The 72089-nt window shown below is 40.9% G+C and overlaps 2 protein-coding genes across 2 annotated transcripts in view; both read right to left on the reverse strand.

The window, feature by feature from the left end:
* Positions 1-1446: 1446 nt before the first annotated feature.
* On the reverse strand, positions 1447-44313 carry CDC5L (cell division cycle 5 like). Its single transcript, XM_036413657.2, has 17 exons — positions 44300-44313; positions 43449-43567; positions 40771-40874; positions 39342-39503; positions 38167-38294; positions 36639-36738; positions 31962-32180; positions 30112-30256; positions 29232-29420; positions 26730-26878; positions 24325-24487; positions 22045-22209; positions 20280-20360; positions 19741-19983; positions 14893-15090; positions 4754-4966; positions 1447-4047 (listed from the first exon to the last, which is right to left on the reverse strand). Exons 2-17 carry the CDS (start codon positions 43491-43493, stop codon positions 3943-3945), a joined length of 2409 nt encoding a protein of 802 aa, XP_036269550.1. The 5' UTR covers positions 43494-43567; positions 44300-44313; the 3' UTR covers positions 1447-3942.
* Positions 44314-65526: 21213 nt separating this feature from the next.
* The window catches only part of SPATS1 (spermatogenesis associated serine rich 1), a 19691-nt gene continuing 13128 nt past the window's right edge, over positions 65527-72089 (reverse strand). The window contains exons 4-6 of the mRNA XM_036415059.1: positions 69565-69685; positions 68913-68975; positions 65527-65892 (exon numbers count right to left, since the gene is read on the reverse strand). Of these exons, the coding sequence (XP_036270952.1) occupies positions 65745-65892; positions 68913-68975; positions 69565-69685 (332 nt within the window). The 3' untranslated portion in view covers positions 65527-65744. The remainder of the gene's footprint in view (positions 65893-68912; positions 68976-69564; positions 69686-72089) is intronic.

Below are 72089 nucleotides of genomic sequence, written 5' to 3' on the forward strand. Positions count from 1 at the left end.
AGTTTCTTTAGGATCTTGATCACATTTCATTTCTGTCCCAAAGTTAGAGACTTGAACATCCTTTTCAATACCAGTTTTAACACTACCACCTCATGAATGCCTGTAAGAGAATAGAGAACTATGACTCTCGCTCCAAGGGTGCTGGTAAGGAACCCGAGCTTCACAGGATATTAACCAAGTGTGATGGCATGTTTGTTTACCAGCCAAAGCTGTATTGCTATGTGGCAAAAGCATGAACACTTTACAAATGTACTGAGATGCCAGTTTTGAAATTATGCAATGCAATTCTTGGTCACTTTTTAAGCCATAAGTAGTAAAACCTCAATAAAGCAGGTTAATTTGGGCAAAGGGGTGTAACTGTTAAAGCCAAAAGTCCATTATATAGTAAAGTAGTTTTTCCAAATGGGTGTTAAAAAATAGACAAATTAGTTTCCCTGTATTTTGTGTGTGGTTTTTTGTTAATCCTCACCCGAGGACATTTTTTCCATTGATTGTTTTTTTTCATGTTTTTGTTTTGTTTTGGTTTTTTTTTAGAGAGTGGAAGGGAGAGAAGAGGGGGGAGAGAGAGAAAGAGAAAAAGTGAGAGAGACACATCTATTGGCTGCCTCCAAGCATACGCCCTGATCAGGCCTGGGGATCGAACCTGCAGCCTAAGTATGTGCTATTGACCAGGAATTGAACCTACGATCCTTTGGTGTGTGGACCATGCTCCAAGCACTTAGCACCACCGGTCAGGGCTGGTCTACCTGTTTTACTTCTGAAGATACATTTTGTGATTAAAATTATGTGTGAAAAGTTTAATTTCACAGAAAGGCTTTCTGTATGTACTGCTGTAATTTTACATTTTTTCTGCATTCACCAGTCACCACAAGTAAAGAAATGCACATGGCTGGGGCATGGCTTAGCACCCAGAACATCTGCCCCCATAAGAAAATTCCTGCAGAATGTCACACCACGTGACAACAGATCCAATTTCCTGCTTGATCACATGCCAATCATTTGCTAAACATTGTTTACGAGCACTGATTCTTGGATTTAAATATGTAGATTACAGTTTTACCTACGTGATATTTACTTTCGTAATATTTATTTATGTAGGTGAAATTACTACAGTATTTTTCCAACATATAGCCTATCTGCTAAAAATTGTTAATATCAGTGAATTAATAACAACAAAATAACCTGTTAATTTAATTATAAGCAAATCTTGGTTAAAAGCATTTTAGAATTAACAGGGTGTTAATCTTCACATATAATATATGAACTGAAATTTTGTCTTTTAAATTCGAAGTCCATTAAATCAAGGGTTTACTGTATATATATTACTTCAAATTTTGAAATCAAATTGAGTCCTGACTACTATTATTAGATCAACGATTTTAAATCGGTATAATTCAAGTCTACGTAAGATGCAATGCAGGTAAACTGTAAACCTTTTTTTTTTTAAATTATTCTACCTGATCCCAGTTCAAAGCTGGTTAAACGTTGTTAAATCTGTTAGTATGTCCTCAACAACGCTCTTCCTCTGGGAGCACCCCACACCTTTCTTCCCTCAACGTCCGGCATCTCCTAAACGCAAAGGGTCCCCGGACACTTGCAACCGGGGGAGAGAAGGGCAGGGCTCACCCCTGTCTCCCGGGCCGCCCTTTATGGGACTTTTCAGCGCGCTAAAGCAGCCCAGGCTTGGCTCATTTCTTTCCTGGAACATCTCTGGGGAGTGACAGCAGCCCGCCTAGGCTCTCTCCTCCTGCTTCTTCTGTTTTAAGCCCTTCCTTCTATCACTATCCCCAGCTTTAACAAATGTATTCTCATTTTCAAAAATGTCATCAACACAATCAAATGAAAATAATTATATAATTATGTTAATACCCAAAAATCACATTTGACTAAATTCCTGAGCCATACCTAATTTAAATTCTTTAAAAACTAAAACTAGAGGGAAGTTTCCTTTCTAGATGAAGAATATCTAGATGACTAAAAACAGCAAACCTAAAGGTAAAACACTGCTAGGGATGTTCCCATCAGAAAACAAGAATATCTACCATTACAGTCGTTATTTTATGTTGTTCTAAACATTTCAACCAACAAAACATGCACACAAATTAAATAAGACTATTAGGAAAACATCATTAGTCATAGCTATGAAAGCAATTCTTAGAAAACCCAGGCAAAATTACCAGGGAAAGGACTAGAATTAAGTAGATCCCAAGAAAATATAAATTTGTGACTTGGCCAGAATTATTGCTGTTCAGATCTTTCCATGCCTCCCTCAGGACTGCTTCCTAGTCTGAGTCGCTCCTGTGTGCCTAGACCACTGCACTGGACTCGTGAACTAACTGGATTCCTTATTTTCAACCTGGGGAGAGATCACACAGTAGGGCCCAGGATGTTCCAATAACAAATCTGACTATGTCATTCCTTTGCTTAGAAGGAAAGTTTCCCATCATAGTTAGAATAAGATCCAAATTCCTTATAAATATGGCCCTGTACAACCAGGCCTTATACAAATGCCATCTGGACATTGGCCATTCTGACTTTCTGTTCCTCAAATACACCTTTGTGCTAGTTTTTCACTTTGTTGGCCTTGGGCTCTCTTTGAATCTCACAGGATGGCTCCTTCTAAGATGTAGTCACATCCTACCTTAAATGTTCTTCCCTAGAGATCTCTTGGATCCCCCCACCTAGAGCATCCACCAGTTGCTATTTCTCATCGCTCTATGTTAATTCCCTCCACTGAATCTAAAGTTCATGATCTGATACTTTTCCCTGCATATTGATTATTTCCCCCACAATGCCGCCTCAGTGACAGCAAGAACTGTGTCTTAATAACCATTCAATGTTTTAAAGTTCCTACCATGTAAGAGTCGCTCAGTAAACACTTGAATTTTAGTTGCCTGTCGTTGTCAAATAAGCTTAAGTGCCACAAAACAGGAAGTATGCCTATTTTATTAACTGTTCTATCCCCAGGACTCTGACAATAAATATCTCATGAATGAATGTATTCCTCCCTCCCTTTTAAGACCCTAATATTCTAAAAGTAGGCCATTTTTTTTTGGTGAATTCAACATATTTTTACCCTTTTTTGACACTGATAGCCAGCGACTGTCCTAAATGATTTCCTATGCATTATTATAAAGTTAAATCTTCTCATTTCTACCCATGCATTACCCAAATTCTACATTTGTGTGACTGACTTGTTAAGATAAACACAGAGCTTTAATAATTAAAAGTTTACTAGCCTTGTTGAAATTAATCTTTAAAATGCCTTTGTTGAAAAATATTTACAAGAAAATAACAGGTCAAGAAATGTTTTGAGCCCTAATCCATAAACTATACATGTAAGTAGCTGGGCAGAGAAGACATCATCCCTAAAATTATATTGAGGGGGGAAAAAGGTATTAAAAAGTTAATCTATCTTGTCAGTGTATAGACAAATGATCATTGTATGCTAAAAAAGTAAAAACTAACAAAGCCACAAAAGGATTGCCTTTTTAGAATTTAAGTTAAGATGCTAGATCACCATTTGATTATCCCAGAGTTACTCATTAAATATGATACAGAGTACATATTCGCTGGTTTGTGGGCACTTTTAAGTATCCAATTACTTCAAACAAAAGGCTACATTCTCAATTTTTTAGGTTTTTATTCAAGAGTATACTCACAAGCGGCACTTAAAAATCAGGCTTTTAAAATAAAGGCCGAAACTGAAAAAAAAAATTTTTGCAAAGGTGACACTGATAAAAGGATGATTGTCATAATTTAAACCCTAAAATGTCCTGTGGAGTCAAAGGATTTATACACAGAATGTGTTAGATCGATACCGTTTAAAATAAACAATCTGAAGACCACAGATAGGGGCAAATTTGTCAATGAAGATAAACATCAGTTTCAGCCTTCCAGGGTACGAAAACCAGCAATTAGTGATAGAGTACACACTGTGCTTCACATTTTGGACGTTAAAGATTCTTTCTCCAGCAACAAATCAGCGTATCTTTGCTGAAGCTCCTTTTCTCTTTCCTGTTGCCGCTGTACGTCTTCTTTAAGACACTTGAAGAGACAAAGATATGAAATAATTATTTCATATGTAAGTAATGAAAATTAAAAAGATCTTATGGCACTTTATCATCCTACAAACAGCTGAGTTCAGTCCTGACCCTTAAGAGGCAAGTATTGCCCAAAGAGAAACAAAAACAGGGGCTATTTTAGCTAGAACACAAATAATGCTAAGGCCATTCTTTGATTAGTTATATTAACTACCATCATTTTGTAAAATCTCTGCTTCTATCGCAAATAAACAAGCCATTATTATCCTATTGATACCCACGAATGCACTTTATCATGTGCACTGAGGAAATAAAGTTAAATGTGACCAAAGCAACTTGATGCTTTGGAATGAGCACCTATATTCCCAGCACCCTATTACCAATCAAAAAGACATCAGTTTAATGTACCTTGGAGAGCTATATGAATGGAATACAGTTTAGTTTCGGGGGGAAATAAAATCTCAAGGGTTACTTATTCCATTCCATAATGTATCTTTATACAAAACAGAATATTAGTGAAGGAAAAGCCTGGTCTATCCATCCAACCCCTGGCAATTCTAGGTCAGAAAAGTTTAGCTCTGATTGAAAAAAAGCGAGACAACATCAACTACCAAATATCTTTCCTGCACAGGAAAGAAATAAAAATAGGAGAGCCCTGGATAGTTCTATGTGGCTCTCTTTCAAGCAAAGCTGCAAGGCAATCATGGTACCTCTAGCCTCCGGGGAATCGCAGAATCTTCGTGTTTCTTGAGTTCTTCAAAAGTGCGTAACTCTAAGTAAGCCTGCTCAATTTGGTCCCATAAGTCATTCAATTGTTTCATGAGCCCCATAGCACGAGACTGGTAACCCCCAAGCAAAATTTTCATCTTCTTTTCCATCTTTGCAGCTCTCTTGGCTTCTGTCGTCATGTGACCCCTGTTTATCTGGGGGAGATCACATCAGCACACATGAGAAAAGCAGGTTAAGTAACAGGACTACAGAGACAGCACTACTTCAGAGCAGCAGCACACTGCAGTTCCTTATTCTTCAGCTATCATACACAAAATCAGGCTTAAGAAGGATCTGTGTTGCACCTGAAGGATTTTATAACATTTATAATAATTTCACCCATGATTCAATCGCAAAGGCAGGCTTGAACTTCATAGTATGGAAAAACTAATCTCTACTTCTGAAAATAACTTCAGCTATCATTAATCTGCATTGATTTTAGAACTGGTAGTAACTCATTTTCACCACCTACAGCTCAAAAATGTACTTCTACATTATACATATACATTTTTAACAGCTGTGATCAAAACCTAAGTCTTCAAACTATAAAATCACTAGGTTATTTTTATAATGTCAAAACCCTAAATTTGGCATATAACCCATTAAGGAAAAAGAGTATCACATATGTCAACACAATTTTTTAATTTTTGAGAAGTGAAAGAACACGATAAAATTAAGGAAAAAAAAGTGATAGTTTTCTATTAAATATGCATATTGAGCACAGGTGGGATGCCTCCTCAAACCATTCTAAAATTAAAAGAATTAAAAATATATAAACTGACAAAAGAACAGGAGAAGGACAATTAACAGAAGAAAGATTTGAACAAAATTCTAAAGCCGCTGCAGGCAACAAGGAGCAAAGGGTCCCAGGACTTCGAGAGGGTGCAGGAAGGGCTGAGGGACACTTTCTCCTTCCCCTCCCCACCCCCCAACCCCCAGTGCACAAAATTATGTGCACCGGGCATCTAGACTGGTATAACAGCATAATACTTATGCTCAGAAAGTGTTTATCTAGTCATGAAGGTGCACTGAGTATAATCGGTACCTTGTATCTGGGAATTACCACCTCACACACAGTTGAGTCATTTATTATTCCCAAACTACCAAAGATTTTAAAACTACAAAGTTGCTAGCTTCCATTTAATATCAACAATTACATTTAATTTAGTCCAAGCTTTATGAAACTCTTTTGGCTCAAATGTGCTAAAGCCCTAGCTGGTTTGGCTCAGTGGGATAGAGCACTGGGCTATGGACTGAAGGGTCCCAGGTCCGACCCCAGTCAAGGGCACATGATGGGTTGCTAGCTCCATCCCCAGTGTAGGGCATACAGGAGGCAGATGATAAATGATTCTCTCTCATCATTGAGGCTTCGATCTATCTCTCCCTCTTCCCTTCCTCTCTGAAATCAATAAAAATCTATAATAATAGAAAGTATAATATGCTAATTAGACCAGATGATCTTCCAGAAGCTGGTGCTGGGAGGGAAGTCTGGGTCCTGGGTACCAGAGGGAAGTGTCGACAGCCAGGGGAAGGAAAGCCTACTCTTGCACAAATTTCGTGCATCAGGCCTCTAGTATGCATATAAAAAAAGAAAACTCTCCGCTATTAACATATCAAATATCTCTTCTCTTTAAATTCTCTTTAAAAAAATATTGTGTTAAAGATTCCAAACAAATATGGAAATAAATTATATTAAAAATATATAAGTATGGGAAAAAATTAATTTAATTTAGGCAACTATATCAAGTTAGTAACTAAAAACATTTAAAAAATGGAATTCCCGTAATAAAATGGATTTTCAAATTCAATTTCTACTCTAAAGGTCAATTATTTTAAGACCATACACCAAAAACCACAAAACATTAATACAATGAAGTATAATATAGACATTAAATGCACAAGTATGTCAACTGTTTCAACACACCAAAACATATATGTGATATGTTAAATTAAAATTCCCAATTATGTAAAATCTATGTATACTAACCAAAATCAGACTGTCTTAATTTCTCTCCTAAAATCAACTATATCTCAAATTTCTGACATTCATCAAAATGTATGGAATAAAAACTCAACCCCCTGCTGTTTTGATTCTATGCTGTTCAAGGTGAAGTTCCTTTTTGTTACCTTAAATGTATAAAACCAGGTTTACCCCTTTTAGGTAAGGATGAACTAACCTGAAAGACATGGGAGAAAATTCCCATTTGCTATTTGCTAAGCACATTATCTCAAACTCTCACTTCCATGACATTAAAACTATTACAGATAAAGAAATTTGAGATCCAGAGAGGTTAAGTAACTTGCCTTAGCCCACACAGCCACTAAGTGATGAAGCTATGCAGTTATGTCCTACTTTAAAAACCCAACATATTAGGCCACACCACAGCTAATAAAATGGAAGTCCCCCCTGCCTCAGTCCCCAAACTGCAAAAATGCCTAAAGAAATTCAAGTTGTGGAACTATGGCTTACTGCACCAGACAGTTTCCTGAAAAATTATTCCAGACACATGTAAACAAAATCATAATTAATGGATCTGCTTATCACTCTTCCCCTGATTTAGACAATGACCTGTACCTACCCACTTATAAGAATTTGACACTTCAGAAAAGTTTTTACTTTCCCCAGCTTATGTTTTTAAATTCATAATTCTTTAATTCTTAACAAACTATGAAACTATAGGAAAACAAACATCTCTCAGAAAAATTTTGCAGAGGAAAAAAGTTACTAACAACTTTTTAAGAAGTTGGGCAGAATATAACTTGTGTAATTATTTGGAGATTTCGCCAAAGCTAATCCTTGCCACTAACTTTAAATGAGGGCGAGTTATCAGGTTTCTTTTTATTTTTTAATGATATTTATAATATTACTAGAGACCCAGTGTATGAAATTCATGCACAGCTAGAGTCCCTAGGCCTGGCCAGCAATCAGGGCCAAATGGGGCCTACCAGCTGTCGGTTGGGGCCTTCCTTTGTTCCTGGCCACACCCTGGTGGTCAGCACATGTCATAGCAAGCAATCAAACTGCCAGTCTTCTGGTCGATCTCCCAAGGAGACAATTTGCATAGTTGCCTTTAATATATATCGATAAATACTATTCAGTGAACAAAGCAGTATATGATGATCCCAATTTAAACACCTTCCTCCTTTCATCCACAGATATTATGTATAGTAACTTTTTTTTCCTATCATATGTAATCTTATAAATATGTACTCACACATCTATGAAAATACACACACCCAAGATGTCATTTTGTGATTGTCTAGATGGTAGGCTCTTTTCTTCGATTTTAAAATTTCTTTTTAAATTTCTCTTTAAAGTACAGGTATTATTTTTAAAAAAGCACCCCAAATGTTATTTTTAAATGCATAGAAAAGAAACTGTCTAAAAAAGACTGGCCAGAGACCAATGGAAAACTGATGGTCCCCAGGAGATGAATCAGTGGAACCATAAGTGTTTCCTTGGGTCATTATAAAAGGAGGCTGTATGGGACTTATAAAAGTGTAATTGTTACTTTCAAACTCACTAAGTTTGTTAAGGTTACTAAGCTTAAGTAATTCCAAAATAAACACATTATCCTTGGGTCTCCAATACCGTCTTCAGTTAAAGTCTGTAACAGTGAGGTTCGGAAAAATTAAGAGCATCCCTCACTGAAACTCTTGCTTTGGGGCCCATAACATAACTTTATACCACTGGAAAAGCAGGTTTAAGGATACCCAAAATAAATACAGAGTTAATGGCAACTCCACTCCCAGTCCATCATTCAGCAATATGATCCTACACTAGTAAAGATGTGGTTCAACCATCGAAATGTTTGCAAACAAGAGTCCGTGAGTGGCTCTTTTATCTCTATATAGCTTATTTAGCAGTAAGTTTTATCAACAAACCTTCTTTATATTGATGAGATGCAGGTCCAATAAGTGATTATTGTCACATCTATCAGAGTTAGCAACTGTCTAACTGTTAGATTGTAACCCTGCAAAGCAAGCTAAGCACTAAGGCAAAGCCTTACTAAACACCTTTGCAGGGCAGGAATGTACCAACAAAGCAATCAAGTGGCCTAGCACTTTACATCTGCACAAGTTAGGAAATGGAACACCAATCCTGAGGCATAACAGAAGCAAAATGGTTGTGCCAAGGGGATCTCTGGTATAGCTAGGAACAACCAAGACATCTGCCAGTGCCTTTAGGGTTCACGGTAGACCAGAACTTCAGAAACAGAGCATTCCAAAGTTCTGGGAACTCTTCTCCTGAAGCCCTTGCCTCCAAACACACACATCACACACCTACACACACACACACACACACACACACATGCACACACACACAGCAATATAAGCATAAGTCTGAGATACAACATATAGTCCTCCACCCAGAATTGTCCACGAACTTAATCCTTACCCTAAGTTTTCACTATTTAAAGTATTAAAGGAATATTTTTCCTGTACTACAACATCTGACTTTATAATGGAAGTCACTGAGAAAATGGAATCCATTATGCAGCCAATTTTGTTGAAACATAACCATTCAGTTAAGGCAGGGGTCCTCAAAGAGTTCTACAAATACACTGAGAATAATTTTAAATGTGTTATCTGTGTTCTTTAAGTTACTTTATTTCCAAAAAGTCAATGTTACATAATACTTCTTGACTAAGCTGACTGTGCCAGTAAAGTACAGGGAGAAGTATTACTTCTGGACCTAGTTTCCACCTCTAAGGAAAGTCTTTCCATTTTTATAGCGAACATGACAAAATCTACTTTTCAGCCAAACTTCCTAAACACAGCAGTTTAGATATCATTTCAAATACTATTAAATTTAACAGCAGGCCTAAATTCAGACTTCTCATTTCACTTTTGCACCTACTGGAAATTATTTCACTCAAAATAATTATGTCTTCAGATGATTTCCTATTTCCACTTAAAGTGGAAACAAATTAGAACACTTCAAATTCTATTTGCACTTCCCAAATACAGTAATGACTCATTTATCTGGCATCGTCAGAAAGGGAGGTTCCCCACATGAAGGTTTCCCAGATAGCTGAAGTCCGCAGGAGCAGAGCGTTCATCTGCCTTGTTTCCTGCTGTACCTCCGGGCCTGGCACATGGGCTGGCACATAGCATATGCCCAGTAACATTCACCAAACATGTGATTAAATAAAGTACTAAAGCTCTTTTATTTTTAACCATCTGGTGAAAACTTTTCTAGGTATAGCCATCCCTCTTAAAAAAATAAATTAATTAAAAAAATAAAATAAAATGACACTGAACAGAAATTAAGCTTTTCTTATTTATTTGGGGTTTCTCCATAAACAGCAATCACTCTACCATCCTACCATACACCTATAATGCTCTCACAGAAGCTATTAAAGCTATTAAAATTCATAGGACTTTTGCTACCATATTTAAATGGCATTGACATGCCATGCTTTCTAACTTTTCTTTTTCTGATATTAGCTGTCATTTCTATTTGCTGTTGCTGCCTTATTTTACACACAAATGTCTGGCAAGGTTCTAAAATGGATTCTGCCTCCAAAGCAGAATAAAATGCATGGACCTGGTTATAATTCAGAAGTCTTTCCCACTTACTTCTGACTTGTGTCTACATTCTGGTTCTATTAACAGACTCTTACACCACCCACCACATTCTTCATAAAATCTGAGGTGGTTCTATTAGTTTTAAATGAGTATCATATATTAATCATGAGTAATGAGTCAAAGACTAGCTCCAATATAAACCTCTGGGTACTTTTTTTTAATCCATTTAGGAGACACCAACATCGACAAAGCTGGATTTCATCTTGCTTGATATACTGTGATAGAGCCATAATTTAAATTCACTGTTCCAAAGTTCATGGCATCAAAAATCAAACAACTGACTGCTATGGTACACTGTGCTTACACAGAAAGGCATATCTCCCTGAACCTAAGAGTGGAAAGGATAATTTAAGTATAGCATTTAGTTTGTATAATACAACTGGAGTTCGTTCCCCACAACAAACTTTGAATAATGTTTATAATTTAGCAATCAACTGAAATGATGAAAGAATTACCACAATTGAAATAAAATATTTATGTATTTCAAACCAGTAGAATTGTATCTTCAAAAACTAAAATAAGCTAAGACAAACCTAGTTCTGAATTAGGGATGGATACCAGTAAAATGGGGGATTGTTTATTTGGGTTTTTTAGTCTCTTTTCTTCTTTTTAAAGATTTAATGAACTTTCATTTGAAATAAGCACAGCTTACTAAATTAAAGGATTTGATTACATATCCTTTAAAAGTAACTAGTTGGGTAAACAATATCCAGGAGTCAAGAAAAGAAAAATTACTTCAAACTGTTTTATGAATATTCTTCCAAAATCACCAATACTTCAACAAAAATAGTTCAACGGAAGATTTCAGTTCCTGGTACTGAAATGAACAAAGAGAACCACATGTTTTTAATGGTGGCTTATAAATGACCCAAATAAATCTCCAAAAGAACAGCAGTGGTTCTTTCTGTACTTTTCCCTTCAAAACTCACAAGACCAATTCAACATAGACATAAAAATTACTGTACTTTATGGCACCACTCACTTTGTGACACATTTATTTGCTGTCATGAAAGTTAGTGCCTCAACAAAGTAAATGAGATTTAGGAAAAACTTTTTTTTACAGTTTAAACAGCACAAAATGTCCTTACCATTTGAGGCAGAAAAGAGTTTACCCACCTCAAATGAGATGATTTTCTAACTAAGTGAGAGACCTAAGTATTTATATATAAATGTTACAAGAAGCTTTCCAAATAGCTTTCCAATCAACTATGATGCTGACCTTAGATCAGAATTACACTAACTACCATTTATAAGAAATGGAGCCTACACAACAGAAAACATAAAATTTAACCACTGATGTTCTACTTTCCCTGACTCTGTGAATTAAAACAGAACAACAGCACACCCTGCTGGAAATTAGTAATACAACCAGAATAACCAGCAACACTGGATTGCTAGGATTCCATTCAAGATGAGAATTACATCAAAAACAAATTCTAATTTCCCACTAAATGATAAAAGAAGTTCACAAACATTAGCCATTGCATACCTATATATGTGATCTTAAAAATAAAGACTTAGAATAACTTCAAATAAAAAGATAACACTTTTTCTCCTTGGATGTGTTTCTTTGGGCGGGCAAGGGCAACAAAATAAAAAATAAGCAAATGGGATTCATTAAACAAAAAAGCTTTTGAAGAGTGAAGAAAACAAAACAAAAAGACAACCTATTAAATGGGAAAAGATACTTACAAATGATATATCTGGTAAGTGCTTGATATCCAAAATTAATATAAAGAATTTATAAAATTCAGCATTAAAAGTAATACAATTAAAAATGGGCAGAAGACCTAAATAGACATTTCTCCAAAGATATACAGATGGCAAACAGACATATGAAAAGAGGCTCAACCTCACTAATTATCAGGGAAATGCATATAAAACCACAATGAGATATCATCTCACCTGCCAGAATGGCTGTCATCAAAAAGACAAGTAACAATGGTTAAGATGTGGAAAAAGGAAACTTATGTGAACTGTTGGTGAAACTGTAAATTGGCACAGACACTATGGAAAATAGTATGGAGGTTCCACAAAAAAACTAAAAATAGAGCTGCCATACAGTTCAGCAATTTCAACTGCCCTCCCCTGCAAACCCAATCACCTCCAACTGCCCTCGTCTGCCAGCCTGATAGCCCCAATTGTCTTCCCCTGCCCACTTAATGGCCCCCAACTGCCCTTCCCTGATCTTGTGATGACATGGCCATTTTGTGACGACATGGGGGTGGCCATCTCTGTGGCGCCATCTTGTGATGAAACGAGGGTGAAACGGCATCTAGGCTTTTGTTAGTATAAATGTGTGAGTGTGTGTGCGTGTGTGTAATGTAATATTACTTAGCCACAGGGGGGAAAAAACATGGAATTTTGCCATTTGTGACAACATGTATGGACCTAGAGGGTATATGCTGGGAGAAATAAATCAGAGAATGACAAACAATTCACTTATAAGCGGATTCTAAAAAAATAAGCAAAGGAACAAACAGACTCATATGAAGTAAAACTGATTGGTGCCAGAGAGTTGAGTGATGGGAGAATGGGCAAAAACATGAAGGAGATTGAGAGGTACAAACATAATTCAAACCTGTAAATCACAGGAATATAACAGAGTTAGGGAATACAATCTATATCATCACAGTAACTTTGTACTGTGACAGACTATCAGGAGACTGCTCGTGGTGACCACTTTGTAAGGTACAAAAGTATCAAATCACAATGTTGTACAACTGAAACTAATATTATATTGTATGTCAACTATACTTTAATTAAAAAGGTCTTTATACCCTGGCCAGGTTCATCGTCCTATACATCAAAAGGTTGAGGGTTCAAATCCTAGTCGAGGTGTATATGGGAGGCAACCTATCATGTTTCTGTTTCTCTCTCTTTCTCTCCCTCCCTCCCTTTTTCCTCGATGGGGGGGGGGGAAGACCTTACATTCCAGAATTTTAAAAATGTATTGCTTTTTTCCTTTTTCCTGCTCCTTTCCCTAGCCCTACATAGCCCTGACCATACCAGTAATTTTATCATTTTTTTATTTTAACCTTAAATAAAAATATTTTCAAATATGCTTGCTGTAAAGAGAAACTGGCAATCACATTAGAGAAAATTGCATAATGTGATTGCATGAAGCACCCTTTCTCCTTGCCATTACAACTTGGCCTCAGAAACATCCCTGAAGACCACCATTAAGAATCCACAAGGCAGCCTAGTGGTCCATGAACCACAATTTGCATGCCACTGGCAAAATGCCTATACGGATTCTGCACTTCAAAAAATGCAGACAATATTAAGAAACCACATGTCATGAAACTCCCATCTGGTACATTTCAACATTTTCACAAACATGAAAAATCATGGAGGCCACTGTCTGGATAATCCAACTCAGCACTCTCTTTGTAACAAACTCACAGGAATCAGAGGATGAACAAAAGGTAAAGTTTTGTAAATGTGCTTTTTTCAAAATATATTTTTATTGATTTCAGAGAGAAGGGGAGAGGGAAAGAAGCACCACTGATGGACTGCCACCTGCACAACCCCTACTTGGAATTGAGCCAGCAACCGAGGCACGTGGCCTTGACCAGAATCAAACTGAAGACTCTTCAGTCCAGAGGCCAACACTCTGTCTACTCTGTCCACTGAGCCAAACCAGCTAGGGCTAAATGTGCTCTTTTGGTTTTAGAAAAAGGCTCTTTGGAACCACTGAGTTTCCTTCTTAGAGAAAACAAACTATTCTAGCACTGATCTACATTGTTCTGAGTGACTAGTGTTAACTTTATTGTTGTTGTTAATCCTTACCTGAGGGTATTTTTCAATTCATTTTTAGAAAGAATGGAAGAGAGAGTGACAGAGAAACATCAAGGTGAGAGACACATGGATTAGTTGCATCCCACATGCACCCCAACCTGGGGCCAGGGATTGAGCCTGCAACCGAGGTACCTACCCTTGAATGGAATCTAACCTAGGACCCTTCAGTCCGCAAACCCATGCTCTATCCCACATGTGTCAAACACAAGGCCCGCGGGCCAAATCCGTCCCGCCAGGCCTTGCAATGTGGCCCGCACCGCGCTGTCATCACTGCACTCCGCTGCGTTTCCATCACAATGACAGTTTATGACTGTTCAGTAAACCATTCGGCCCGCGATTTAGGCTGGATTTTAGATTTTGGCCCCTTCTCTGATTGAGTTCGACACCCCTACTCTATCCACTGAGCTAAACTGGCTAGGGCTAGTGTTAATGTCTTGGCTCCTTGTTCCCATATCTTAAAGGTTCTGATTGACTTGTGGCCAACTTGGAGGCTACTCTTCATCATGAAGGCAAGAACTCATGAAAATCCAATGAAAAAAGAAAGCCAAAGAAGACCAAACACTTCAGTGTAGTTTTTCCTCAAGATTCGCAAAGGCAAATTATCTCAAGTCTATTTTTCTGAAATTGTTTTCAGAAGTATTACTTGGTTCATTATTTCCATCAAAGTACATTTAAAGTAGATACCAACCTCAAGCCTCTTTTCAAGTGACTCAATTCTGTCCTTTTTGCTTGCTAGGTTGGCTCGTGTGTAGCGGCTCTGCCCAGGGAGATACAAAACTTGACTGTAGCATTCTTCCCACACCTGGTTATAAGCTTCACTTGAGAGTTCGCCATGGCTCATACCTTGTTTTACCACTTCCATCTCCTGAACCAGGACATCTTGGGCCTGTTTAAGATAATAATTTCAATAAGTTTGAGTATTAGAAAGACTTGCCATCAACTAGGAACTTTAAAGACTATTTTTCCTCCTCTTTGGACAAAAGCAAGGAGTTCTAGTTGACTGGTTGTTTCTTGGAAGGGGAAAAATGTCTAAGCAAAATGAGTAATGAAGCCTTATGTCAATGCAGACTGACCTGAAAAGCCAAGCATTCATGTAGCTCCAATAATATAAACAATCCTTGCCCTCACTCATTATAACAGCAGCTACCATTTCTCAGGTGTCTACTATGTGCCAGGAACTGAATTTAATAGTTTTGCCTATATTATCTCCAAACACCACAACCACCTTAGAAAGTAGCCAATATTAACCTCATTTTAATGTTGATGACACTAAGGTTCAAAGAGGTGAAATACTTTCTCCAAAAACATATAATTAGTTAGCAGACAAAGCAGGATCGTGTTCAAGCCAAACATCATCAAGGCTTCCACTCTACTATCCCTATCTACACGAAGGACTTCACATGATCATGGAAGGGAATCAGGCATTTTTTGACACATGCCTTTGTTCTCATCTGAAAAAATGTCCCTGACATTGCTAGAGAATGAGATTGGGGGCACAAGTCAAATACTGATGGGTCAAAGGCCAGTTTTTGCTCACTGCTAAAGAAACAGTTCAAAATAACAGAATGAGGAGGTGGGAGGGGAGTTGTACAGGCCTGGCTTCAAACCACAGCTTTACCATTTTAAGTAACTGTTTGAACTTGCTTATCATCTCCCATTTCTCATCTCTAAAATGGGGATAATACACTTAGAGTGCCTAGCTCCGTGGTCAGCAAACTGCAGCTCATGAGCCACATGCGGCTCTTTGGCCCCTTGAGTGTGGCTCTTCCACAAAATACCATGGCCTGGGCGAGTCCATTTTGAAAAAGTGGCATTAGAAGAAGCTTAAGTTTAAAAAATTTGGCTCAAAAGAAATTTCAATCATTGTACTGTTGATATTTGGCTCTTGACTAATGAGTTTGCCAACCACTGGCGTAGCTCAACACCAGACACCCAGATTCTGTGGGCATACCACATGAACTTCTTCCAGCCTTCTGCTTCATGGCTCATGAAAAACTGACAATCACTTTTTGGGCTTTATAGAAAGCATTCAATCATTCTATAGATTGTACCAATCAATATCAGAAAATAAACAGATCAAAATATGTAAAATTAAGAGAAATGATCAGCATACCAAAAAATTTAAACAAAAAATATAAAAACCACGTCTATCCTAATATATAAAAACCCAGGGTCCATAACGTCCATAACGTCCAAAACAACCGAAGGCTCCGACTGGAAATCAGTCCTGCAGTTAGTGCTGGGTTGTGGTAACCCAGCACTGACTGCCACGGGGACTGCGGATCAGGCCCAGAGTGAAGCCCAAAGAGAGGCAGGGTCTGATCCACAGCCCCCATGGCAGCTGTTGATCAGCCGTCGCCTCTCTCTTTCTCTCCAGGCTTCACAAGCAGCTGCACCTCTGTTTCTCTCCAGGAACTGCAGATCAGCCCCGCTTCTATGATCAGGCCCAGAGACAGGCCTGGAGACGCTGACTGGCATAGAAACCAACCAATCAGAACCAAATTGACCAGCAGAGGAGGGCAATTGGGGAGGAGATCAGGCCTGAAGTGAGGGGTTAGGGAGGCAGTTAGGGGTGATCAGGCAGACAGAGGCAGTTAGGGGCAATCAGGCCAGCAGGGGAGAGCAGATGGGAGCAAGATCAGGCCAGCAGGGGAGAGCAGTTGGGGGCAAGATCAGGCCAGCAGGGGAGGGCAATTGGGGGAAAGATCAGGCCAGCAGGGGAGGGCAGTTGGGGGAAAGATCAGGCCAGCAGGGGAGGGCAGTTGGGGGAAAGATCAGGCCAGCAGGGGAGGGCAGTTGGGGGCAACCAGGAAGGCAGGCAGAGGCAGTTAGGGGCAAGCAGGCAGGCAGGCAGCTCAGTGGTTAGGTGCCAGTAAGTCCTAGATTGTGAGAGGGTGCAGGCTGGGCTGAGGGAACACCCCCGCTCCTGTGCGTGATTTTCATGCACCGGGTCACTAGTATAAGATAAATAATTGATATTTTTAAACAATACCTCTTAGGGGAAATAAAGGAAACAAACCAATTTTAACACACTTAATGAAAAGTTGACACTTTATGGTAAGAGAAATGGTATCCCACTTGGAAACTGTACATAATAAAAGTTTATAAATTTAGCTCTTATCATTATTAAAAGAGAATAAAGCTAAGTAATCTTTAAACTGTCCATAAAGAAATTGCTAAATAGAGGGGTGAGAGTAGCTGGGAAGAGGTCAATGGGGGAAAAAGGAGACATATGTTACACTTTCAACGATAAAGAACTTAAATTAAAATAAAATAATAATCTGGTAGATAAACAGCTGCTTCAAATTCTTTTTGGAAAAAAATGGAACTATAAATAAATAAATATGAAAAAATATTTAAACTAATTTGTAATGGTTTTTTTAATAATTCTAAAGCACTATTTATAATTACTACTTTCAAAATTTTATTAAGCCCTAGTCAGTGTGGCTCAGTGGCTAAAGCATCAGCCCCAGCAGGGAAGGGTCCTGGGTTTGGGTTCCATTCCCAGTCAAGTGCCTGGGTTGCAGGTTCAATCCTCCGCTGGCCTGGATGGGGCAGTTACAGGAGGCAACTAATTGATGTTGCTCTCTCACATCTCTCTCTCTCTCCCTCCCCCTACCCTCTCCCTTCCACTCTCTCTTAAAAAAAAGAAAATGGAAAAATATCAGGTAAGGGTTAACACTTTTTTTTTTAATTAAAAATGTATTATAATCTATCCCCTACAGAATCTCTATTAGCAATGATGTGATCCTTTATTTTTCTTTTTTAATCCTCAATCAAGGACATGAATTGATTTTAAAGAGAAAGAGGAAGGGAGAGAAGGAGGAAGGGAGAGGGGGAGGGGAAGGTTACGAGAGAAAGAGAAGAAACTCTGATGTCAGGGAGAATATCAATCAGTTGCCTGCCCTATGTTCTCCCATCTGGGGATCAAACCTGCAACCTAGGTATGTGCCCTGACTGAGAATTGAACCCAAAATTTATTGGTGTATGGGAATGATGCTCCAAGCAACTGAGCCACACCTGAAATAAGGGCAGATGTGCTCCTTATTTCAGGTGTCCATACATACAATAATTTTACAAAAGCTTAGTTCTTTTTTTTTCTTTTTCTTTTTTAATATTTTATTGATTTTTTACAGAGAGGAAGAGAGAGGGATAGAGAGTCAGAAACATCGATGAGAGAGAATCACTGATCAGCTGCCTCTTTGCACACCCCCTACTGGGGATGTGCCCGCAACCAAGGTACATGCCCTTGACCGGAATCGAACCCGGGACCTTTCAGTCCACAGGCTAATGCTCTATCCACTGAGCCAAACCGGTTTTGGCTTGTTTCTTTCTTTTTTTATTTATTTATTCTTATTGATTTCAGACAGGAAGGGAGATGGAGAGATAGAAACATCAATGATGAGAGAGAATCATTGATCAATTGACTTCTGCATGCCCCCATCTGGGGATTGAGACCACAACCTGGGCATGTGCCCTTGACTGGAATCAAACCCAGGATCCTTCATTCCACGGGCCAATGCTCTATCCACTGAGAAAACCATCTAAGGTATAGAAAAGCCTATTTCTTTAATACCACCTTCCCTCATGTTTCCAGTCTAAAAAGAGAAAAAACTCTAGAAATACCAAGTTCACAGTCTAATTCTCAGCTCCAGTTCAATAATTAAATGTGATTACTGCAGCATAGTCACTCAGCAGATGTCAAGTTCCAACTTCACGCATTTAAAAATAAATAAAGGATATTCAGAAATCAGGGGCAAATTTTGAAATAATCTAAAGCCTCCTCCCTTTCTCTATTTTCTAAAAATCCTCTAATAAACATGTATCACTTATGCTATAAGAAAAATACAAAGTAAGACAAAGAAAGAGAGAGGAAAAGTGCAGGAGAAAAGACAGAAAAAAAGAATCTTGTTTTCTCCCAATTGTACATTTAGGCCATTCTAATCATTGCCTCTCAGAGATAAAGACTTTTAAGCTAATGACCACTCTGCTTCCATGAAGCCAACTGTATTTTCTTACACCATTGTACAGATTTTTATTCACAATCACAGCCATTTGCTCTGTCAGAGCAGAAAGAATAATATGGAAGAAGAGGCAGGAAAGACTTCCTACTAGAAAATATTTTTTTTTCCTTATATCCAAAAGGACAGAGAAATCATGTAAAGGAAATAAATTCAGTAAAATATATTTCCTTTATTTGAATAAATAAAAGCTTAATCTCTAAATATTTTTAATATATCCTTCTATTTTATATTAGTCTAAATAAATGAGGTTCAAGTATTAAAGGCATTCAATTCTATTCAGAGACATAGCAGAGCTGTAGCAACTGTCAATCAGGTACACACCATGAAACAAAAATATCATTACCAGAGCCAGTGTTGATATAATAAAGACTTATTGCTGAACATTGGGGGGTAGGGTTGATGGAGGAGAATATCCATGAATATCAGTATGGGGAAAAAAGTTAATATTTGCCCATGATACATGGCATCAAACTATTTAAATCTCAAGACAGAAATATTCCACTCAATCATACCTTTTTCAGCTCTTCTTTAGCGAACTTTTCATAAGGGTTATGTTCCAGATAGGCAACATGCTCTGAATTATTGGTAGCAAATCCTACAGGTTTTCCTTTTTTATTTCCAGATGGTTCATAAGGGTGATGTAGAAGGTCATAATGAAGCATTGTGATCATTTCTTTTTTGATTAGTTCTTCACTTTTCTGTAAATCTGTTAATGGTGGTTCTACATTTAAGGGCCTTAGAATAGTTTCATTTACCTAAAATTGTAAAACAAGTAAAATTACCAACAGATTCACTGCAATATACTAACATTATTACTTGTTCTAGCATAAATTAAACAGCAGTTATACATTTTTCAAAAGAAATCCTTTTTTCCTTCCTTTTAAATACTCATTTGTTCAGGGCCTAGTTCTGAGAAATTGTGTACCAAATTCTAGGCAGTAGATAAAATTTTGTTTTGTAAAACTTTATGAATTATAAAAAGAAATCAATCACATGGAAAAAAAAAACAAAAAAACTTAAAACTTCCCCAACCAAAAATTCTAACACTTACTTCTGAAGGTCTTGGAAGATCTTTCTGGACAGCTTTATGCATTCGCTTCATTTCCTTTACACGTTCTGCATCTCGTATGGCCTAAAAAGTTATTTTATATCCATTATTGGCATTACAAAGTATTTAACAAATTTTAATACAGTTGAAAACACTTCAGTCTATAAGAACATGTATGTCCAAGAGCTGGAACTCTAGACATCTGTAAGTTTGCAGGAAGGCCATATAAGGCAATAGAAATTAATCTCATCTGTTCTCTCAGTAAAACAGCAATTAAGAACTTCCAACATCTACCAGAGTATGCTCCAAATTTAGATGCTATATCCATCAGATAATTATCCTTTTCTTCTGTAAATCAGAATCTGAAATTTTAGTTGACTATTCCTCCTGCAACACAACCCTTTTCATGCACCCAAAACTACCTTTGTTTAATTTAAAAATCCAGCAAAAGAATTTCTTGTTTCCTGATTCTCAAATTATGAAGAATGTGGAGATAGCACATTAGAATTTCTCACTATTTCTGGCTAAATGTATCTCCAAGTCACTATAAGAACTAAACACAAAAAGTATTACCCTATATTCCCACCAAAAAGCGTATTTATGTGGTTTCCTCTAAAATACAATTTCCAATGATGCCATTTTCACTCTAATCCCATGAAATTATTCAACTTCAAAACCATCCTGAACTAGGCTGTAAGAATTTCTTAAAGGGTCACTCAATCTCAGTTTTAGTTCAAGAGTCACCAGCCATGAGACTTGCTAAGATTAACTTAATTCACCTGCGCCTGTTTGCTCACTTCTAAAATGAAGCTAATATAGATACCTATTTTATTTAAATCACCAAGTTATTATGTGTGAATGAGAAAGTAACTGTAAGATATGTTAATACAAAGCGTTGCTATTATTATTCTGGCACACTCTCTAAATTTCCAAATCCACGTTTTTTATTAGTTTACACTGATCTAAAACCATTTACTCAACCAATCCAAAATGTACTTGTTTTTAAGACTGATCAGTAACTCTTGGCTAGAGTAAAAAGCAATGTCTAAAAGACTACTTATGTGTATTTTAAGAAAGCATAATGAATTTGACAAAGGATACTTAAATTGATTTTATTCACACACACACACACACACACACACACACACACACACACTTTAAGAATGCCTTTCAAGATAGAATATTCTGAGTATATTATTAATTACTAGAAGCCTGGTGCACAAAATTCGTGCACTCAGGTGTGTGTGTGGGGGGGGGGGGGGGACCCTCAGCCTGGACTGTGCCCTCTTGCAGTCCAGGAAACCTCAGGAGATGTCCGCCTGACTCTTATGCCTGCTCGCGGTGGGGAAGGGCCGAAGCCAGCAGTCATACATCTTAGCGCTTCCACAGGGGCAGGAGAGGCTCCCACAACCGCTGTTGTGCTTCACCAGCCGTGAGCCAGGCTTTTGGCTGAGCGGCATTTCCCCTGTGAGAGTGCACTGACCACCAAGGGGCAGCTCCTGCATTGAGCGTCTGCCGCCTGGTGGTCGGTATGCATCACAACAACGGGTCATTTCACCATCTGTTTGATTTGCACATTAGCCTTTTATTATACAGGATGTGAGTATATATTATTTCTGATCTAAGTAGTTTACGTTAGGGTTTTTTAAATATTGAAAAAATTCATAGGTAGAGATCTTGAGATATTTAATGGCCATTCTTCATTCTTTCAGCCCACTGACACATTCAGCAAACTCACGCTTTCTTCCTTTCCAGCACAGTTACCCACCTGCTTTCGTGCATCCACGTCAGCAGCATCTTCAATGTATGTATCATCTATTTCACGGTCTTCCAGCTCCTTCTCAGCATTTTCTGGTAGAACAATTTCAAAGTCATTCTTAGGTGCAGGAAGACCCATCAACCCTAAACGGAGGTGTTCACGAGACTCTCTTTCCTGTAGAAAAAAGTCAATCTTTCTCAATTCATATACATTAACCAACCAATATATTATGAATTCCTAAAATATAAGTAGCTTAATTTTAATTCTAAATAATGATTCTAACTTCAGATTTGAGACAAGTTTTTAAATTTCTATCTCCGTTTCTTCCGTACATTAAGACAAATCAATTTGGAATCAGTGGGAGTTACTCTGGCATATTCTAATAGAAGGTTTGGGAAGTACCTCTGCAGGGGCAAAAAGAAAAAAAAAAAAAAAAAAAAAAAAAAGTCCTTCAGGGTTTCCAGTTAAGGAAAACATTGCTGACACAAATTTAGTAACAATCAAAAGAACAAGTTCAAAAGTCAATTTATCCTCAGACTAGTAAAAATCTAATCTGAAAAGATGCCTGATTTGTGTGTGCATATATTTTTAATAGAAAGACTAGATCATATGCAAGCCAAAAAACAGCCCAATGGGCCCAAAGTTTTCCCCAGTATATCCTCAGTTCACTTTCCAATCTCACTCCCCACTGCTCCATTACACGTTTGCTATGTGTAAACACCAGATGAGTTGCTAAAAACACTCTCCACACTTACTCACGTTGTGGCCTCCATCTGGAACAGCCACCACCTTCCTTCTGAGCACATCTTGTCAATGAAGGCTTTACTAGTTCTCACCCAACAACTATTAATCCTTTCCATGGCCACCCTAAGCAGGTCGGTTTTACTCAAAGAGCTTACTTTGTTCTTATATTACAATTATTTTTTAACTTGCTTTAGTACTGCCAATCTCTCCAGAGTATAAACTTCTTTAAGACAAAGGACATCTTTACTCAACTTTAGATCCCCAGATCTGTGCTTTGCACACATTACCTATATTCTTCATTTAATTCTTACGTCGCCAATCAGAGTTGGCATTAGTTGATATCAATTTTCACCACTTAAAAAAACTCTAACCAAATCTATATATGAAGTTAGAATTTGTAAAATGAAAACAGGCCAACATCATTATAACTTATTATAAAAATAAATATCTCACAATGATTTTCTATGGCATCATAATAAAGCCTAACAGTGATGTAATAAAAGCATTATCATGGCTGAGCAAAACTGCAACCTTTATTATTTATTTATTTATTTGTTTATTTATTTTTTTAATCCTCACCCAAAGATATTTTCCCATTGATTTTTAGGGAGAGTAGAAAAGAGAGAGAAAGAGAGAAACATCGATATGAGGGAAACACACCAATTGGTTGCCTCCTATATATGCCCTGACAAGGGCCCAGGTCTGGGAGGAGCCTGCAACAAAGGTACATGACCTTGACCAGAATCGAACCCAGGACTCTTTGGTCCACAGGCTAACACTCGATCCACTAAGCCATGCCAGCTAGGGTCAACCTTCATTTTTATCATTACCTTTCTACATCACTAAGCAAAACATATGAAAGAAACCTTTACTAAGATCAGCAATAAACATCAAATTTTGAGATCTAGATTTGTCCTTGAAGTAGAGAGCTAACAGGAATCAAGGGTCAAAATGTGATTCGAAGTGTTCAAAACTAACAATTTATTTAACAGAAATAAAAATTTTAAAAAATACATAAATGTATCGCCCAGCTGGCGTGGCTCAGTTGTTGAGCATTGAACTATGAACCAGGAGGTCACAGTTTGATTCCTGTTCAGGGCATATGCCTAGGTTGTGGGCATGATCCCCAGTATGGGGCATGCAGGAGGCAGCTGATCAATGATTCTCTCTCATCATTGATGTTTCTATCTCTCTCTCCCTCTCCTTTCCTCTCTAAAATCAATTTTAAAATATTTTTTAATAATAAAAAAATATATAAAAATAAATGTACCATTCAAGTATTCAAGTAAATGATAAAAATTAAAATCATAAAAGATACAAGTATTATTACAGACATAATCAAAACTCACAAACATGTTAAGAGTAAGAAAAAACAGACATGAGATTAAGTACTGCAAATCATTTTCCTCTGCTGACATCCATAGGTGTGTAGATTCTTACGATATGAGTAATATGCACTGACTGGGGAGGGAGGGAATTTTAATTTGGCAGCCATAGATACCAAAAAAAAATTTTTTAAGGCTATTAAACAGAAATGACATGTACCATCTGCTTCACATAAGAGGGATCATTGTAGTCTGCCATTCCGTCCTCAGGATTGATGTTTAACTTGTCTCGAAGAGGAGTTCTGCCGGGGGTGGAGTTAACAACTGGCTTGGGAGTTGTCCCACTCCGGGGGGTCAGCCCTTCTGACCCATGAGAGGGAGTCCTAGAAAGACAAAAATTCTAATTAATAAAAGTACCACTTTGATTTGTCCTGTGTTTTCAAATGCTTTTCACAAGTTACTTTACAAGGAAAACAATAAAGATTCCAAAAATCCTGTCACTCTATCTGGTTTTAGGTTAGATCTTTAGATTAAAATAAAGGATTGGCTCAACTAGCTTATTATTATTTACCCACAGTATTATTTTAATGACTTGAAATAAAGTCATTATATTTGACATTACTTGCCTTCCTAAGATAGGTCCTCCAAATATTATCTCAACTTTTTCTTGATATGGTACAGTAGCTAAGAACATACAGGGGACAGAGAAGAGTCACCACAGTCAAAGACCCCAGACTCTGTTTTAATTCAAGGCCTTTGTATCATTCCTATGCCTGTGTCTATTAGCCACCTCATCATCATCAGTGTGCATACTGTAAGTAGTTCCTCTCTTTACATTTCTTTTTCTTTTGAAATCATATATAAATCCGAGTGAGAGCTAAGAGAATCTCTTAGGAATAAAATCCTAATAGACTTTGCAACTTAAATTTTAATTGTCCAAGCTTTTTTGTTTTGTTTGCTTACTTCCTGGATCTTGGGTGTGTTCCAGACAAGTGAATGCTGCCAGAGAGCTGCTCCCAGAGGTGAGGTGAGGTGAGGTGAGGTGAGGTGAGGTGAGGTGAGGTGAGGTGCTATCATATCAGACATGGTCCCTACCCACAAGGAGCTTACAAAGTGTTTGAGAGACAAGACACACAGGAAAAAAGAGGAATCAGGCTCTCTTACAAGCCTTGCAAGAGTTATTAAATGAGGATCTGGCTACCAATGTTTCTTCATTGTGCCATCATGTAGGGCTGTAATAGTCAGATGCTTTCCATCTAAACAACCAATGGGAGGATATATCCTAAGGTGACCAGACGTCCCGCTTTTGGCAGGACAGTCCCGATTTTTAACAATTTGTCCCGCGTCCTGCAGCGTTTTGAAAAAGCGGGACGTCTGGTCACCTTAATATATCCTAATGTTTAGATTAAAAGTAAACCCCAAATATTTCCAACCTTTAAAAGCTCAAATTCCATTTTAATACAACTTGTTTCTATAACGTTTATATTTTTTAAATTCTTCTTTAAAACACAGTAGCTTAAAACAAAAGAACTGCAAACAAATACTGGACTCTAAACTCATTAATGATATACACAAGGAAATGTTTAGTGGTGAAATAAACTGATACAGTAAAGTTATCCTGAAATGCATTAAAATAAGATGAATTGATAGGTGATGGATGAATATGTGAGAAAATAAATACAGTAAAATGTTAACAACTATAGAAATCTAGATGGTAAGTGTAGGGATGTTTGCTTTACCATTATTTCAACTTCTCTGCATATTATAAGTTTCCATAATGAAATGTTTCGTGAAAAGCAATAGAGGTACAGACATTTAAAAAAATGATTTTTATCAAATTCACCAAATGATCAATAATAGATTTATTTGCTCTTTTAAATCAGATAAAACGTATCTGGAAACAAGGTGTTAGCATCAGAAACTGCAGAAAGGAAGCTCCATATAGTATTTAACCATTTCGGGAACTGAGAAAAAGTCAAGATGACAAGCTGATCACTATTTCCATATTCTGTTAACATTACTAAAGAAAACATGTTGTCCAAGTTCTCAGATTCAAGTTTATCTAAAACAGAAAACATCTGCTTATTTATAACTAGTGCCCCAGTGCATGGATTCATGCACATTGAAAAGAAATTAATTAGAAGATGGGGTGCCTGGGCGAGAGGGGCAGAATATGCCCTGTAGGGAACCTCCCGCAGTCCATCCCCGGCCAGCCACACCTGGGGCGGCGCCACAGGTTGAAGGGCGTCTGTGAAGTGAGCAGGGTCCCTCCGGCAGGTGGGGTCCCTCAGCCTGACCTGCAGGGATCAGGCCGAAACTGGCTCTCCGACATCCCCCAAGGGATACCAGATTGTGGGAAGCCAGTTCTTAGGTAACACACCCTGGAATCGGGCTCTCTCCTCTCTGGTTCCAGGGTGCGTCACCTGAGAACCACCACTGCCAAGTCACCACAGCTCAGCAGCTCCTGCGTGTGTCTGCCCCCTGGTGGTCAGAGAGTGTCTTAGCTACCAGTAGGACAGTCGCTTAGCCTTTTTTATAAATATATATATAGACATATATAGATATATATATAGATGTATAGATATATAGATATATAGATATATATAGATATATATAAATAGATACCTGAATGGGGTTGAAAGAACTGTGTTTGGAGTCTGTACAACCTGCCGCTGAGGAGTCACGCCTGAGAAGTCACTCTCGTGCAAAGGTGTGTTAAGTCCACCTTTTAATGGGGTGTCCACATTGGTCAGGGCCATGAGGTTCTGGGCTTCCTGATTAATGAAAAAATAAAGTATTTCAACAGTTTAGTCAGAAGACAGAATGTCTTCTGGTATTACTATACAAATCTTAAAACAAGTAAAATTCTTAGACATTTTATTAATGAAAACCAAGAGATAAAATGACTACTAGGCCATGGCAGATTCAGTACTTCCATTCCTGTGTCAACATAACATAGCACCTCAGAAGTTTAAGATTAAATTCTTATATGTTAAGAAATGCTTTTGTGGCCTCGGATATGGCATAACCATTTATCTAAAAGCTTCTCCTATTACCTGTGCCAAACCTCTTTATAATCATAAAGAACTAAGAATTCAAATTTTCCAATGTGAGTTTGGGCTAAATATCTGAACAACTAAACTTTAATCCAGTTTTATCACTAATTGTAGTATATCTAGTTTCCATTAGCCTCTCTAAATCTGATTCTCCCATTAGAAAGTTGACACTATCAGCTGGCCTATCACTTCATAAGAAAACTCATGTGGGCAGGTTCATTTCTGAAGTTTTACTTGACTCAGTCCCTTCACTATAATCCTATATTCATTATTATCACTGTACCTACAAGTCTCTTAATACCCAATTTAGGATCTGTAAGATTGTTATTTTCCAAGATAGTAGTACAATCATTATCTCTCATCTCACATGCTTTTCTTGACACTCCATTCATCATAAGATAAAGTCTATATCCCTCCTCTTGAATCTAGGTGGACTCACTGATAACTAACAGGCAAGGAGAAAACAAAATGTAGCTTCACACACACTCACTACAACTCACACTGGAGCACTGAGAGACCATGGGAGAAGTTCAACTTCTGATGCCACCAAGCTGTGAGAAAGGCGAGGCCACGTATAAATTTACTCTATGTTCCCAGCACAGACAGCAGCAAACACCAAATATGGAAAGATGATTCCAGGCTCCCCATCTATCAAGTCACCCTCAACTGTTGAGTCATCCTAGCTGAGGCCCTAGACTAGGGGTGTCGAACTCAATCAGAGAAGGGGCCAAAATCTAAAATCCAGCCTAAATCGCGGGCCGAATGGTTTACTGAACAGTCATAAACTGTCATTGTGATGGAAACGCAGCGGAGTGCAGTGATGACAACACGGTGCGGGCCACATTGCAAGGCCTGGCGGGACGGATTTGGCCCGCGGGCCTTGTGTTTGACACATGTGCCCTAGACACATGGAGCTGACACAAGCTGTTCCTTCTATGCCCTATCTGAATCCCTGACCCACAGAAACCATGAGTACAATACAACTTTTAAACCACCAGGTTCTGGGACAAAATGAAGAGAACTGTAACAAGGCTTACTTCGTTATTCACTACCAATAAAAAGAACCTTACATTTCACATTACCAATTGTGTGTGCTCTTTCTGCTATTCCAAGTACATAGCATTTTTTCCCCATCTAGGTTCCCAAAAGGCTGGCCAGCTTGATGCCCTCCAGGCAGGAGAATGGAAGCTACTTACTTCTCTGGTAAAAAGATCTAGAAATACTGACATCAAGAGTTCCCCAGGGAAACTCCCCAGCAGGTTCAGCCTATAAGGAAGCCTAGAGTCAAGGAGCCCCACCAAACCTAAGGAACTTAGTTTTAATTGCCCCACTCTTACCCCCTAGATATAGGAGAGCCAAAGATCAAAAGATATTTAAGGAAACATCTCATATGAAAGAGAGAGAAAATGACTACTAGGCCAAAGTAGTAAACAAGTATCTTAGCAATAAGTTAGTAAATCAGAGAATTGTAATTGGTGCCTCTAGAGAACAAACAAGTGATGAAGGACACAACTGTTTTCTTACTAAGCCATACAGGACTACTTGACTCCTGAATCAAGACCTTAAAATGACATTTCTATTAGAGAAAAGGAAATGAGATGTAAGGGTCAAGATGCAATGGTGTTTGGTTAGTTTGGCTATTCTCTGACATGCAGACACCCTAAGAACACACAGAGCTGTGTACCTAAGGTGTTTAAGGAGAGGAAGAAGGATGGCAGCCTATGGCAAGCTAAGTACAGAAATGCAGAGGTTTTAAAAATTACTTATCACACACATCTGACTTCTTTCTAGGATTGCTAAGTAACATGCACTTTTAAAATGCTGTGCTTTGCTGACAGGTACTAAAGACTAATGAAGATAGAAGGGCCAGCTTCACAAAAACCCCAATAGCTAAGACTTAATAAATGTAGGAAGAAAACTGCCTAACCACTCAATCTGCTGAGTTAGCTTCCCCACTACAGAAATCCCTAGGATCCATGCATTCAGGATTCAGTTTCAAACTCAGTGTTCTGCTTCATAATCCTTACAATAACTAAAAGTGAAAGGCTCTTTCTACTACATGACACCGTACCTGCAGAATTCTGTCCTGAGAAGCTGGCGTTCGTGGTGTTCTAAGAGCAATGCTGTTGTTGGTGACATTGTACTCAGACAAGAGAGTACTGGAAGCCGAGTTTGTTATGCCAGATTCCTCAGCTGTTTGACGTGCAATCTCACTTGCTTGGCCTACTTTCACAACTTCCTGGAGTTCTGCATCTGAAATCTAAAAAGAAAGTTATCACAACAAACAGTATTCTAACCAGAAAACAACTCAACTTAAAATTTCCATATTCCAGAAAGATAAACTGCTGAAGCTGTGTGATGAGTACACAGGGTACACTGTACCACTCTCTTTACACTTGTGGATTTGAAAATTTCCATAACACAGCTTTTCTAAAGTCTTTCCTATATAATGTGAGTGTCAGGGGTAAGGGGAGAAATTCCATAGTATCAAGCTACAAAGTCTTGAGTGTATTTCCACACTAAAAATCTTTTAAAATAAGCAACATATTAATATACCAAAAACTTGTGTTTGTACAATACTATCATATGGGGGGAGGAGGGGGTGACTGAAAAACAATTAAAATATCACAGAGAATCCACTCATCCACAAGAGAGGAAGAGAGAGAGTGAAATATCAATATGAGAGTTGCCTCCCGTACACTCCCTCAAACGAGGATCGAACCAGCAACCTATCGATAGTTATGTGCCCTAACCGGGAATCGAACTGACAACATTTTGGTGTACAAAATGAGGCTCCAATCAACTGAGCCACCCGGCCAGGGCTAAGCCATGAATTTCTTAAGAACATCTAGCACCTAACAAAAACTTGGTACATAAGGCCTCAAATATTTGCTGAATAAATGATCAGTGTATGAGTTCACACAATGAAAAATATGCTTTTATCAGATTACCTGAGGGGCAGGAAGTACTAATTTGCTTCTCTTTTTAGTAAATTCAGAAACACCACTTGTTTGAAGAATAGCTGATGGTAAATCAGATTCTTTTTTCCTTTTCAAATGCTGCTTATCTTTTTTTCTATCTCTTCCTTCTTTTTCACTGTCAAGGATCAAGATAGAGAAGAGATTTTTAAATTACATAAAGGCAATAACATTGAAAGCCATATAAATACTCATACATTTTGAACAAAATAATCCCATTTCTAAGAAAATTACTAATTAACAAACAAAAACTATATATATTAAGTTGGCTCATACACCATCATCTATCCACTAATTCAAGAAAAATGACTTAGAATAATGATAGAATTATTCAGAAAACAGAATATATTAAGTAATTTAACTATTAACTATTAAAACTATCTATAATAATAAAAGCGTAATATGTGAATTAGACCGGATGACCTTCCAGACTAAGCCGTGGCTGTGAGGGCTGAGGCAGAGGCAGAGGAGGAGGCAGAGGCAACTGCTGTGGCTTGTGGGGCCAAGGCAGCAGGCGTGACTGTGAGGACCAAGTCCCTTGCACGAATTACGTGCATAGGCCTCTAGTATACTATAAAGACTATAAGCTAAACGTTACATATAATATCAAAATAACATAAACTATATCATATTATACTTACATAAAAATGTTTACATAGAAAAATAAAGTATACAGAAAGAAAAACAATTATATAAAGGGAATAAAATTAAAATATTGTGAATTTTATAATTTCCCTTTAAACTTTATTCAATTGTTTATGACTTTTTAAACTCACAAAACTTTTAAAACAAATATTTAAGTCAGGACAAATTACACCAAAAAGTTATTAGGAAACTGAAAGACAGGCTAAGACGGACTTTTAAAGCCCAGGAATGCCTCCTCCCCTTCTGCGTGCTATCCTCTTCCCCCATGTAGTCTACTCCTTCCAGATGTTTTCATCTTTAAGCTCTTTATTTGTTGAAATTACTTAATTTAAGAAATAAATATAATGGAGTACATCCAAGAATACCCTGTTTTACAGTGGCTAATGTCAGTTGTTTAGTAATAATTCATGCAATAGAAATAATATGTCAATCAGGAAATGAAAAACTAAAAATCTTTGACAATCATAAATAATCCTCCCCACAATTTTCAGATATAAGAATTAAAGAAACTCTAAAAATCCCTTGAAATAGGCAAAATCCTCTGCACCCTCCACCATTTTGTAAATATACCTACTTATCCCCACTAAGTACAAATTTGTAGAATGCAAGGCAAAATAAATAAACCAAATATTGACAGATTCCTTCAGGCTATTATTAAAACAACTAAGCTATTTATAAATATACATAAATCTTGAATTAAAATTTTGACTTGGTGAGTAGACAGTTCACTAAGAGCAATGCTGACTGACATTTTAAGAACTCCAAAGAGCATTCTATGCCAAACACAGGACTGATTTTTCTCAGAAAGGTGAGCCCGTTAAATAAATAAAAGCATATGTCAGCTACATTGTGCTAATAAAAATCTGACACTGACAAGGATAATACCTGGCCCTCCATAAAATTCCTACTGTAGGCCGAAGCCGGTTTGGCTCAGTGGTAGAACATCAGTCTGCGGACTGAGAGGTCCCAGGTTTGATTCCGGTCAGGGGCATGTACATTGGTTGCAGGCACATCCCCGGAAGGGGGTGTGCAGGAGGCAGCTGGTTGATGTTTCTCTCTCATCGACATTTCTAGCTCTCTATCTCTCTCCCTTCCTCTCTGTAAAAAATCAATAAAATATATTTTTTTTAAAAATTCCTACTGTATCTTCCCATTTTTAAAATCAGAAAGGCACTTACGATCTTAGCTCGCCATCAAGATCCTGTTGTCTTAACTTCCTGAAATCTGCATCAAGAGCCTGGTAGTTTTCCTCTGAAGTATCATAGAAACCAAGAGCAGGCTTTTTTTCAAATGGGATTTCAGCATTATAATCAACTCCTCTCTTCTTTTTTCTCTTCTTCTGGATTTCTATGCCAGCTGCTCGAAGTTCTCTTCTCTTTTGGAGGGCAGCAAGACGTCTGAAGAAAAAGAACACAAGACCACCTTAAAAATCATATGTCATAGGTAAGGGATAGATTATCCAAAAGTTTTAAGAAAACTAATTGGTTATTTGAGAAAGAAAGAAAATCCTCACCGCATACCATTCACCAAAGTAAAGTTCAGTTTCAATTTAAAGTATACACATACAAAAGCAAAAATAAAAACCAGAAGAAACTATGTGTAAATAAATATGTATCTTATCCCTGGATGGGAATGTACTCACCAAATATAAATAAAAGACAAAGGAAAAGAACGAAGGCTTTAAAATTTAATATCTCTGTAGTACTATTTTTAAAAAACCATAAAGCAAAATTAAAAAGCAAATAATAGAGAAAATATTTGTAATTATTAGGAATGGTTAGATATAACTTATGCAACCCAACTAAAATAAATAGGAAACAAACAGTTCACTAAGGAAAAAAAATACAAATTGCTGTAATGACAAAAGGTCTACTTAACTGATACTTTTAAAGTCACAAATTAAATTAACAAATACCATTTCTGTATTTCTAATTACTAGCATTCAGCTTTTTGTCTTGTTTTAATAGCAATGGTGCTAAAAAGCAGAGACTCTCCCACACTGGCAGTAAAGAAAGTAAATTGGTATAGCTTTCCCCAGATATATATACTAAAACACTAATGTTTTTCACATTTTTTTTAACCCAACCTTAGCCTAAGGAAATAAATAAGAGCATGAACAAGGACTTAGCTATAAAACTGTCCTTCAAGCACTATTTGTAATGGCAGATAACCAGCATAATGTAAACATCCAACAATAAGAAACTAGCTAAATCCCTAAGCTGGAATGAAAACTTCACCAGAAGGGTTCAACAGTAGATTCAAACTGACAAAAGAATTAGCAAACTCGCGGGGGCAATTTGGCTCAGTGGATAGAGTGTCAGCCTTTAGACTGAAAGGTCCCAGGTTCCATTCCAGTCAGGGGCACATGCCCGGGTTGCGGGCTCGATTCCCAGTAGGGGGCATGCAGGAGGCAGCCGATGAATGATTCTCTCTCATCATTGATGTTTCTCTCTCTCCTCCTCCCTTTCTCTCTGAAATCAATAAAAATAAATTAAACAAAAAAGAATTAGCAAACTTAAAAATTATGCAATCTGAAGAACAAAGAAAAAAAAAATGAAGAAATATGAACAGAGCTTCACAGAAATGTGGAGCACCATTAAGTGCACCAACATATACACAAAAGTAGTAACAAAAGAAGAGAAGACAAAAGGGAGAAAAATACTTCAAGAAGTAATGAAAAAAAATTTCCCAATTTTACTGTAAACCATTAATCTACACATTCATAAAGTTCAAGACTCTAAGATAAACATAACAAAGAAATCCACAAACATACTTAAAACATGCTAAAAGCCAAAGACAAAGAGAAAATCTTCAAAGCAGCAAGAGAGAGAAATTACTCAGCACTTACAAGTGAAACCTTAATAAAATTAACAGCTGACTTCTCATCAAAACTATATAGGCCCTCAGCAGTTGGTGGGGTGTCGACAGTGCATGGGAAAGGTTGCCGGCTAAATCCCTAGTAGGGGGATTGCAAGAGACAGCCGATCAGATGTTTCTCCCAATCCCTCTCCCTTCCTCTCTAAGAATTAATTAAAAAAAAACAAAACTATATAATCTTATATAAATGTTGTTTTGGGTATATATATACATGTATATTAAAAAAGGTTTTAGTCATTCACATATGTAACCTATATGTTCATGTAGACTAATGGCACCCCAATAACATCCTATATTTAAAAAAAAAAAAAAAAAAAGGTTTCAAAGGACACATTTCAAAAATTAAAATAACTTCATTCTGTAAATCAGGGGTGGGTAACCTTTTTTCTTCTGTCAAGAGCCATTTGGACATTTATAACATCATTCATGGTCCATACAAAATTATTTTAACATTAGCCTGCTATATTCGGTCAAACATTCAATTAACTCAGCCCTAGTAGGGGCAGACCAAATGATTTTGCGGGTCTTATATGGCCCGCAGACCAGGCAGTCCCCTTCCCCTGCCTTAAATAAAGGAATAAAGACTTCAAAGGACATTAGAAAACCTCTGCAATATAATGTCAAGTGAATATAGCCAAGCTCTACAATATTATATCAACCATGCCCCCAAAACAAAAAATAATACTGAAGGAAAAATGTGTTATTTTTGTAATCAATAAAAAGCTTTAAGTTATGTCGAAACCGGTTTGGCTCAGTGGATAGAGAGTCAGCCTGTGGACTGAAAGGTCCCAGGTTCTATTCCAGTCAAGGGCATGTACTTGGTTGCGGGCACATCCCCAGTAGGGGGCGGGCAAGAGGCAGCTGATCAATGACTCTCTCTCATCGATGTTTCTAACTCTCTCTCTCCCTTCCTCTCTGTAAAAAAATCAATAAAAAATATTTTTTTAAAATAAAGTAAAAAAAGCTTTAAGTTATAAAACAGATGAGTAACTTAGCACTTAACTAGCCCTGCACTGCATTTTGCATACAGACCTGGTCTAGTCCAGCGATTCTCAGCCAGTGTGCGGCAAGAATTTTTAGAATATGCATTACCTGACTACTTAGCCAGGGGCACTGACCTCTTTTCCCTTAGATTGTCAAATTTAAAAATGACATCAGCCGAAACTGGTTTGGCTCAGTGGTAGAGCGTTGGTCTGCGGACTGAAAGGTCCCAGGTTCGATTCCAGTCAGGGGCAGGTACATATGTTGCGGGCATATCCCCAGTAGGGGGTGTGCAAGAGGCAGCTGGTCGATGTTTCTCTCTCATCGGCGTTTCTAGCTCTCTATCTCTCTCCCTCTCTATAAAAAATCAATAAAAGTATATTTAGAAAGCCCCTCTCCCCATAAAAAAAATAAATAAAAAAAATGACATCAGCCAACACAGTAACGGCCATCTGGCGTGAATGAATCAAAATTATACCTATTTTTTTTTTGGTCAGGTTGACAAAAAAATTTATTTTTTGGTATGTCACAAAATTTTAATAGTTTATGTGTGCCATGAGATGAAAAACGTTAAAAATCTCTGCTATACTAGTACATGCAAAATAAATTATAAAGATGTGTAGACCGTCTAAAAAATCTACAAGAAGGTGTAGGGCCAATTTAAAGCTGAAAATTTTTATATTTTTATTGATTTCAGAGAAGGGAGAGGGAAAGAGAGATACAATCATCAATGATGAGAGAAAATCATAAATCGGCTACCTCCTGCACGTTTCACAATGGGGATCAACCCCACAACCCAGCATGTGCCCTGACCAGGAATCAAACGGTGACCTCCTAGTTCATAGGTCAAAGCTCAACCATCGAGCCATGCCGGCTGAGCTAAAGCTGAAAATTTTTAATTAAAGCAAGCAATGTCAGCCATACTTGGAGATTTTTTATATATGCACTTGCCACATCCTGGGCCCAATCCCCATGACTAGAAGGCTCAAAAAAATTTGTTTCCCAACCAACCATGGACAAAAATGGAAAAGTGATTTTTTTCAACCTTACTCAAATTATTTAACCCCAACAAATGTACAGAAAAGTGGCTGAGACTGGACAGAAATTTTAGTACCTCCCCTTAGTTTTTGCTCAGTCTCAGCCCAGTCATTCTCCCATCATAAGTAACTATTCTGGGCTAGTGACTGGCCAAATATGCCAACAAGCATCCTCAAGCATGAAATAATCCTCCATCCCAGGATCTGGCACTACAAAGCCATTATTGGGGAAACCATCGGCACAATGCTAGCCAGTAGGTAAGGAAGCACGTCCTGGTTTGGGGACCATAAAAGGCAGCTGTGTAGGCTAGGGAAGTTATTACAATGCCTAAACTCCAAAGCTAATAAGCATTATACAGTTCAGGTCTTCCCTTTATCCACTTCTGGGCTATTAGGAATGATGTCAATCATGGCTCTAATCAAAAGGAAAAAGGAAGGGGAACGTGGAGAAAACCTGAATAGAGGATAACACTAAACTCACTTTTTAAATAAAAATTTCTGTGAAAGTCTAAATATGGTTTAAGGATCATTAACTCCCTCTAAGTTCAGTCAAGCTTCCTATTTTGTCAGTGCCTGCCCAAAACAAACCAAGGAAAGTAATTAACAGGCAACCATGCAAAAGTCATATAGCCTGTGTGTCCTCTACCCATCTGACTCCAAGATGGCTACAACAAAGAAGCACTCCTATGCTAACAGAAAAATCCAACATGCTGAATAGGCTACCTGGGCATTACTTCTGCCATATCTTACCAAAAATAAAATTCTAATGTCTTTTTTTCCTATATTCTGAAATGATTAGGGGGAAAAGTAAGATGTTTCCAAAGCAATAAAGAATATTACCAAAACTAGAATTGAACAATTCTAATTATTACTCATCAACAGGGTTGGATAAATCATGCAGTTATATCAGACTAAGGCTGCACAGACTAATTGTTCAACTATGAATGGAAACAACCATACCTTGCTTCTTCCAACTGTTTCTCTCTTGCTTTCCTCTTGGCCTTCTTTCCCTGAGTATTAGCCAGGCGGGCTCTAGCTTCAGAAAGCATCTCAAGTTCATCTACAAAAACAAACAGAAGAAAAACCAAGTTCTTCTCCAATAGAAGCAAGGCATGTGAGAGACATGCTCTAGTGCTTAAGATGAGAAAAAACATCTCCTATAAATAAATACAACAATTCCTGCATAACAGGTATTTTGAGAAGAGCTAAGTAAAATGAAATTAGAAAAAGTATCTAGTAAGTTTTCATTAAAAAGTGGCTATAATTATCATATCCTTATCATCTACCTGGCAAAACAAAAATTGTGAAATATTGCAGAACTACTATTTAATTACAAAGGAACTGATCATCTTCACTAGATACACCTTTTTTCCCCACAGAAGTTATTTCTCTCCTCTTACCAATGTCTTAGGCCAGTTGCTATGCAAGGCTGTCCAATGAAATCAAAAGGGACCTTTGAAAAATCTCAGATTCCAGGGTCACCCCTCCACCCTGAAATTACTGACTCGGTTATCACCAGGGGAGGTTCTAGTAGTACCTATATTTTTAAAAGTTCCCCATGTAACAATAATGCAGCGAGGCCAGCCATTGTCAGCCTTTGGGAACCACTACCCTCAAACAAATTTTAGAAACTCAATATTCCCTGAATGCTTCACAACAATCCTATAAGATAGATATCTCTCTCCATCTGGCAGGAAATAGAATCAAAGCTCAAAGATATTATATGACTTGCCTAATGTCAAACAGCTAATAAATGGCAGAAATAGGTCAAAAATCCAATTCCTCTGATTCTGCATTCAATGTCTCAAGGAGTCAGCCTAAATCTCCATTAGAGTCTCGTGGTAGTGCTTATCCGCAGATTAAATTACCTGCCTAAAATCAAAAAAGTAGTTAATAGGACTGGAGCCCATATCCTGAATTCTTGGCTCTCTCCACAGAATGGGAATAATACAGGATCTCGCCGAAGCCGGTTTGGCTCAGTGGTAGAGTGTCGGCCTTGGACTGAAAGGTCCCAGGTTCGATTCCGGTCAAGAACATGTACATTGGTTGCGGGCACATCCCCGGTAGCGGGTGTGCAAGAGGCAGCTGGTCGATGTTTCTCTCTCATCGACGTTTCTAGCTCTCTATCTCTCTCTCTTTCTCTCTGTAAAAAATCAATAAAATATATTAAAAAAAAAAAAAAAAAAAAAATACAGGATCTCAAGGGCTTACCTCTAGCCTTCAGGCAATCTGTCCAGAAGTATTACATTGGTTAACTTATTAAATGAATTGAAAAATTAGAAGATAAAAAGGGACACTGTCCAAATATAGCAATTACTTTATAATAGAAGACTAGACACATTTAAAATGAGACAGAATAACAACATCAGATTGAACTGGAATTCTAAAAAAGTCAGAGGTGTTTAGGAAGAAATTAAAAGAGTTAAAAAGAAGACTGAGAAGAGTGTAAGTTATCAAAGAAATAAATTCCTCACAAGCATACACTTACCCTCGTCCATATCAATTGGATCAGGCCGTGCTGGTTTTGTTTCTGGATTTGGATCTATTTCTCCAGGTTTAAGTTTCCGTGGATCATCTGTTGTTTCCTCTTCATTGTCTCTTTGGGCCGCTTTATCCCTAGAAGAGAATCCAGATGGGTTAGTCATCCTACCAGACCATTTAGTCTTAGAAATACCGAATTTCCTAGCATCGGAACTCTTCCTTCAAAAACCCAAAGGGACAGCATAGATGGACCTGGAGAGTATTATGCCAAGTGAAATAAGCCAGTCAGAGAAAGACAAGTACCATATGCCTTCACTTACATGTAGAATCTAATGAACAAATTAAACTAACAAAATAAAAACAGACTCACAGAGGACAGACTGGCAGCTGTCAGAAAGGAGAGGATAGAGGGGCTAAGTGAAAACTATGAAGAGATTAAGCAGAAACAAACAAAACAAAAAAACTCATAGCCAGAGAAAAGTATGGTGATTACCAGGGAGAAAGGGGTTGGAGGGAGGAGCAGAGGATAAAGGAAGGGTAAATGGTGATAGAAGGAGACTTGACTTAGGATGGTGAGCATACAAATCAATGTACAGATGATGTGTTGTAGAATTATACCTCTGAAACCTATGTAATTTTGTTAACCAATGTCACCCAATACATTCAATTAAAAAAAAAAAATTACCCCAATGAATAGGCATTAACAAAATAAAGCATTTCTGCTATTGCTTCACCTGAAAGAAATGGTATTAAAATTCCCTCTAATTTCAGTGTTTCCATTCACTATAAAATAGAATCCAAGCAGTCCCTTAATCACAAATGCACTACAGCCATACAAAACACACACACACACTATTGGGGATGAAATAAAATGTTGCAATGGTTAACACTCAGCAGTGATTACGAGTGATTTTTATTTGTTTTACTATTTTTTCCCTAGGTTTTCTACAATGAATATGTATGGTTTGTATATTTTTAAATTATTCCCTTAAAAAGGATGTAACAGAATAACCATTTTGATCAACCACATGAGATTTGGAATATGTAATCCAATAGCTTTGTTCTTTTATCTTTACTCAAATCTGTAACTAAATGTTTAAAGACAGAAAATGTTAAAATTTTATGCATACTCATTCAGAAGATATACACACATTTTAATACTGCCTTTGGAGATCCACTTACAGAAGAAATTCATAATGTTCCAAGCACTGAGCAGCTGTTCTTCCAATGATTGGAGCGATGGTTCTCCACTGAGTGGGCATCAACTTGGCCAAGTGTAAGAGTTTTTCCTCCTCTTCTCTAGACCATTCTGTTTTTTTAATGCTTGGATCGAGCCACTCATACCTATTAAAAATATACAATTTTATACATTAATCAGTCACTTAGCATGAATATACTATTTATATATTAGATATACTGACTTCTAATGTCTAAAAACAGAAGGGAACTCTCATCCTTCAATTATAAAGCTGTGTTTTTACAACAGAATAGTCACGGCTTTAGTTCGGTGTTTTTAAATTTAAGTGAATTATTGTCATTATCTGTCTTTCCTCATGCCCCACCCAACCCACTTTTTCCATCCAGTTTATTTAGTTAGGTGAGAGGCTAGCAAATAAGATAGATATAACCCTTACCAAACATCAGGCAGGGACTTAGCTCCACTAAGAGAAGCAGAAATCAGAACCACTTGTTCAGGTTGAGGACCATCTTCCTCTTTGAGGTCCAATCCTACATTATGAGCCTTTCCCCTGCTCAAGTGCCTAGGAAATTAGGTCCCTGTTGTACAATCCAAAATATGATCCTAGTACCACATAGGTCAAGGCTGGGGCCAGATCATCCGTGCCAAGGACACATGTAAAAAGTTTAATGTGTCCACTACTTTGTGACTTAAAAGGAGATACCACAGGTGTATGATGGGTTTTGCTATACAAAATATCAACTGTATTATGAGTAAACTCAACTATGTGAGCCAGGCTAGAATTAACCATTATTTATCATTCATTTCTTTGGAGAAAAAAGTTCTATCCAACTTTTAAACTTTTGAAGCACAATCCACTTATAAGCTGAAGTCCATCTTTACCTAAAAACAAATTTATTTTATGCTTCACAAAGCACTCTCAAACATATTAACTCACTTTAGCCTCTTATCTCCACCAGTTAAAGTCAAGTATTATTATCCCCAATGGGATAAAACAGGGGCAGAATAGAGAGGATAGAAAAATGTCTTTCCTAAGCTCATAGAAAACAAGTGACAGTTAAGTCTTAAATCTAAATTCCCATGTCGCCCTCGCTGGTTTGACTCGGTGGATAGAGTGTCAGATTGCAGACTGTGGGTCCCAGGTTCAATTCCTGTCAAGGGCACATGTCTGGGTTTCGGGCTCCATCCCTAATAGGCACCTGGCATCATTCTCTCTCATCATTGATGTTTCTCTCTCTCCCTCTCCCTTCCTGAAATCAATAAAAATATAATTTAAAAAATAAATTACCATCTCCCACTTCATCTTTCTGTTATATCACTACACCTTCTTTCTTTGGTAAGGTTCAAAGAACTGACATTTTCCTCAAATAATTAAAGTTGTTTTCTGTTTTCCATTCATTGACTGATACATACCATCTGGCTTTGCATTGCTTTGCTGATTTTCTATGCAGCAGTGAGGCAATCCTAGACCACTGGTTTTTCCCATATTTCATTACCGCTGCTTTAAGAATTTCATCCTAAAAGAAAAACAGTATATTCAATCAAAAAATTCCAAGTGAGAAAAGACAAAATTTAAATGAAGTCTAACAGGGTTTCTGGAAAGAAAAAGAAAGACACACACATACCTCCTAGATCAGTGATTTTCAACTGGTATGCCACAAGAATTTTTAAAACATGCAATATCTGACTATTTAGTCACGGGCCCTGACCTCTTTTTCCCTTGGATTGTTAAGTAAAAAAATGTCAAGAGCCAACATAACAATAGCTCTCTGGGTTGAATGAATCAAAATTATCCTTTTTGTGTACTTGTGTCTATCAAATTGGCAAAAAAATAATATAATTTTTGGTGTGCTTCAGAATTTTCGTAGTTTATATGTACCATGAGATGAAAATTGAAAAATCATTGTCCTAGATTTTTTTAATAAGGTACAAAGTCCTCATTTACTATAATAATAAACAGAAAGCCAGAGTCAGCCAAATGCAAGAAATTAAGAAGACACCTCTTAGAAGGACACTCTACCCTCCTTTACACAGAACCCCACTCCACCCCATAATTGGGATGGATACAGCCCAAACTGAGAAACCTTACTTTGATAGAGACTAACAAAAACATTCTCCAATATGTGGCTGTCATCCTCAAAAGAGTACAGCTCATTCACATTTATTCAGTCAAAAGACGTTTCCTGAACACTTAATCCAACAGGACATGTCCAGCCTAAGTCAAGACTCTAGTAACTCTGTTATCCAATCCAGGCTTCCTGCCTCCAGTTTATGAACAGCATTTTCTCTCCAGTCCCATACCCCCAATCTGACCCTAGAATACACATCCAGGTCTAACTTGAGAATTACTTCTCTCCCACCTCACCAGTTAGCTCTCCCTCCAGCCTCTAGATATTATTTCACCAGGGTACCCATTCTGATATGGAATTCACCAATCTCAAGGGAACCCAGCAAGATAAACCATAAATACCAAAGATAATAAAGGCTGCAGATTAATGCACTTGGGCATTTTGCTTTTAGGTTTTTTCCCACTTGAGCTATACACCTCATACATGAGCTGCTCCATCCCACCACACATTCCCACCATCAGACTTTAAAAGACTTCAGAGCTTCCGCCATAGCAGAGGAATCCTGCTGCTACCTGATTCTGTACGTCTGTCTCTCGCCCAGAATCATCTCTTCTCCAATTTAAACAGCCTGGTTCCCTCCTGCAAGCTGGGAGACAAGATTGTCTAGTGGCTGACTTTACTTGTAACTTTGTTGCAGTACAGCTAATACTTAAACGCACCTTCAACTTAATATATACAGGCATGAGCAAAATAGGTTTACAGTTGTAACACAAATAAATAGTAGAATAATTAATAATAATACAAGAATAAACTGTTCTGTGTACTCACAGCTGTAAACCTACTTTGCCCACCCCTGTTTAGTTTTCTACCCTACTAAGATTCATTCCACATTTTACTAAGCAACCTACTTCATGCTGGTTACTGTCCTAGGTTCTAGGGAGACCAAGATCTGGTCCTCTTGCAATGCTGCCTGCTCGGGGAAAGAAACAGCACCAAGCACTTACTGAAAGAATACTACTTATCATCCTCATTAGAAAAATGAGAAAACTGAGATTCTGAGAGGTTAAAAAACTGAGAAGGATGTGATCCCTGCAAAAAAGTGGTCAAAGCAAGCTGTAACAAATGGATGAAAGTGGATCGATGGGAACTCTGGGGGAAGAACTAATTTTTTTTTACAGGAAAATGGGCAAAAATTCCAAGGAGAGTTTCTGAACTGGATCTTGAAGGATGGTGGGAAAGAGGCCAAGCTGGAGGAGGATATTTAAAGAAAGCACAAGATATATAAACACACAGGTCCTGAAAAGATAGGATGTGCTCCAGAAACGGGCAAATTTAGTTTCTGCACTGACATCTCGCTTCTGTTTTACTCTCCCTCTCCGCTACGGGCTCACCACGGGCATTATCCACTGCATTTCTACAAGCAATGAAACCACTGTAATCAGTTTATCCCATCTGCCTTCTTTCCAGGCTGAGGAAGGACAGGGTGAGGCACGCCTTGGGATCTGCCGGGAGGACTGACAAAAGCTATATACCTCGGTAAAGGTAACAAGAGGAAACCCGGCACTCAAGCCGCTTCCCCTCTGCACGGAAGTCAAAACAGAAACAAAGTTGTGGCCATAGCACTTCTTCATTTTTGAGGATCAAAGAAAGGCACGGTGCCCGGGCTGAGGGGCAGGGGTGCCCCCAGAAGACCAACTCTCGCTGATGTCCCATCTCCCCCTCCAAACTGAGTCCCGTGGAGAGGGGGTGGGGGGTGGGGGCGGTGCATCCTCTACTCCACGAATGTTCACTGGGAGGGCCTAACAAAGTGCCAGGCAGGTAACCGGGGGGTTAACCCACAGTCCCTGTCCCGCAGGCGCTCCGATAACTCGGGATCGGGGGCGGGAAAGGCTCGGAGGGTCCGCCCGGGGCCGCCCCCACGCAGACCCTGCGAGGCATCCGCGCCTCCGCGACCTCCACGCGCGTGCGCACAAGCTGCCAGAGGGGGCGAAGGGCAGCGGGCGGCGGGAAAGGGGGACTTACCTCGGTATTCCTCCACACGCCCCCTTTAATCATAATTCGAGGCATCTTGGCGGCCGGGGGTCTCGGCAAGTGGCCGAGAAGAGCTTCCGAGAATTAGCAACGGCGCTGCGGCCACGAGACTCCACGACTCCACTTTCTCCAGGCGCGACCTTCTGCTATATAGAGATCTGCGCATGCGCGAGGCGGTGGGCGGGGCAGTAAGTAGCAAGTATCGCGAGAACTCGGGTGGCTGAAAGGAAGGTCAGAATCCTGTTAAAGCGGTAGCCCCGGAGGACGACAGAAAGCCTTAAGACCGCTCCGGCCGCGCGCACATCGAACACTGATTAGAGGAAAACAGGGAGGTCGCGAAATGTCAGCCGTGGCTCTCAGCACAGAACGTCGAGGTGGACTGGCCGTGACGTCACCTAGTGGCAGAGAGTGGGAACATCACGCTCGTGGAGTTTCAGCCCAATCGGCTTAAAAGGAGCTTTGTTAATTATCAATGTAGCACTTTCTTAAGCATTTGATTAATAGAAATTTATGCAAAGAATACTCAGGAAAAGGCAGTCGCTCATGTAAACCTAAATATCCTAAAATGTAGAGATAATAGGGTTGTCCTAAGGATTAAATCTTATAAACCAAGCAAAGTATATAATACATAATCCTACCTAATCCTACCTACTAAAAAGTAATATGCAAATTAATCATCACTCCGCTATACCCTCAAGCCAGGCTCACCAGCCACACCCACCAGCCAATCAGAGCGAGTATGCAAATAAACCCAACAAAGACGGCTACAGCCACAGAGAGCAGGAAGGAGGCTTGGATTTCCCAGGCAATGGAGGAAGCCAAGCTTTCCGCCTGCCCTTGACAGCCTAAGCCTCCACTCAAGGCTACAAAGTTTCAAGTATAGAAGGTAAACAAATCCAAACAGAAATGGTAACAGCCACGGAGCTGGAAAGAGCGGGAGGCTAGGATTGCCCCTGGCAATGGAGGAAGCAAAGTTTTCCGCACACCCTGGCTGGCCCAGGCCTCCCCTCCAGGCTACAAAGTTTCAATTGTAGAAGATACATAAATCCCAGATACCAGGACTTCCACTTGGGTCGCCAGGGGGCATGGCCAGTCTGCAAACCACCATAGGCCCCTCACTCAGGCTACCCCACCCTGATCCGGGACACCCTTCAGAGCAAACCAGCTGGCCCCCACCCGTGCACCAGGCCTCTATCCTATCTAATAAAAGAGTAATATGCAAATTGACCATCACTCCAACACTAAGATGACCAGACGTCCCACTTTTGGTGGGATAATCCCGATTTTTAACAATTTGTTCCTTGTCCCACAACGTTTTAAAAAGTCCCGATTTTTGGAAAGATTATCGGGACTTTTTTAAAACACCACAGGATGAGGGACAAGTTGTTAAAAATCGGGACTGTCCCACCAAAAGTGGGACGTCTGGTATTTTATCCAACACACAATATGGCTGCCCTCATGTGGTCAAAGACACAAGATGGCCACCACAAGATGGCCAGCAGGGGAGGGCAGTTGGGAGGGATCAGGTCTGCAAGGGAGGGCAGTTATGGGTGATCAGACAAGTAGGGGAGGGCAGCTGGGAGGCACCAGGCCTGCAAGGGAAGGCAATTGGGAGGGACCAGGCCTGCAAGGAAGGGCAGTTGAAGGTGATCAACCCTGCAGGGGAGGGCAGTTAGAGGTGACCAGGCCGGCAGAGGAGGGAAGTTGGGGACAAATGGGCTGGCAGGGGAGCAGTTAGACATCAATCAGGTTGGCATGGGAGTGGTTAGGGGGTGATCAGGCTGGCAGGCAGAAGCTGTTACGGGCAATCAGGAAGGCAAGCAGGCAAGCAGGCAAGCAGTTGGGAGCAAGCAGTCCCATATTGGAGAGGGTGCAGGCTGGGCTGAGGGACAACCACCCTCCTCCCCTGCCCCCATGCAGAATTTCATGTACCAGGCCTCTAATAACTGCTAAAAAAAAAAAAAAAAAAAAAAAAAAAAAAAAGTGACAACTGTAGCCCAGCTGGTGTGGCTCAGTGGTTAAAGTCTACCCCTGAACCTAGAAGTCACGGTTCAATTCCCAGTCAGGATACATGCCCAGTTTTGGACTGAATTCTCAGTAGGGAGCGTGCAGGAGTCAGCCAATCAATAATATTCTCCCTCTCTCTCTCTCTCTCTCTCCCCCTCTTTTTTTCTCTCTCTCCCTCCCTCTCTCCCCCCTCCCTCTTCCTTTCTTTCTCTACAACCAATAAAAACACATTTTAAAAAAGAAAGTTGTTTGTTTTTTATAATGGCAACCTTCGGTGATCAGTGGTTGTGCCAGAAACCCCTTGTAGGATGTGTGACCTTTACCTCTTGTCCACTCCATCCCCAACATCCACTCGGTTGCTATGTGTCTCTCCCACACACACAGACTGGCCATGTGATTGATCTGATCAAAACTGAGCCAATTAAGTCTACTCCCAGGAATTTTGACACTGGAATCTGGAAGAGGCCAGTTGCTCTGCTGGCCTATGAATCTCTACTATGTGACACCCAGGAGTTGTCTGCCACTATGTCGACTAAGAAGGGAAGACAGCAGGAGCCAGATGCATTGAGAGGAGCAGAAATGAGAGTACAGAGACAAAGGCAGGTAGGTCCTGGCTGTGTTGGGAGTCCCTAGATGCATGCCTGTCCTGAGTTCAATGATTAGTTCCCCTTTCAGCTTCAGCCCATTGGAGTTGGGTTTCTATTATTCGTAAGCAAGATTCCCAACAAACCCAGTCCTCTCTCAAGAGTCATTTCAGATCTAACACCCAAGATGATGGCTTCTCCATCCCACTCAGGACCACCTCTACCATATGTCACCTTTGTATCAACTAGCAAAGGTGCCCCTTCTTCAAGGCAAGTTATTGACACCTACTGGAAAATTGTCACCAAATATTGCTTTTATTTATTTATTTATTTATTAAATATATATATATTTTTTTTAAATCAATCTTTATTGTTCATATTATTACAAAGGTTCCTCATTTCTTTCTCCCTCCACCAGGTTCCCACCCCACCCTCCGCCCCCTCCCCATCCCCCATTGTCCTCATCCATAGGTGCACAGTTTATGTTCAGTCTCTTCCTCCCTCCCTTTCCCCGATAGTAAATCCCTTTTCAGATAGTAAATCTGTTACTTAGCATTTTCTCATATCAATAATACCTCCACATGCCCAATGATACATTTCACACAAAAGACATTTCCAAATAGGTCAACCAGCCTCTTCCAGGCCCCACCCAAGGCACTCACAGATCAACACCCCAGCACTATACTAACTCAACATATCCAGATCTAAGCCTTCATCACTTGATTCAGCAGACCCTCAAGTTCCCACAAAGTTTCCAGCCATGTCTGAGAGGCAGCCGTGGGGCAGGGGCAGGCGAGGAGCGAGCGGTTCCGGGCCTGGCTGCTCCGGGCCTGGCCTCTGTTGCTCTGGTTCATTCCACAACCAGCTGCTCCGGGTCTGGTCACACCTGACCCAGCTGCTCCGGGCCTGGCCGCTCCCAGCCTGGCAGCCGTTGCTCCGGGCCTGGCCGCACCAGACCCGGCTGCTCCGGGCCTGGCCACTCCTAGCCTGGCAGCCGCTGCTCTGGGCCTGGCCGCTCCCAGCCTGGCAGCTGCTGCTCCAGGCCTGGCCGCACCAGACCCGGATGCTCTGGGCCCGGCTGCCCCGGGCCCGGCCGCTCCAAATCTGGCCACTCCTGGCCTGGATGCTCCAGGATTGGCTACTGCTGTTCTGGGCCTGGCTGCTCCCAACCTGGCTGCTCTGGGCCCGGCTTCTCCGGGTCTGCTGTTCCTGGACTGGCCATCCTGGGCTTGGCTGCCTCCGCCTCAGGCCTGGTTGCCACTGCCCCAGGTCTGGCTGCTCCAGTGCTGGCTGTTGATGCTCTGGTTCTGGCTGCTGCTGCTCTGGGGCCTGGCCATTGCTGCTCCGGGCCCGGCTGCCACTGCCTTGTGCCTGGCCACTCTAGGCCTGGCCGCCGCTGTTCCAACATTCTGTCTTTTTTTTTTTTTTTAACGCATTTATATTGCAATGTTGGCTGGTGAGTTGAGTTCTGACTTAGTCTTTGATTTTTTCAAGATCTTCTTTGTATTCTTTCTTAAGTGATTTTACTATCTTTTGCTCTCACTTGATTTCTTCACATTGAGAACTTCTTTGGTTTCTTCCTCCTTGTCCTGGGAGCTCAGCAGATTGGCCTGTGGCACCCCTTTGTTCTTTGCGGGCTCCTGTGCTGCTTCAGCCTGTTGCCGGGGTCGGCACCACCCAGGAAGCAGCCCCCGGCCTTGGCTCCGTTGCCCGCGCTCAGCTGTCGAGGGCTCAGGGGCACCCCCCTCCCCGGGGGCCCCGTCGCCCGGCTCCTTGCTGGTGCCCGGCTGGCCGGTGTCTGGCAGGGGCTCCCGCTCCTCATTGCGTTCCTCCAGTCTGGAGCTTTTTTTTCTCCTCCCCGCTAGGGGAGTCTAGGATCAGAGTCAACAGACTGTCCTCTGCGTGCAGTGCACGTGACTCTGGGGGCTCCACTTTTCGCCACTCCCCTGGGATTCCGCCTCACAGCCCCGTCTCCCCCTGCCTGAGCCTGGGTCCCCAGAGTCTGGCCTAGGACTGGGGTTCAGAGCAGTTGAAGCTGGGGCCCAACACGGCCGGGGCTCCTGTTTCCTTCCCTCCAGGGCAATCCCGCATCAGAGTCAACATTCCTTCCCTTGCAAGCAATGTGCGAGACTCCGGGGGCTTGGCCTTTCTCGGCTCTCCCAGGACTGCACCTCACAGCCCTGTCTCCCTCTGCTTGAGCTTGGGTCCCCAAGGATTGGCCTAGAACTGGGGTTCAGAGCAGTCCGGACTGAGGCTCAGCGCCGCCAGAGGCTTTGTTTCTTCCGGCTAGGGTAATCCAGCATCAGAGTAAACATTCAGTCCTCTGCACGCAATGTGCACGCGACTCCGGGGGCCCTGCTTTTTGCTGCTCCCCTGGGATTCCGCCTCACAGCCCCGTCTCCCCCTGCCAGAGCCTGGGTCCCCAGGGTCTGGCCCATAACTGGGGCTCAGCACTGCCGGTTCGGGGGTTCAGCCCAGGCTGGGGGTTTTATTTCCTTCCTGCTAGTGTCACCAAATATTGTTTTAGCCGAAACCGGTTTGGCTCAGTGGATGGAGCGTTGGCCTGAAGACTGGAAGGTCCCCGGTTGATTCCGGTCAAAGGCATGTACCTTGGTTGCGGGCACATCCCCAGTAAGGGGTGTGCAAGAGGCAGCTGATTGATGATTCTCTCTCATGGATGTTTCTAACTCTCTATCCCTCTCTCTTCCTCTCTGCAAAAAATCAATAAAATATATTTTTTAAAAATATTGTTTTGAGAACAGGACACTCTTATCACAAGAAAATTGGATCTACCATGTCTACAATGTGAACTGTGTCCCCTAGAGGCATCCATTGAACTCCCACTTTCACATATGTTTCTCAGAACACTGGGATACTCCATTAAAAATAAACAAGTCTTGCCCTAGCCAGGTTGAATCAGTGGTTGGCCTGCAGACCAAAGGGTCTGGGGTTTGATTCCAGTCAAGGGCAGGTACTTTGGTTGCAGCTTTCTTTGGCGCCCAGGTCAGGGCATGTGCAGGAGGCAACCAATCAATGTGTTTCTCTCACATCGATATTTCTCTCTGTCTTTCCCTCTCTCTTCCACTCTCTTTAAAAATCAATGGAAAATATCCTCAGGTGGAGATTTTTTTAAAAAAATTTTTTTTCATTAAAGAAAATGAGAAGAGACGTGGACACATGGGGAGAACAGTGTGTGAAGAAGGAGGCATAGGTTGGAGACAAATCTACAAGCCAAAGGAATGCCGAGGATTGCCAGCAACACCAGAAGCTAAGAATGAGGCACGGAACACATTCTAAGAAGGAACCAACCTTGCCAACACCTCGATTTCAGACTTCCAACCTCCAAGGCTGAGACAATAAGTGTATCTTGTTCTAAGCTACCCAGTTTGTGGTGCTTTGTTATGGCAGCCCTAGGAAATGAGTACAATCCCTTTATAATGGGACATTTCCAGGGTCATTTGACCCTGGAAACCATTTTTCTTATATCTGTTGATAAGCAGGAAACACAATTTGGGAAACTCTGGCCCAGAGAAGGGAGGTTGGAGGTCCATCCTTTGACAAGGGGTAAGAAGAGATGTAAGCGGGAGGGTTTTGTAGGTTGCATTACCTGCCACGTTCCCACCCCTCATTCCTTTCTGGGGAGCTGGTTCTGACTGAGCTAACTACGCTTAGCTGAGCAAACAACAAAATTTAGTCTCCCTTTCATCCAGATTTTTGCCGTCAAGAAACTGTCCAAGACAAGGCAAAAATTAGAGTCAAAAGCCTGTGACAATAATAAGGCATGGCTAGGGACTGGGGTTAGCCATCCCTAGAATTTTAACCTCCATGCCCGCCGCGCCCGCCCCCCCCCCCCCCAATAAACAGATGGAATTTAGTAGCAACATTGTGCTGCCTTGCAAATAGAATTTCAAAACACGTCTTCTAGCCCCCACCCCATCTCCCAGATTGCCACCCCACAGCCCCTCCCTCCCACTTAGAAATTCCTCAGCTAGTATTGGGAGAAATTAATGTCTGAGTGTCAAATTACTGTGAAATGGAATTTCATGCACCATATGTGCTGGTAACTCGTATCATATTACTACCCGTGGTTAGTCATGTTCATTGGCTTGCAGTTCACCTACTGAGATTTCCTTATGGTGGGTCCAGTTATAGTTTGTAGTTTTTTAAAATAAATCTTTATTGCTCAGATTATTACAATTGTTTCTCCTTTTTCCCCCTCAAAGCTCCCTCTGCCCTTCCCTCCCCCCAACCTGCCATTGTCCTCATCCATAGGTTATACAATTTTAATCCAGTCTCTTTCTGCACCCCCACACCTCTTTCCCCCTGATGATTATCAATCCACTCCCTTTCTTTGCCCCTGATTCTATTATATTCATCAGTTTATTCTGTTCCTCAGATTTTTAATTCACTTGATTTTCTTCCTCTTCTTAAATAATACCTTTCAGCATTTCATATAATATTGGTTTGGTGGTGATGAACTCCTCTAACTTTTTCTTATCTGTGAAGCTCTTTATCTGCCCTTCAATTCTGAATGATAACTTTGCTGGATACAGTAATCTTGGTTGTAGGTTCTCGCTATTCATCATTTTGAATATTTCTTGCCACTCCCTTCTGGCCTGCATAGTTTCTGTTGAGAAATCAGCTGATAGTCGTATGGGTGCTCCCTTATAGGTAACCAACTGCTTTTCTCTTGCTGCTTGTAAGATCTTCTTTTTGTCTTTTGCCCTTGGTATTTTAATTATAATGTGTCTTGGAGTGTTCCTCTTTGGATTCCTCTTGTTTGCGGTTCTGTACGCTTCCTGAACTTGTAAGTCTATTTCTTTCACCAGGTGGGGGAAGTTTTCTGATATTATTTCTTCAAGTATATTTTCAGTATTTTGCACTCTTTCTTCTTCTGGCACCCCCATAATTCTGATGTTGGTACGCTTGAAGTTGTCCCAGAGGCTCCTTACACTATCTTCAACTTTCTGGATTCTCTTTTCTTCTTGCTTCTCCAAAGGAGTGTCTTTTGGCTCTTTGACCTGATTCTTGTGTTCCTCCATTCTGCTGTTGGATCTCTGCATAATATTTTCCAGTTTAGTCAGTTTATGTTTAATTTTTAGTTGGGTCTCATAAAATTTATTGGCCTTTTTAAAAATATTCTTGCATAATCTTAAAACTGTAGTTTTGAACTCTATATCCTCCATCTCTTTCATTTGAGATCTATTTCCTTGTCTCGGCATTTTCGCTGCTTCCCAGAGTTGGTAGGATAGCTTTGTGTGTTTGGTGTCCTATATGGTCTAGTGAGTCAGCCTCCTCAGTTACCTGAGGTAGACCCTCAGTGCTCCCCTTTGTGGACTGCGTGTGCAGCCTTGTTGTAGCTAAGTCTTTATTGTTGTTGGTATCCCTGGGAGGAATTGACCTTCAGGCCAATTGGATGTGGGAATCAGCTGTGTCTACTCTGGGATACCTTCTGTATTGGAGACAGTCTTATAGGATCAGACTTGCAAAATTGCAGAAGCCTCTGTGCTCAGCTTGGATAGGGCAGAGTCTCAGTGCTGAGCTGATAGGGCTTCTTGTCAGCCCTGCCCTTGAGCACTTGCCTGAGTTTCCGCCTGACCTCTGCCTTCCGCGGCTCCCCTGAGTTTCTGCCTTACTGTCCCAGATTCCCCGTGCAAGAGTGTGGGTGCCTCAGGGGCTCGCCTGGGATTGGGTTGGGTCTCTGTAGTCTGGAGCTTCTGACTCCTGCTATGGAGAGGCCGCGGCAATCTCTGCAGTTGGACCTCTGCAGTTGGACTTCTGCACATACTCATGCGTGCACACACCACTATAGACCCTGCCAGCTGCAGCTCCCGGCTCCCCTCCCCTCCCCGTCTCCCAGTCTCTGAGTCTCTAGGTGCCTTTCTCTACAGTCTAGACTCCACCTGTACAAGCCTGGGTCCATGGGGTTTCGGCCGGGGTTGGGGTTCAGTACAGTCGGAAACGGTTCAGTGCAATTGGGAATTCCTCCTCTCCTGTCTGCCAGGCATTCGGCAGCACTTCCTCTCTGAGGGCACGAGCGTCTCCCTACCTCAGCCCTTTGCGGCTCCCAGTCCAATCCGTGAGCCTCTCTCCTTCTTTCTAGTTGTAGATTTCCCACTCCACCAGCTTTCCTGTGTTTTTGGATGAAGTCCGTTCTGGTTTTCGTTGTTGTTTTTTAAATTGCTGTGTGAGGCGGCAGCTTAGGTGCTTACCTAGACCGCCATCTTGGTTCCTCTCCAATCTATAGTTTGTAATTTTTTTCTCAGAAACTCATCTTCATGGATATTCTTTCTCTTTCTTTCTTTCTTTCTTTCTTTCTTTCTTTCTTTCTTTCTTTTAAATATATTTTTATTGATTTTATCAATGATGAGAGAAAATCATTGATTGGCTGCCTCCTGCATGTCCCTTCCTGGGGATCAAGCCCGCAACCCAGGCATGTGCCCCTAATGGAATAAAACCTGGGAACCTTCAATCCGCAGGCCAACATTCTATCCATTGAGCCAAACTAGCTAGGGCTCATGTGTATTATTTCTAAGGACCCCACTGAGCCCTGAGCCAGAGGGGGGTGGGGGAAATAGGGAGGGTTCCCAAAGAAAATTTGCTTTTGCTTTTTCTCAGAATATGCTTTTCCCCCAGAAGTTCAAGAGTCTTTTTGAGCTCATTTCTCAGTTTGGGATTGGTATTCCAGCCAGGTAATTTACATCTAGACCCTGCATTCACGTGGTACAGGCTTGGGACTTCATTTCTCACAAGAGACTTTTTTCACATCCATGTAACAGACCCCACACTGAGATGCCCAACTACATCCTGGACAGCTCATCTGTGTGTGTCACAGTTTCCCCAGTTTCAACTTCCCAAAATGGAGCTTCCCCCAGAAAGCCTGTATTTCCCCACAGCATTTCTTATTTCAGGGAACAGCACCAGGCTGCAGGTTGTGTAAGTGGTTCCCTGCACAGGGGACACATGGAGTTGAAGTCGTGCACACTGCTCACCAAGTGGTGCATCCATGCGACTGCCCAGGAAGAGGGCATCCTTCTCTAGATGTATAAAGATACCACACGGGCTAGACTCCATGTGTTGCCCTGGCAACAGCACTACCCATCCACCTTAGCCATTTCTCCCATAACTTCCCCCACCCATATCCAAAACCAGAGTCTAGCCACTTTTATCTCCTAGTTAGCCATCAAATCCTCTCCTTTGTGCCACCTCGGCTGTAAGTTGCCAGATTTAGCAAATAAAAATATAGACCTCCCAGTTAAATTTAAACTTCAGGCCTGAACTGATTTGGCTCAGTGGATAGAGCATCGGCCTGTGGACTCAAGGGTCCCAGTTTCGATTCTGGTCAAGGGCATGTACCTCAGTTGGGGCACATCCCCAGTAGGGGATGTGCAAGAGGTGGCTGATCAATGTTTCTCTCTCATTGATGTTTCTAACTCTCTGTCTCTCTCCCTTCCTCTCTGTAAAAAAAATCAACAAAAAAAATAAAGTAAAAAATAAATTTAAACTTCAGATAAACAAATAATTTGTAGTATAATTATGCCTCAGGCATCCATTGTCCTCCCTCTCTAAGAGAACCCCAATTTTTACTAGAGCCCACACTGCAGGCCACCAGAGGAACACATTTCTAGCCGGATGATCATACCCATGCTCACACCACCACCACTGGAAGCTACCCCTCATCCTCTCTATATTTGGTGGACGTGTATACATTTCCTCAGAAAACAAGTCATCGGGTATAGGGTTTCTTATTTCATATGAGGCTGAGTCGCTCCATGCACAGGAAATGTTTACTTGTCATGTATGCATTTTGTACCAAGTCCAGGTGTTGGCTCCTCAAGTCAGTGACTCCTGCTCCGCCAGGGTGAGGTCAGGCTGTCACCCCTCCTGGAGTTTCCCAACATGGAAAGGACACCAGGCATCTCAAAGAGGCTCCCACATCCTTTCCTGAAGCCCACTGGGATCTTGGCCAGTGTCCCCCTTAAAGGTGCACCACCCATGTCTGGCACATTGCCCAGGTATCACTCACTCCTGATTGTCCAGCCAGGAAACGAAAGCCTCTCTAGGCCACTGTCGTGATCTTAAAGTATCCAATGCTAAAATACTTCACCGACCCAAATCCTCTCAACAAGGCGTTTACCTACCTTCTTTTTTAAATTCTTTTTTTAGAGAAAGAGAGATTTGTTGTTCCACTTATTTATGCATTCATTGGTTGTTTCTTGTATGTGACCTAACTGGGTATTGGACCCCCAACCTTGGTGTATCAGGACAATGCTCTGAGCTACCTGGCCAAACGCCTACGAGCAGAAGAAAACAGTCTAACTAAACTGAAAACCTGAAACTAGAACTATTGACAATGGAATCGTACAGACTATCCCTAAGTCAGTTGTGGAACTTTAAAAGTTTAATTGGCAGAGATATTAGAATCAGTCTTGGAATTGTCTTCTTTTAGCTTATTTGGACTTTGGTGCCACTAGCTGTATAACAATTTTCCCCTCTAATCCACAGAGGCCTTTTTTTTTTCATTGTTTTCAAGATCTGAAAGTAGAATACTTTATGTGCAATGTAAGTCAGTATTCTAGTGAATTTACTTGTTAATGTTCTATAAGGGTTGTTTTTATCAAACCTTCAAACATCAGTTAAATAAAGTAAAAATGAACACACACACACACACACACACACACACACACACACACACACCTGTGCACACACACTATTATTTACAAAAAAACCTAAAGTAAGATGAAGGGAATCTTCATGTTCATGAAGTTCAACCTCTTTGTGCTGAGATAGAAGGAAGGGCTGGGCCCTGGCCTGTGTGACTGAGTTGGTTGGAGTGTCATCCCATGTACCAAAAGGTCATGAATTTGATTCCTGTTCAGGGCACATACCTAAACCAGCAGTTGGACATCCCCGAGGGGTCCCAGTTTGGAGAGGGTGCAGGCTGGGCTAAGGGGACCCTCCCTTCCCCATGCACAAATTTTGTGTACCGGGCCCCTAGTAGATAATAAAACCCTAATATGCTAAGTGTCTGGTCATCTGTTCAACCAATAAAAGCATAATATGCTAATGATATGCTAAGGCCACTCAACTACTCACTATAACATGCACTGACCACCAGGGGGCAGACATTCTGACTAGTTAGTTAGCTTGTTGCTGGAGTCTGGCTGATCAGGATTGAGTAAGATAGGCGGAACATGCCCTGGAGCTCTACCGCAATCCCTCCATGGCTGGCCAACCTCCACATCCCTCCCTAGCCCCAATTGTGCACCAGAAGGGTCCCTCAGCATGGCCTGCACCCTCTCACAATTTTGGACCCTTCAGGGGATGTTGGAGAACTGGTTTCAGCTCAATCCCACAAGCCAGGCCAAGGGATCCCACTGGTGCACCAATTTGTGCACTGGGCCTCTGAGTAATAGATATAATTAATCAAACCACATTCTTGTTTACAGTGGGCCATCAGAACAGGTCAGATTCAAATCCTGTGGCAATCTGATTTCTAGTCTTAAATTCCTTTGGCACTCCTCCTGGAAACCCAAAGAAATATGTGTATATATGGTGATCAAAGGAGCCTCCTGGACTCTTTCTCCTCTTCCTAGTCTGTCTGTCCATTGAAAAAGGTTTACGATATACCAAAGCAAAAGGGATAGCCAATTGTATCAGAGTGCAAGTTCCATTCCATTTTCTGGACAAAACCACAAGTAAGGGTCTCCCATAACACCACCAGACATCAGCATAGGGTATCGACGGTGTAGCATGATTGGCTTCTGAGGATACTTGGTCATTTACACATCTGGATAAATTTCTTATAAACTGTGAATACTGTTTTCCCCTCCTCCCCCTAAGAGGCAGGAGATATAGTTTATGTTGAAGAATGAGGGCTGAATCATTTTGAGGGTCCTTGCTCTTCACCTCTGTTAAATGGGAACAACAGGGTAAGAGTCTTACAGGAAGCATTTCCCCAGGCAGTTTCCTTCTGGTACAAGGCAAGCACATATTCCATCCCATACTGTCTGAGGTCCATCCGAACAGAAATGGGACCACTTGGGCCTCTAGCCTTCTTGTCACACAAGCATAACAGTCACTTTTATTTAGGGCACGTACAGAATATTTAATCCATTCCACCCAGACATTCCTTCCCTTATATCCTACTTCTATTTGCATGGTGGTGGCAGTGGCCTAGGGGATCTTGTCCAGCAACACCTATTCCTAAGTCTAGTCCTAGCCAATCTTTAAACCTAAGAGCTCAAATGTCCAAGTCATTCAAGTTATCTATAGCCATTAATTTAACTGGGATTCAGATTGTACACCTTTCTCCAGCCCACATTGTAAGCACTTGCAATTTGCCAGATCCCTAAAGCAAAGAGAACTCAGTACATGATGATTATTAAGACAGTTCACAGTTTTTAGAATCAACTTCAAGAGGATATGTCCTGGTATGGCTGTTCAAGTTGAGTTGTGTCTGCCCTTAACCCATGTGTGATGGGTCCAACATAGCTCTACAGTCCAAACAGCAGTCTCTGTGGTAAGCAAGACAGGTAGGGTCCTTCCCATGAGGATTCCAACTTGCTTTCCTTCCAAGTCTTGACTAGAACAAACATAGTCTTCTGGTCAATGACAATTAATCAGAAACTCAAGAAGAGATCCTTGGGTCAGGAGGCCTTCTAACCTGAGAGAGATTCAAGTAGAAGAGATACCCGGTACATAGGTCTTAACAAAATTTGTCCTCATATTTCATTGTGGAAGGTGTTGAGCGTACTGGAAACTGGAGCCTACTGGAACCAACTATAGCCAACTCTAGGAGGAAAAAACAAAACAAAACAAAACAAAAACACACATACACACACAGAAAACAAAAACAAACAAAAAAAAAAACTTTGATTAAAATTTAAACCCTAGGAAGTTTGTCAAACCCATTCTACCAAAAGTTTAGATAGCATTCAAAGTGACAAGAGGGTATTGAACACAAACATAAGCTAGTAAAACTTTGTTCCCACAATTAAGATTACTTTTTTTAAAATATCTGATTAATATAACATATAATAATTTAAAGAACTTTTGCTTCAGAAAAGGAATAACCAAAATAAGGTTTATTTTCTAACTTCATTTGTCCTTGACACTAATTGTATCTCTGCTATCAGTCTCCCTGAGTACATTGATATAGGTTATATACTCTATTTAGGAAGGCAAAATGCAAGTCATTAGTAAATGACCTTAAGTGACCTTGTTTTAGGGAAGATAGGATTTACTAGATGGCTCCAAAGTGCCGTTTAACTATTTCAATTTTCCTATTCTACTTATCCTGGCTTACTGGACTGTATTATTTATTCAGTTTCTTTTCAACATTTTAAAAAATATATATTTTATTGATTTTTAACAGAGAGGGAGGGAGAGGGATAGAGAGCCAGAAACATCGATGAGAGAGAAAGATCAACCAGCTGCCTCCTGCACACCCCCCACTGGGGATGTGCCCGAAAGCAAGGTACATGCCCTTGACTCGAATTGAACCTGGGACCCCTCAGTCCGTAGACCGATGCTCTATCTACTGAGCCAAACTGGTTTCAGCTCAACATTTTTTTTTACAGACATTAAATAACCAGCTTTAGAAACCATTGTCTTTCTCCTTCAAAATGTATTTCCATGCCTCAGGCTTTCTCTATTATACCAAAACCATAATTTTAAAATTCTTAACCCTTAGAAACCTTAATTTTAAGGTGGCATGTACATAATTAATATTCCTCAGGTTATCAATACATTCACATTTTGAGATATCCTATATAATAAAGTGCTAATATGCTAATTAGACCGAAAAACAGAATGACTGTCTAGAGACCCTTCCAGGCAACCATCGGATGACCTTCTGGATGAAGCTGGGGCTGCGAGGGCAAATCTTGTGCATCACGCCTCTAGTCCTATATAATAAAAACCCAATATGCAAATCGACTGAACAGCGAAACGACTGGCAGAATGACTGGTTGCTGTAATGCACACTGACCACCAGGGGGCAAATGCCCAATGCAGAAGCTTCCCCCAGACAACAGGCTCCAGGCCAGCCAAGGTGGGTGCCAGAAGGGGTCCCCCATATCGCCCCACCAATTGCCCTGCACAGGGACACAACCAGAAGTGGCAGCGGGGGTGAGGCTGGCGAGCAGGCAGCACCAGGCTGGCCAAGATGGGTGCCCCCTGATCACCCAGTTGGTCACCCCACAGACCAGCCCTAATTGCCAGCCAGGCCTAAGGCCCTTACCTGTGCACAAATTTTGTACATTGGGCCTCTAGTTTCAAATAAAATACAAAACTTATTCACTAATAGATTCAAATCCATCCTCTATATTTTTCCTAACAGGCAAGCTCAGATTAATTAGTGTTTCAGTATCCTGTTATTTCAAAATATTTAGATATTTATCATTTAACCCAGCAATGCTACAAAGCCTTTAAGTTATCAAATACTTTGGAAAATTATGTATATGCATATGAGGCTGAATAAAAGTGTGTGTGTGGGAGGGCGGGGGGGTGCAAGCCCTGCAGCCTGTTCCCAGACCTCTAGCTGCCTGGATTCAAAACTGCCACACTTTTCCTTATAGATAACATGCTAAGGCTTGGGTGATGAGTTCAGCTTCTGTTAGTAGCCAGACTGTTAAGTAAAGAAATGTTCTTTGGGAGAGACACCAAGATGGCGGCATAGGTTAACACCTGAACTTGCTGCTTCACACCACCACTACAAAACTACAACTAAAAGACAAAATGGATATCATCCAGAACCACAGGAAGGCTGGCTGAGTGGAATTTATACAACTAGGAGGAAAGAGAAAAGCACACTGAGACTGGGAGGAGGTGCGGAGGTGCAGAAGTGAAGTGCAGAGGTACAAAGGCGTGTGCAGAAAAGGGCTGGCAACTGGGTACACTGTTGTCTTTTTCAATCTGGAGGGAGATACAAGCGCCCAACTGCTCTGAACTCCAGTTCTGGGCAAAACTCTAGGGGCCCAGACTCATATGGGGAGAAACTAGACTATCTGGCATCAGGCTGGAAAACGTGAGGACAGCTTTCTCTCAGAGGTGCTTGCACCGATCATTGTTCCTGCACAGTCCATGGGACACAGAGGCCCGAGGACTTCTTCAGGGCAGATTCCTGAGACCCCTGCCCCACCCAATTTACAAACCCACCCAAGCTGTGTGCAGAGGGTTTTGCATATGAATGGTCTGGCCTTTTGCAATCTTAAAACCTAACAAACTGCAGCTGGATCAGAGAGCTCCAGAGCCTCCAAAAGAAGGCCCAAGGCTGGACAGCAGCTGAAATTGGTTCACAGCTGGGCCTCATCTGGGCACCTCCAAACCCTAAACAAAGAGGAGGAATCTGCAGATCTCTCTGTAGCTCCTGCTGGATGGCCTCAGGCAGTGGCTGGCTTTGCAACTCCTTGGAGATCCAAGAGATCAGTATACCCAGTGGTCAGAGAGAAACTATCCAGATTACAACTCTTCATATCCATAAGAGATACACTCAGGGGGAAGACTCAGTGAGCACCAAAGTCCCACTGAAGCAAGTCTTGCCCCATAAGGGTATCTCCAGCTCAGAAGTTCTCCCATTGTAGACACAACTCATTCTCATAGCCAATTGGCCTGGAAGTCAATTCCTCCCAATGATTCCAACAGCAATCAAGGCTTAACTACAACAAGACTGTGCATACAACCCACAGAGGGGTGCACCAAGAGTTTCCACCTCAGGTAATTAGGGAGGCTGAGACACCAGGCCTCTAGGACACCTAGCACACAAAGCCAGGGAAGCAGCCAAAATGCAGAGACAAAGAAACAGATAACAAATTAAAGCAAACTACTGAATATAGAGTTTAAAACCATGGCTATAAGGTTACTCAAGAATCTTCTAGAAACCTCCAAGACATCTAGTGAGACCCTCAAGGATATGAAAAAGAACCAACTAGAAATAAAGAATAATGTACAGATATCCAATAGCAGAGTAGAGGATCCCAAGAATCAAGTCAAAGATTTGAAATAGAAAGAAGCGAACAACACCTAACCAGATAAACAAAAATAAAAAAGAATCAAAAAACATGAAGACAGTGTAAGGAGCCTCTGGGACAACTTCAAGTGTACCAACATCCAAATTATGGCAGTGCCAGAAGAAGAGAGAGAGCAAGATATTGAAAGCCTATTTGAAGAAATAATAACAGAAAAAATTCCCCCACCTGGTGAAAGAATAGACTTACAAGTCCAGGAAGCACAAAGAACCCCAAACAAAAGAAATCCAAAGAGGACCACACCAAGACACATCATAATTAAAATGCCAAGAGCAAAAGACAAAGAGAGAATATTAAAAGCAGCAAGAGAAAAAGTTAATTACCTACAAGGGAATACTCATACAACTGTCAGCTGACTCCTCAACAGAAACTATGCAGGCCAGAAAGGAGTGGCAAGAAATATTTAAAGTGATGAATAGCAAGAACCTACAACCAAGATTACTCTACCCAGCAAAGCTATCATTTAAAATTAAAGGTCAAATAAGAGCTTCACAGATAAGAAAAAGTTAAAAGAGTTCATCACCGCCAAACCCAAACCAGTATTATATAAAGTGATAAAGGGTATTCTTTAAGAAGAGGAAGAAGAAGAAAAAGTAAAGATAAAAATTATGAACAGCAAATACATATCTATCAACAAATGAATCTAAAAATTAAGTGAATTAAAAAATATGACTAACAGAATAAACTGGTGAATAGAATCGGGGGCATAGAAAGGGAGTAGAGCCCTAGCCAGTTTGGCTCAGTGTATATAGAATCAGCCTGAAGACCCAAGGATCTCATGTTTAATTCTGGTCAAGGGCATGTACCTTGGTTGCTAGGACATACCCAGTAGGGAGTGTGCAGGAGGCAGTTTCTCTCTCATCGATGTTCTAACTCTCTATCCCTGTCTCTTACTCTCTGTAAAAAATCAATAAAATACATTTTTAAAAAAAAAAACCTGCCCAGATGAACCAAAAGATAGATATAGAGACAGTAAAGCAACAAGCAGATTGTCAAATTACAGCGGGGAGGGGAGGAGGATCTGGGGGAGATAATAGATCAACCGAAGGACTTGTATACATGCATATAAGTACAACCAATGGACATAAAACTATGGGGAGGGAGGGGATATGGGGGAGGGAGGGAGGGGGGCAAAAAAAAATCATTAAAATATGTAAAAATAAATAAATAAATAAATTAAAAAAAATAAATAAATAAAAAAATAAAAAAAAAATTATAAAAAAATAAAAAAAAAAAACCTGCCCATTATCATGGAAGCATTAACCTTGTTGTCCACCCAGCCGGCATAGCTTACCCTACTTCCCCATATTCATAAATCAGAAAAGAGCAAACTAAAGTCCTAAAAGATAGAAAGCCAACATTACATTACAGACACACAGACAGAAATCTCACTAGCTAAGAGTGTCTGGTGGCTAACACCCTGAGAGGGCGAGCAGGAAGAGTCCCCAAGATTAAGGATTCTTGGCAGCTGCTGGGACATCCTTCAATCTCTGTCATGTGTTCAGCCTCACCACACATAACTGGGCTTCCCCAAAGTGGGACTTGCCCCATCTTTAAACAAATTAAACAAACAATAAAGAGACATAAAACATCAACAGAAAAATTCTTCTACAGGCACACACAACACACGAAGAGTTTACACTATAGAATCCCCTGCTTTAAGAACCACTAAAGCAGACAGTGTCTTCTGTCCCTGGTTCCGGAACCGCCCCTCCCCAGAATCTCAGCACTCTCTCAATGGACTATTTCGGGGGCACGTATTCCGTAGGCCTAGAATTTCTGTTTCCTATCCTCAACAGGCCCTTTGTGACTATGTACTCACCCTCCCATGTTGGAGCTTTCTCCTACTCCCCGAGATCAGCTTTGTCCCTCTCTGGCCACTTCCCTCGCAGGAGAATGGAGCCACAGATCAGAACTCCCCACTCCCACACACATCCCAGTCACAAACACCTGACCTCCAAGGATACCTAATCACCAAAGTAGTACTCAGTCCAATTTCCCAACTTAGCTCATGAGGTTACCTGACTGCCATGGTTCTTGCTTGGGCCCTTCATGCATTGCTGGCTGACTCTCGATCCTGAGCTCGTAGTCGGCCCAGGGGTAATGGCTGTCCCTCCTCATCAAGGCCACCACAATTTGTCAGCGGGGCGCACTTCCTCAGAAGAGGGGTCCAGTCTCCCGGTGATGACAAATGGTATCCTGGACAAGCCCCCAAATTGTAAGAAATAAGGCGAATCCTGGTAGAACACAAAACGTACCCGGGAGCCAGGCAGCAAGGCAAATATCTTTACTCCTGCAGGAGGATGCCCAGCATGTAGTCTGGTAGCACGCACACACTGAGCAGAGTCTGCTCAGCTTTTTAATCCTGATGCACATGACCTGTCCTTCACTCTTGGTTGGCTAATTCAAAGGGAGGGGTTGGCCTTTGCCATTTCAAGATGGTGGCCCCCAGGGGAGCTGCAAGTCATGCAATCCAAAATGATGGCTGTCTGTCTAAACTGTTCTTTGACGGAAAGGATGACTTGTTTATCCTCACACTTGGTCTCCTCAAAATACCCACGAGTGAGGACATATATGTGCATGAGAGTGAGTGATGGAGCTCTTCGCCTGCCAGCGGTTAGGAGTGCCATGGAGTAAGGCCTAGCCACTGAGAATTGCCCACAGAAATTCACAAATCCAGTAAAAATTGCCCTGATTTCCAGGGGATGGAATGTGGCCCTGAAACTTCAGAAATGGATGCATTTGATAATATGTTTAAATCATATCCACTCAGGCTTAGAGTAGCACCTAGGAATTATATAGACCTCTTTGAAATGTAAAGATGACTACAAATCTTCTGAAACTATATTTTTGTTGTTTTTCTTAATCCCTTTCCAGTGTGGAACTCCTTCCCTCCAGGAAGTTTCCTGTTCCTCACAGATAATCCCATCTGGAGTTTCCTGCAGAACCTTCCTGTTCGTCTATGTTGTGTTCTCCATTATCCACCCACACAGGAGGTTGCATTGACATCTTTAAACTTTAAGTAACAGAAGGACACAAATATTAGTTTTCTCAGAAGTCGATGTCTTTGAGAAAATCTGTTGGCAATCTCTTTTTTTCTGTTGTTTTTTTTTTAAGATTATTTCGCTTTATTTTCTTTCCTGGGTTTTGTCAGGTAGCAGGGTGGACCTTGTGTTTGGAGATAAGAGAATCAGCACTGAGATATGCTGGTGTTAATTTGAGGGGGGTCAGGTGCAGTTGCTGACGGTAGCCACGTGTTTGTTTGTTTGTTTGTTTGTAATATAATTTTATTGATTTCAGAGAGGAAGAAAGAGAAAGAGAGAAACATCCACAATGAGAGAGAATTATGGATCGGCTGCCTCCTGCAAGTCCCCCACTGGGGATCAAGACCACAACCCCGGGCATGTGTCCTTAACCAGAATTGAACCTGGGACCTTTCAGTCCCCAGGCCAATGCTCTATCCACTGATCCAAACCAGCTAGGGGAGAAGCCATATATGAAGTCAGCATGAACGTACTGTGTTCTAAGCCTGCCTCATCACTTTGGCTGGGTCTGAATGACACTGTTGGGATGAACCTGGTTATTAAATAACTGGAAAGGAGCACAGGCAAGGCCACATTTTACAGGAATGCCATTTGTGCAGCTTTGCCAGACAGCTGCAATAGAAACGCAGGCCCAGTAAAGTCAGGGTGACCTAGGGAAGGCACCTGCCTGTCCGTCACACCTGGCAACAGATCAGCAGCCAGAGCAGACATGGCCACTGCAAGTGCGGGAAGATTTGAGATACATAAGCACCTAAACTAAGAAATTCCCTCTCTTGTTGCTCTTGCTCTCTTGCTTGCTCGGTCACCTGGCCAGCAGGACTCTCACTCGCCTGCATTCACCCACAGCCATGTGGACCCCACAGAATGGACTAATGACTACCACCAGCCTAATGCTACACCAGACCCCGTTCCACCATGGAATGGAAACTCTGGACACTGGCTTCGCTTTTAGCTCCGCTGAATCCCCAGCTGCCCGTCTCCCAGGATGCTTTAAGGGAAATGGGACTTTGCAAACCTAGAGATGTAATTCCATGCAAATAAAGATCACTCATCCTCCCGTACAATATTCTTTCTCGAGATGTCATAAGAACCCAACCCCCAGCACTCAGTGGGGAGAAGGGATACCCAGCTTCCACCAATAACAGGAAGACAATGTTTGACAGGAAAAGAAATTGTGTCTCATGTCTTGGGCACTCTTGAGTCCCTGCATGGGCCAAATTCTCTCTTTCCACTCTAAGGTTTTGGGGAGACCAGACCTGTACCTTCATTAGCCAACTAGTGGGGTCTCAGTGGAGAAGAAGATGGGCTATGAAAGTGCTGAGGCATTGGTTTGACTGCTGAGACTCACAGCCTAGCTGTACAGAAGTGGCTTTTGGATCCACCTCCTCCAAATGTTTGCTTCTTGCCTGATTGATGAGAGAGCCTAAGACTCCTGGCTGGTGCCACTGAGCTGTCATCCTGCTTGGCCGTGTAGTCAGACAATATGGAAGTGGGGAATGGAGCTCCTGGCATTAATTGCCTGAGGGAGAGCCAGGCTTCACGTTTTTTCTGGCATGTATTGAGTGGATAATAGAGAAAATCTCAAAAGGAATTAATGAAATAAAAACAATTTTACCAAAATTGATGAAAGCTCGCATGCCATCAATTTGAGGGCATCCTTAGAAAATTAAATTTAACAGAATAAAATTGAGTATGGACTGTCTAGTGGGGATATTGTATCAAAGTTAAAAATCTCTGACTTCAATATTTGCATTGTGGTTGTTGGAGAATATCCTTGACCATAGGAGATATATACTAAAGTTTACAGGTATGGAGAGGTAAAGGGTTATGATGTCTGCCACTCACTCCAGAATAATTCAGCAAAATAATAATAGCAATAATATGAGAGAGAGCATGCATACAAATTTGGACAGATGTTAACACTCATAGAATCTAGGTGAAAGATTTGCAGGTATTTGTAGGTTCTCCCAATCTTTCTGTAAGTTTAAAAGTTTTCAAAATATAAAGTTAAGAAAAGCAAGGCACAGTGATTCCTCATCAAAGACATTTGATTGAGAGCAGTCACACAGACAGATGCAATCAACTGGAAGAGGCTCCCCAGAGTGCCCGGTGGCCTGTTTCTCTCAGGATTGTCTTGAAAGGTCCAAAGAACCTGTGGACAGAGGCATGGAGTTAAAGATTGTGTTCCATTAAGAGACTAAGAGTTCTCTGCTGTAGCCAGTTTGGCTCAGTGGATAGAGCCAGTTTGACCTGTGGACTAAAGGGTCCAGGTTTGATTCCGGTCAAGGGCACATACCTCATTGCAGGTTCGATTCCCGGCCCTAGTCATGGTTCATATGGGAGGCAACCAATCAGTGTGTCTCTCTCACATCCGTCTTTCTCTCTCCCGTGCCTTCCACTCTAAATATCAATGGAAAAAGTATCCTTGGGTGAGGATTAGCAACAAACAAAAAGACTAAGAGTTCCCAACCAACACACTCAACCCATGAAGTGGGGCCCTGTCTGCTCAAGGGATCATCTCTGGGCCAAAAGACACCATTCACTCTGAGATCGGCTCTGCCTTTTCTCCTCTCCATGGAGAAGCCGCTCAAAAGCCTGCTCTTCTGGACTGGCCTCCAGTTTTTATGCTGTTTTTTGAAGGTTCTTTAACCCACCAGCAGAGAATACACTGTTTATCAAAGGGATCGTTGACTGCCAGCTCTCCAGCTCCTCAACTTCTCTTATCTCATTCTTCAGCTTGTTGGCCTTCTCCTTTACCCGGAAAGGCAAGCTGTAGGGAGAAAACAACACCCTTAGTTTGCATTTGTCTGATGCAAAATTGATCAGCATGCTCAGTAAGAAGGCCTCCAATTTAGGAGATCAGTGTCAAATAAAACACTGTGCTAATTGTTCACCATTTGCCCCTGCCCCAAACCCAGATCTTTTTTCTGCCCTTCTCTGTCCGGGAAACTGACCCCTGCAGCTGTCATTAGCTTGACTTCTCTCTGAGCTGGGCGTGGCTAAGGAGAGACACCAACAGAAGATGAGAAGGTGAGCAGACAGGGTGGGATATTTCTTACCTAATTCCTGCCCTGTATCCTGAGGAACCCCAGTTCTGGCAGCGGCCACATTCTCCACTGCCACAGCTCCTTCTGAGCAGCCCTTCTACTCCCACTGCTCTGCAAACCACGATTCCTCCTCTTGCTGCTTAGACTTCAGAGCAGTAAAAGCTTCCCCCTGTTGGCAGCCCCTGGGTGTGTCACCCTCCCATGTCTTTTCTCGCAACTTGTTCACACATCTGTGAACACGTCCTTCGTGGAGCTGCCTTCAGAACCCCAGCTGAGTGTGCCTCTGCTTTCTGCTGGGGCCTTAGCTAACGCAAACACCCAGGGTCCTCCTCCCGGTCTGTTGAGATTTGAAATGACATATGCTGGGCTGGGCTGTGTGTGCAGCGATCAGGCAGTGAGACTCCTGGGATGAGTCGAAGCAGGGAGATTTCTATGTTTTGGTAGCTAGAACTTCCATTCTTTTAAGGAGAAATGCACCATGGGTGGGGGAAAGCCCTGATAACCCTGTGGAGGGTAGGGAAGACCCTGCAAGGAGGAAGAGGATAAATGCAGACCAAGTATGCCGAACTCGCGGCCCATAGACCGCATGTGGCCCACAACGAATATTTCTGTGACCCAGCCAATATAACGGTATGTAAGAAAAGTTTTAATAAAAATTTCATAGCTTAATTTTTATATTATCCTGTTACACATAATTATTAATAAGGAGCTATAACATTCGCTAATGACCAATTACTATAATCATGTTCCATTCATTTCCCTTACATGCCTTACGCACAGATGCACAATTTCTCTCCACTAATACTAACAGCGAATATTTTAACAGCTGATTGTCACGTCATTAGTCTTGGACTGACCTGTTCGATGTGTGCAACAGAAAATATTTTGCTTTCAGAGAACAAGGAAAATAGGTTTATTTGTGTTATGCTTATTAATTTGTGCAGTTATTCAGTGTCTGATAAATTAATGTTCAAGAAAAACTGTTAATTTTTATTAAAATGTTCTATTATTTTATGCTAACGATTACCCATTTATTTCAGCCCTTTGTATTCAGCATGTCTCTATCAAAATAAACCTATGTTTCTATGAAAATTGAAGCTTTTGTTTTTTTGAGGCCCATATAAACTTAAATCTTGTTTATTTGGCTCGTGTTAGCCTTTGAGTTTGACATGCTTGATGTAGACAAATAGATGGGCATCAGGTTATCATTTAAAACTATCATTTACAGCTGAAGCCGGTTTGGCTCAGTGGTAGAGTGTCGGTCTGCGGACTGAAAGGTTCCAGGTTCGATTCCGGTCAAGGGCCTGTACCTTGGTTGCGGGCACATCCCCGGTAGAAGGTGTGCAAGAGGCAGCTGGTCGATGTTTCTCTCTCATCGACGTTTCTAGCTCTCTATCTCTCTCCCTTTCTCTCTGTTAAAAATCAATAAAATATATATATTTTTTAAAAACAAAAAAAACTATCATTTACAAACAAACCCAAATAATAGAAGCCCAAGTAAAACTAGCAGGACAAAAAGTAATATACTTCCAAAACTGGTTTGGCTCAGTAGATAGAGCATTGGCCTGTGGACTGAAGGGTTCCGGGTTCAGTTCTGGTCAAGGGCATGTACCTTGGTTGTGGGCACATCCCCAGTAGGGGGTATGCAGGGGGCAGCTGATCGATGATTCTCTCTCATCGATATTTCTGACTCTCTATCCCTCTCTCTTCCTCTCTGTAAAAAAGCAATTATATTGTGTGTGTGTGTGTGTGTGTGTATATATATATATATATATATACATTTTGTTTTTGTTTTTTTTTAAGTAATATACTGACACTCTTTCTAGGTTGGAACCTTGCTTCAGTAAATAAAGTTCAGAATGGAACTAAGCAAAAATATGAGATCTGATAAATGATACTTTATTCAAATATAGGAATACTCCAATGGTTTCCTCTCTGCCTTTTCACACCCTAACCATCCTCCCTGGCTGCACTCAATTAAGCATCTTTCATTGCCAACAATCTCTTACGTTTCAGAAATCAGGAACCTTGTCTTTTTCTCCACATAACCCTCCACACACACATAGTGCACACACCTAGCACACCACCTGGCATCTGGTAGTTTGTCAATCATATCTTGTGAGTAGCCCAGCTGTCAGAACCCACAGAGACTTGCCTCCAAGTGTCTCACCAGCAACTCTCTATACAAACTGCCCTGCCTACCTACTGGGATTCAAAAGGTCCCTGTGTGTTGGGTGTCCATGAGTTCCTCCATAGGAGAAAATAATAACTGATATTTTCATAAAGATCCTATATAATAAAAGCCTAATATGCTAAGTATCTGGTCATCCATTCAACCAATCAAAGCATAACATGCTAATGATATGCTAAGGATGCTGAGACTACTTAACCACTCACTATGATGTATACTGACCACTAGGGGGCAGGTACTCAATGTAGGAGCTGCCCCTGGTGGTCAGTGTGCTCCCATAGGGGGAGCACCATTCAGCCAGAAGCTGGGCTCACAGCTGGCAAATGCAGTGGTAGTGGCAGGAGCCTCTCCTGCCTCTGTGCCAGCGCTAAGGATGTCTGACTGCTGGCTTAGGCCCACTCCCCAAGGGCATAAGGACATCCCCCGAGGGCTCCCAGACTTTGAGAGGGCACAAACTGGGCTGAGGGATCCCCCCTTCAAGTGCACAAATTTCGTGCACCAGGCCTCTAGTAGGATAATAAAATACAATAAAAACAGGGTGGGAGAACTCACTTGGGAATTTGTGGAAGAGGCTCAAGTGGAATAAATGTATCATATTTCTTTTCATAAGGCACTCTGAAAAACAGAAAAGGTGGTCATAAAATGGATTTGCTTCTACAGCAAAGAGGTCAATACATCATTGTGTTCAATAAAATATCTTATTTTCTCATTTTAATTGTCATCTATGGGCTTCAAGACTGTAAGGGCCATAATTCCTATTCTATCATTTTTAGTGAAAATCATTAAATCAGTTAATTTTTAATTGGTATTTTTAATGTAATACACCAACTATTTTTCTTTTAATGACCCTCCCTCTTTACTTAGTCACTTTGCTCTAAGTTTAGTTCCAAGTGTAAGTGAACCCAACTCGTAGTCACTACTCAAAAACCTGATTCAGTATGAAAATAGAAAAGTCTTAAAAGCTGTGGTAATAATAATAGGAATAAAATTAACAACCACTTTTTCTAGCAAGGATCCTATGTATAATTTTAATTTATACTCACATGTGTGCATACACTAGCGAACTACATATGGACATTTTAAAGATTTTTCACCAACCATGTTTTGTTGAGATCTACCCTTTTTGAAATAGAATTATATGTAGTAAAGAAAGATACAACTCCTTTCAATTTAACTAAATAACCCTGTATTGACATATACTTACAATGAAAAATTCACTGGTGGAAGAGTTGCTCCTACTTTGTAGAAGTCCTTACTCTGTTCTGGGTACATATATGGATTATCTCCTGGAGTTAATGTTGGGATTCCATTCCTGGGATCAATATCTGTGAACGACGTTTTTAAAAAAATCATTAAAATGCCTAAAAATTATCTGCAGATTTGCTTTAATGATTTATGGGATAATGGAAATAAGATAATGTAGTTCTTTATTATGAGGTACATACAGGTATCCTAAAGTTCTATTTATAATTGTCTTCCCTTGAGAAGATGACAAAAGTGTGAGCCTATGTTGGGGACATTTTCTAAAAGGTGTTACGATTACCTCACAAAAATATGGGAAAGAAGAATAGCTGAGGTTTGGATTCAAGTGAATGATGAATCAGAGATATCGCTGCAACAATGAGCAAAAACTCTAACTTAGCCCTGCATCAACCTAGGAGCCAAGAGATCACGTTTTAATTCCCAGTCAGGGTATATGCCCTGGTTGCGGGCTTGATCCCCCGTGTGGGGCATATAAGAGGCAGCTAATCAATGATTCTCTCCTCTTGACATTTCTGTCTCTCCCTCTCCCTTCCTCTTTGAAATCAATAAAAATACATAGATTTCTTTAAAACTCTGACTTAAATCTTTTCATCCCTGCGCATGAGTGCCTCGTGAATCCCTGAATCCTACAAAGTTTGAGAAACAACTGTCTGGGGCTGTGCCTCTCAGGAGGAAGGTAGGTAATGAGAGGCCACTCCTCCTTCTGCTTCAAGGCCTGGGCCATGCTGCACCAGGAGGTGGCCTTCCCTGTGAAGAGGAGCCACACTACTTACTCAGCTAGAACAGTGGCCGGCAAACTCATTAGTCAACAGAGGTAAATATAAACAGGACAACGATTGAAATTTCTTTTGAGAGCCAATTTTTTTAAGTTATTTTTATTTTTATTTTTAAAATATATTTTATTGATTTTTTACAGAGAGGAAGGGAGAGGGATAGAGAGCTGGAAATGCCGATGAGAGAGAAACATCGACCAGCTGCCTCCTGCACACCCGCTACCGGGGATGTGCCCACAACCAATGTACATGCCCTTGACAGAAATCGAACCTGGGACCTTCCAGTCCGCAGGCTGACGCTCTATCCACTGAGCCAAACCGGTTTCGGCGAGAGCCAAATTTTTTAAACTTAAACTTCTTCTAATGCCACTTCTTCAAAATAGACTCGCCCAGGCCATGGTACTTTGTGGAAGAGCTACACTCAAGGGGTCAAAGAGCCGCAAGTGGCTCAAGAGCCGCAGTTTGCAGTTCATGAAGCTAGAACTATGACACCCAACTCAGGCCCTTCCAACACCCAGGAAGTGATTACCAGATGAGTAATCACTTGAGCTCGAAAGGAGACAGCAGGTACGAGATAGTCACTTAAACCACCTCTCTGACACCAGATGTGAAAAAGAACAAGCCTGGGCCGCAAGGCGAACCCGGCCTTGGGATCATATTACAGGTCCCAGACTGAAGTGGTCCATTTGTCTGTGCGCGTCAAAGCCCAATAAGACACGAACAGGAGTTTGCAGCCAAGAAAATAAGGGCTTATTGAAGAGATGGCACCATGCCCAAGAGTCACAAGTGAGCTAATGCTCAAAGACCTGGCTCCCCGATGGCTTCCAGGTGATGGATCATATAGGGGAAAAATCATCAATCATGGTGGCTGAAGGCGTTAGGGTCATGGTCTCCACTGATGGGTTGAGGCAAGGGGTAATCATTGATCGTTGCATCTGGCCCTGATGTTAGCCATGGAGGTGTTCTTTCTGAACTTGCAAGGATTTGTTCAGTGGGATCTGTTCTGCTTTTCTGGGTGCTGAGCTAGCAACTGAGGCCTAACATTATTTTATTTTTTTTTAAGCAGCTCTCTTTTTTGTTAATTGGTTTATTTGTTTGTTTTGTTAATCTTCACCTGAGGATATTTTTCCATTTATTTTTATTAATTTTTTAAAAATATGTTTTATTGATTTCCACAGACAGGAAGGAAGAAGGATCGAGAGCTAGAAATGTTGATGAGAGAGAAACATCGACCAGCTGCCTCCTGCACACCCCCTATCGGGGATATGCCCGCAACCAATGTACATGACCTTGATCAGAATCGAACCTGGGACCTTTCAGTCCACAGACCAACGTTCTATGCACTGAGCCAAACCGGTTTCAGCTCGGCTCCATTGATTTTTAGGGAGAGTGGAAGGAAGTGGGAGAGAGGGAGACATCGGGGTGAAAGAGGCACATGGATTGGTTTCCTAATGCCAGAGCCTGCAACCAAGGTACATGGCCTTGACTGGAATGGATGCTCTATCCTAGGGGTGTCGAACTCAATCAGAGAAGGGGCCAAAATCTAAAATCCAGCCTAAATCGCGGGCCGAATGGTTTACTGAACAGTCATAAACTGTCATTGTGATGGAAACGCAGCGGAGTGCAGTGATGACAGCGCGGTGCGGGCCACATTGCAAGGCCTGGCGGGACAGATTTGGCCCGCGGGCCTTGT

The sequence above is a fragment of the Pipistrellus kuhlii genome, unplaced genomic scaffold, assembly GCF_014108245.1.
Source record: "Pipistrellus kuhlii isolate mPipKuh1 unplaced genomic scaffold, mPipKuh1.p scaffold_m20_p_5, whole genome shotgun sequence".
In the NCBI taxonomy this organism is placed as follows: Eukaryota; Metazoa; Chordata; class Mammalia; order Chiroptera; family Vespertilionidae; genus Pipistrellus; species Pipistrellus kuhlii.

What these genes read in the sequence shown, in the direction of transcription:
- CDC5L (XM_036413657.2), bottom strand. Translation starts at nt 43,493, where the DNA reads ATGCCTCGAATTATGATTAAAGGGGGCGTGTGGAGGAATACCGAG. An exon ending in CCTCTTATGTGAAGCAGATG is followed by an intron (nt 22,210 to 24,324) that starts GTACATGTCATT and finishes TTTTTTCTACAG; the next exon opens with GAAAGAGAGTCTCGTGAACA. An exon ending in ATCTTCCAAGACCTTCAGAA is followed by an intron (nt 19,984 to 20,279) that starts GTAAGTGTTAGA and finishes TTACAATTTTAG; the next exon opens with GTAAATGAAACTATTCTAAG.